At 36.4% G+C, this 62,004-nt stretch overlaps 1 protein-coding gene and 1 pseudogene across 3 annotated transcripts; one reads left to right on the top strand and one right to left on the bottom strand.

The window, feature by feature from the left end:
- Positions 1-9,282: 9,282 nt before the first annotated feature.
- Positions 9,283-12,090, bottom strand: LOC132298794 (12-oxophytodienoate reductase 1-like). Of its 3 annotated transcripts, XM_059795152.1 has the most exons (6): positions 11,326-12,090; positions 11,093-11,233; positions 10,867-10,997; positions 10,774-10,794; positions 10,007-10,129; positions 9,283-9,901 (listed from the first exon to the last, which is right to left on the bottom strand). In XM_059795152.1, the coding sequence occupies exons 1-6, from the start codon at positions 11,430-11,432 to the stop codon at positions 9,309-9,311; spliced, it is 1,116 nt and encodes a 371-aa protein (XP_059651135.1). In that variant the 5' UTR covers positions 11,433-12,090; the 3' UTR covers positions 9,283-9,308. The 3 variants fall into 3 exon arrangements, with proteins under 3 accessions (XP_059651135.1, XP_059651134.1, XP_059651133.1); XM_059795151.1 differs by lacking the exon at positions 10,774-10,794 and having other exon boundaries at positions 10,007-10,138; positions 10,852-10,997; XM_059795150.1 differs by lacking the exon at positions 10,774-10,794 and having other exon boundaries at positions 10,007-10,162.
- Positions 12,091-26,905: 14,815 nt separating this feature from the next.
- On the top strand, positions 26,906-27,004 carry LOC132301880 (small nucleolar RNA R71; annotated as a pseudogene).
- Positions 27,005-62,004: the final 35,000 nt, after the last annotated feature.

The following is a 62,004-nucleotide window of genomic DNA, read 5'->3' as shown; positions in this document are numbered from 1 at the left end:
GGGTTTTAAAATCTATATCATAATATGCATTGTGGATCATTATTGGTTATTAAGCTAGAATGTGTTCTCAAGAGTTCAACTAATAAAATGCCTTGTATATATGTCTTTGTGCACATATGACTTTGAATTAAAGCAATAAGAATGCTACATGTTTTTGCATGAAATAATTTTTATCAAATGCATGACTTATTGGCTTCATATCTAAAAAGTCTTCTGAAGAAAAATCACCCGGACTTGAATGCAAAAATTTTGAACAACATGTTTAAAATTATCAATTGCCTTTTACATTTATAAAATAAGCTCCTAGAGCTCATCTTGAAAGGCACAAGTGATTTTCTCATGAGTAATGGTTTTTAACAAAATTTTTATATATCTCTCATTATTTTCAAAACCATTAATGAAAATATGTTGATTGCACGTATATACTATCCTTGAATCAACATTTATGATTTGTGCAAATAAGTTTACCTCTAGCATGTAAAATGAATTGAAATTAGCATGATGAGTAAATCTGAATTCTTCTAAGGTTTAAAACTCCATTAGTGTCATGAAAATTAAATTTCATATATCTATTTGACACTTTAGTCTTGAAATTATATTTTTCAAAGAACACTTTATTCTAGCCTAGATGACTAATGAGATATCATAAGTGCTATTCTACTTTGATGTATCCATTTTTAGCACTCTAGAACTTCATATGATATTTCTTGATCAATTTTTAGAGAAATATGAACAAGAGAAATATTGAGCTCATCCACATATACAATCATGTAGCCAATTATTTCTAATCATATATGTCAAAGAAAAGATGCTTCTGCATTATTGAAAATTCATTACATATAACTAGAATAGTAACACTACTTGCATATGCCTTATGCTTTACATGCCACATGTGATTTTGATCATTCAATCATATGCTTATAAAAAGAAGATCCTTGGCATCAATGGCTTATTCCATATATCATTATTTTATTGCATTATCTGCATATCCGCAATACTTGATATATGATATAAATGGAAGCACACTCATAGGGGGAGATTATTGATAATCTCTTATGAATGGTTATTGCATGACTTGTTATGCTTAATTGCATTATCTTGGATTGTCAAGCATGCTACAAAATGACTTGTTGGTCTTAGTACTTACCCTCACAAGCTTTCATAATTTTGATGAAATTTTCCCTCATTCTTGAAAATATCAAATGGGAAAAATATATTAGGATTAAAGCACACTTAAATTCCTAGATTTGCCTTACAAGGTTTTTGCCTTTTGGCTTATTCTAATACATGCTTCATTTTTGCTTTATAATGTATACTTTTGCCTAATTGAGTTTATATTTCATCCTTGGTTTATGCTTTATGTATACTTATATATATGCCATGAACCTTTATGATCTATTGAACTCATGCTATCAATGAAATTGGTATCTTATGATATAATTGCTTATATGTTGCACTCTAAAGCATATTATAGTCATTACCAATATATTGCCATTTCATGATAACCATCACTTCACTATGCTTAATGATAAATACTCAATGAAGTTGTTTAGGCCTCCCACCTTTTTGAGATGACAAAGGGGGAGAAAAGTGTGACGTGTAAAATGCTACATTGTTTCATATCAAGAGGGAAGATACCTCTAGTTGTTGGATCAAATGCTTAATGTTATATATCATTAGGTTATCATACTTATTCTTACATGTCAAATGAATGATATATATGTCTTTTGATAGAAGCATGTTGATAGGGGGAGATTTATAGAAATCTCTTGAAAATGAAAATGATCTTATATGCATGCTAATGGGTAAAATTCATGAAAAATGTACAAGCATGCTATTTTATAACATTATGTTCATTAAATGCACTTTGATAGGGGGAGCATTTTTCAAATGATACTCCACTTGCTTATGAACACATCAATGTTTTGTCATCATCAAAAAGGGGGAGATTGTTGACCTTAAGGATTCCATCTAAGGACAATCTAAAGGTTTTGATGATAACAAACCATTAATGGTGTTTAAGTACTAATGTTTACATTAAGTGTTATAGATTATTCATATTCAAAGGATGACCTCAATGAAGCACGAAAGATCATTCCAAGTATTCCATTATTCAAGATCACATCAAGGAAACCAATGGATACAAAGAAGACATGAAGTTGCAAAGAACCAAATGCAAAGTCCATCCAAATATAGCTTGGACTACAACGAGCAAGAAAGCAACTCAAAGAAAGGAACAAAGTGAGTGTACCTAAAAGCCTACACGATCATGGACAAAGCTTGAAGAAAGGGGTAGATAGGATGGTGAGTGTTTAGTATTCAATGTCAAAGTATTAATGAATCCATTTGAAGCTCATCTCTATAGGACCATGTATATCATATCATCATTCATATGCTCCTATATCCATTAGCAATAAACTATGCACTTCATTCATATATAATTGCACATGAAGTCATTGCAAAAGAGTGAGTTAGTTCAAGCTTGCATAAACTTTGAAAGAACTCATCACTTGTGTTAGAAATGCTAAGACCATGCACATCAATCATATAATTCATATTGGTCAACAATTAAGGCATGAGAAGCTTTCATTACCATGAGTTGGTAACGGACATTAGGACCCCAGAATGCGCTTCATGAAAAACTGTGTTTTTGGCTAAGTGTGAAAAATGAAATTTTGAAATAATGATTATTTCAAAATAATTTTTCCCGGTAATAACTCTTTATACTTAAACTAGCCTAAACTGATTTTATCAGAATTTTTGACCAAGCCTATATTGGTCTACATGCGGATTCATTTTTACCAAAACTGTCGAAAATCCAAATTTGTACTAAAATTGAATTTCTACATTTTGATTTAGTTGGATTTCAATTTTCTAGTATTTTTTATTGAATCTAAATGGGGGGTACTTCCTTATTTACATTGTAAACTTAAAGTAAATGATTTTACTTAAATGTTTTCAATGGAAATAAGGTCTATGCAGATATCCTGTAGAGTACTGTCACACCTGTTAACTTAGAACAAATCATGAGGCAGCAGGTTCATTTCGGTCTATCGAAACAAAGGATCAATTCATTTCGGTCTATCAAAATAAGTTAATGAAAGAACACTACTAGGCATTTCGGTCTACCGAAACAGAGAAGGGTTTTACTTCGGCCTACTGAAACAAAGAGTACTGAGGATGATGGCCAACCTGAACCATTTCGGTCTACCGAAACAGAGAAGAGTTTTATTTCGGTCTACCGAAATAAAAGTACTGAGATTGATGTTCAAATCTTAAAATCATTTTGGACGACCGAAACACAAGGGTGTTTCATTTCGGTTGACCGAACCAGCGCAGATTTGAATTTGAACGGCTATTTCCTCTCGTGCAGTGTGTATAACAGCTCTATTTTTTAAATTGGCTGCTGAAACTCTATAAATAGAGTAAGGGGACTTCGGGATTAGTCATTGCTACCATAGACAAACATCATATAGCATCCAAAGAGCTTTTGTCTTCATCTCATAACATCCCATATCATTAGAAGAGTATTGAGCTTCATTATATTCATATATATACTCTAGAGTGAGCTTGTGAGCTTAAACTTTGTACTACAAATCTGTGAGAGATTATCTTGTACTGAAAATTTGATATTCAAATCTATTGTAAAGCCTAAGAGGAGGTGTTCTCTTAGCAAAGGAAGAAGAAGCTAGTTGCTTCAATTTGTAAGGGTTGGTGTGACCCAAATGAAGACTAAGAGAGGATGTCTCTTAGCAAGGTGAAGCAAGGAGTTGCTTCATGTAAAGGTTTGCTCTCCACCCATAAGGAGAAGCCATAGTGGATTGGGAAGTCTCAAGAGGGGTCTTGAGCCGAGAAGTAGAAGTTTTCAAACCTCGCTAAAATCGCCTTGTGAATGTTTTCAAATCTCTCTTCCCTTATCTCCTTTACATTTATGCTATAAATTGCTTATGCCTATATATTGATTATTGCATAATTGTTAGAAGGTTTTAGTTAAATTTTCAAAACTGAAAATTGGCCATTGTTTGCCATAGACTCTATTCACCCCCCCTCTAGAGTCAATACTTGGGCAACGATTATGTTTTGTTATGTCCTCAAAATCGGAGTCATTTGTGTCAAACAAAGAAAATCTTGTAGAAGCATCATTATTCACAATAAAAGCAAGAGGATTATCATTGTGATACCCCTCGAATCCGAGACACGGGTTGATCAGGCCCTGGCCTAAACCCGAGGGATATCAGACAATTAATATTTTAAACGAACACGGAAAACGAAAAAGAGTTTACGAAATAAAGTTTAAAAGCTGAAAGAAATCTAAAATATAATTCTTAAAAATTAAATACTTAAAATCCAACTCCAAAACCTCCATAAAGAATCCTTCAATAATTTAACAACTCGGGAATCCATCTCTAGTGGACCCCTAATAAAAACTCACACTGGAAGTAAAAACTGAAGATAAAATCCAATTCTAACATCTGGAAAGAAATCTTACGTCGTCGGTAGAATAGAAGATCGTCTCTGCTCAGCTCGAACAAGCCCTAAGACTGGAAACGTTCGATACCTGAAAAATGATAAGTGGGTTAAGCCCACGAGCAAGTTCTATACTACTACAATCCAAGCAGAGACCCGATACGCATGTACATCCTAACCAATCCAACAATAACTAAATAGTCCGTAGATATATATATAATCACACTACGGGACTCTCCCTGGACTACAGGCCCATCTCAACCTGACTAGTAGGCACCATGCAATACGCACTTGAGGTGGGCATGACTACCTAGACCTAGCAGGGTAGACATCCAACCATCATAGCCAACTATGCATCCCCATGCATATACGCTCCCTAGCCAACGACTCTAAGACTCAGGCTCATATCGTGGCACTATAAATATATATTTAAATTCCATTCCAATACAAAGTGCCACTCAACTATTTAGTGATCTGACACAAAATACAGGTAGGACTTAACTTTTGTAATTAATCCATCCCTTAATCCGAAGTAGGAAGGACTTAGCGTTTTTGAGCTAATCCCCCTAGTATGTCACCAGCCCATACCAGTGCATACAATCCATCCATCTAGTGGTGATATTATAAATGATGGTAAACATTTCAATATCAACATATCCAATATAAGCATAACACGAATATATAAATAGCACGTTTGTTCAATACTACCAGTATATGATTCTCTACCATTTAAAACGCAGAGAAATGAATATAACCATTCTGTAACCCACAATAAGCATAATAATAATAATAACAAAATTAACATGCTTACCTGTAACTTCTCCACGACATCCAGCAAATTAATATAAATAAATTATTTGAAAACATCAATTAGTTCCTTATAAATCATTAACCGAATTTATATAAATTGACATGCTTAATCTCATACCACTATTACATGATATAAACATAAAATTCCTAATTCAATTGCTAATTTAAAAATAAATAAGCAACATGAATCATTTATATCAAAGCCGTCACACAAACTTTCTTAAGTGTTCCAAACTGTTCCTACCTTAGCCTCTTATGATGCTTTATGTGTTTCCATGTCTTCTGAACACGTAACAAGGATTTATACATTACTAAATACTCCTAGAACCCCTCATAATATAATCTGAAATTTTAAAAATTGAACCACAGTAGCCTAGGTTCGCAGAAAAAAATAAAAACTGAAAATCATCAAAGGAGCCGCCTCCACACAAGGTGGAGCCGCCTCTAGGCCCTAAAGAGCCGGCTCTACCTAAGGTAGAGCCTGCTCTTCTTGAAATAGAGCAGGCTCCTCCCCTTATGCGTCGTCTTCTCCAATTCCGGCGGTGTCCGGCAACTATATTCCTCCAACTCAAGTTTATTACTGATTAAAACTAAGTCCTAGAGTGTTCCAAAATTAATTAAATTAATTGATCATTAATCAAATTCAATTGGAACAAGAATTACACAAAATAGATTAAAATAAGCAAAATACTTAATCGGAAACACATACTGTTTTAAACAAATTTCATGCAACTAAGCAAATTAATTTAGCTTTTACTCATCCTGGGATTGTGTTAGAGATGCAAAGAACATAGGCCAAAGAGATAGAGTTAGTTATAAAACTTGCCTGTGAGATTCGGTTCAAAAATCTCAACGTCTTTCTTCTAAGTTTTTCCGGCGATCCTTCGGTTTTGTCCCAGACTTCTCTATACATTTCTTGTTTTCCGTATGCTGTGAATAGGTTTCTCCAAAACCCTAAGGAGAATTATTATATATTTTTTATAGGAAAAACTAAACCTATGTTCAACTAAACCCTAAACTGAAACTTGGCCCATAAAACACAACCTAGTTTATAAACCTTGTCGGCTAAATACGTGACTTAAAAAACACATAAAAACCTAATTTAATAAAGAGCACATTTAACCTAATCCAGTTACAATAACCATGCAATTAAAATAATTAATCAAATGACAATTAGCTAAAATGAGCAACCAATTAAAATACAATAACATCAAATCAAATGAACTATTAAATAAAATAATTAAATTAAATAACCAAATAACACCAGTCATTTAGATAATGCACAATTAACAAATTAAAACGCAATTCAACAATTAAATAAATTGCAGGACTATCCCTTTAAAATTAGGAGTATTACAATCATCATCATAAGAAGAATCATCATCAGAAAAAGAAGTATCATTAACCTTAGAAATTGAAACTTTTATTGTTTTACCATTCTTTTTATCTTTGGACTCTTCCTAGCAACAAGGCTATTTTTAGGACTTAGACAAACTGTTGATGTATGACCTATACCCCCACATGTCTAACATTTAATCTTAGTTTCTTTAGACTCCTCTTCTCTCCTTTTATCTTGTCTCTTACTTCCCCTAGATGAAGACTCTCTATTCCTAAACCTTGACTCACCCCCTTTCTTAAATGCATTCATCTTTTTAGACTTGCTCATATTTCTGAACTTCCTAGTGACGAGAGCGATTTCTTCATCAGACTCACTTTCATACCTAAACTCAGACTTGGAAGACCCAAACTTTGAAGCTTTTAGGGATAAGTGTTTAGGCTTTTGGGAATTTTCATAGTACTTCATCTTATAGTTTTTAATATGACCTAAAACCTCATCAACTTGCATGGTAGTGATGTTTTGAGTTGCTTGCAGTGTTTCAACTTTGATTCTGAACCTTTCAGGGAAGGACCTAAGGATTTTCTTGTCAATTTTGTTATCTGTCACTTTCTTCCTTAGGTTTCGAAGGCCATACACAATATGGTTAAGTTTCATACAAAACTCAGAAAAAGTTTCATCTTCTTCCATCTTAAGATTTTCAAATTGAAACACAAGCATCTCAATCTTTGAGGATTTGACTTCATCTGTACCCTTATAGGTAAGTAGAAGTATGTCCCATGCTTCCTTTGCAATTTTACAATGAGCAATACAAGCTAACTCATACATATTGGACAACAGATTTGAATAAAGAAAACAAAGTTTTTGTGTTTCTTTCTTGAGCATTATTCTCAGCTTGAGTCCACTCAGACTCTTCCTTTTCAATAGTAACACTATCCTTTGTGACTGTAGGTTTTTTATAACCTTTTTCAATTACAGTCCAAACATATTTACCTTGAGTCATAAGAAAATCTATCATGTTAATTAGGTTTCCAAAAAGCATAGTTATCACGATCAAACAAATGAGTACATTGAATAAATCCACCGTCCTTAAGAACGCTATTCATATCAAATTTTGAAAACAAAAAAAAAAAACAGACTTTTATTTTTATTAAAAAAAAATTCTACAAGGAACAACTCAATGTATAAAGGATGGCTTTGATACCACTTGTTGAGTTTGTACGCAACAGAATGGTTGTGAAAAATAATATGGATAATTTACCTAGAAGGATGGTGAATAAATTTAACTTACTCCATTATCCAATTTTTACTTATTTTAATTTTATCAAAATAAAACTAAAATCAAAACACAAAGTAAAAATAAAGTGTAAGTAAAAGTAAATAGAGTTTGAGAGATGACTCGAGGATTTTTAGCAAGGAAACCCCAATTGGTAGAATAGGCCAATTGTTACGAAAAAAACCTCGTTAGAATGTGCAGTCCAGATAAAAACGATCCACTATATTTGAAGCAAATTACACCGAACTTTGATTCAGGCTCACACCCTATCGTTCTACCAAAAACCAATCGCTGAGAATCCCTGACTTTGCGACTCCCCTGTCCAACAACACTCGACCTCAGGCTTACTCTTGATCTTTGTAGAAGAATTGCAGGTACATCAAACAACACTCCATGAATGCTTTGACCCCTTCAAAGTGTGACCGTGTCACCCCTTTTCTTCAAGATCTGAATTTGATGAAGAACGAATGAATTCTACTTTTCGGAAATTCTGAATCTTCAATTATGCTCCAATTCCGATGAGATAGAGAACAACACTCCTAAATCACTCTTGTGTTTATGTATGTGCTCTCAAAAATAAAATCAGAAAAATCAGATTGATTTTCTGAATAAAAATCTCTTTCAAACAATTCTCTCAATTAGAAAAATATATATTTTCAAGCCTTAAAAGTTTAAGACAAAACATATATTTATAGACTTTTGAAAACTTAATTGTACTTGGAAAACAAGTCAATTTCATGTATAAGATTTTGGAAGAAAGTCTATACCAAATAGGAAATTTAGACAGAATAGGAAACTAAAATCCTAAACAATAAGGGAAGGCTTAACAGTTTGAAAAAATTCTGTTTTGAAAACTTTGAAGAAACATACCACGTATGTATAGTGTCCTAAGTGGGAAACATTCCTAGAGTGTTGGTCATGCCCTTTTTGTAGATCATAGTTTATCAAACTTGAACAACTTTCCAATTCCGTAGTCGATCTCGATCTCGATCTTGATATGGTAACTTGAAAATTACAACTCGATCGGACTTGTTTTGACATCGAAAGTAATCAATTACAGAATTTATATCTCACAAATGTTAGTTTCAATTGACTTAAATTGTAGATGGAAATTTATATAAACAAAAACAAATGCATGATATTTTTAAGAGAAACTTTAAAAACAGTGTTATGCTGTACAATCATACATATGATGGAAAAGTAGGTGCTTATTTATCACAAGTACAACAATATATAGCATGACTGAAAAATTTAAGCAACTCCATTACTAAGAAGAATAGTAATTGAAATTTTTTTCTAACTTTTGTTTCTTATTTGCACACTTTCAGAACAAAAGAAGCACCAGAAAGAGTCGATTTGAGACACGACAACGATAACATAAACATATTTTTTGTGTTCACATTCACCTCCATAGAAAATTTAAGCAGTTGTTTCAAGAAATGGATAATCAGTGTAGCCAATAACAGGATCTGGTGTATAGAATGTGTCTCTGTTGTACTTGTTGAGAGGCGCATCAAGCTTGAATCTCTTTGGCAAATCTGGATTGGCCAAGAATAAACGGCCATAAGCAATAAGATCTGTGCGGTTCTCAGCCAAAGCTTTGATACCATCTTTCCTGTCATAACCCCCGGCAACAATGAAAGTACCATTGAAAGCCTTTCTCATGGGCAGAAGACTATGGGGGCATTCAACTTTTTCTCCTTTAGTTTTCATCCTAGGCTCAACCATGTGACAGTAGAGAATACCATATTTATTCAATGATTCAGCCATATAGAGGGCGAGAGCCTCCGGGTTTGAGTCTCCTGATTCCATGTAATTTGCAAAGGGAGAAAGCCTTAATCCCACCCTATTTGCTCCTATCTCATTAGTGATAGCTTCAAGTATTTCTAGAGCGAATCTGCAACGATTCTCCAGAGAGCCTCCATACTTGTCTGTGCGGTCATTCACTTGGTCTTTCATAAACTGGTCTATTAGGAAACCATGAGCCCCATGGATCTCAACTCCGTCGAAACCTGTGTATCATTGAATCAGAATATGAAGAGTGACATTTTAAAACTCTAAAGTTGAAGAAAAACTTTATTTTTTATTAGTGTCTGAATGTAGCTTCGAAAGCTTACCAGCTTCCATAGCGTTCCTTGCAGCAAGTTTAAAATCATTGACAACTTGGGGAATTTCATCTGTAGTCAGGCGTCGTGGAGGTGAAAATTGTGCCACTGGCTTGTCCGTACAAGATATAGTACCTTGCCCATATAAAAAAATGCAAAAAGTTAATTCTTGTGTTATCAACTATAGTGTATTTAAATATATAAAAATGCCACCGCTGAAAACTATAATGCAAATGGTGTTGCCTATGAATTCTGTTACACAAACAAGTAAGTTATTTTTACTTTTTCAATAGGAGAAAAGAATCGTAGACTACACCCTTAAGAAATATGATGATGAGTTATTTAAGTCAATTCAAACTTCTGGTGAAATCATTATGGGCGATCCAACACGGACTATGTGATGTATATATCCCAACAACTAAAGTACCTTTAAATATACCCTTAAAAAATAAAATAAAATAAAATAAAACATTTAGGTCTTGATTTACATTCACAAAATATTTTTTTAAAATTTAAAAAATAAAAAATTATTTTCAGAGATCTATGAAAATCAATTATACGAAAAAAAAAAATTATAAAATAATTTTCAAAAAATTGAACCGGTGTTCTAATTTAAAAATAAAATAAAATATTATTTTTAAAATTACAAGCATGACTTATGGACCTATTGATATTTCTTATGTTTGATTGATGTATATCCCAAGTAATGATTAGTTAAAAGTTATACTTGACAAAAAGAAATAAATGAGGTAAGAACCAAAAAATAATAATAACACCACCTTGATTTGAAAATTGAAACTCTATCCTATGGGATTGATTAGTGAAAAGTTACAAAAGGGAATAAAAAAGTAAAAAAGTAAAAAAATAGATACCTTGCTTTGCAGCCCTCCCCACATGCCCAAGCTGACAAAAGAAGATACCACCTTTGGCATGAACAGCATCTACTATGGGTTTCCAGGCTTCTACTTGCTCCTTTGTCCATATACCAGGTACATTTGGGAACCTATATATAGTCATGAAGAAAGCAAAACTATTTATGAAACTATGAAGAAATTAAGCAAATCTATGAACCCAAAGAACTGTTAATTACTTATATACCCTTTGCTTGCGGTAGAAACTACAGTGGCTTCTGCTATGAGAAGTCCCCCTTTGGTGGTTCTCTGGGAGTAGTACAAGATAGCATGTGGCTGAGGAACATGTCCAAAAGATCTCAACCTTCCCAACGGTGCCAAGACAATTCTGAAAATTGTGGAGGGCAAAAACAGTTATATTACATTCTTTGTTGAGCTTTGAATGGAGTTTTGATATATAAGACACACACATATATATACCTATGGGAAAGTTGGAAGTTTCCCAATTTGTATGGAGTGAGAAGAGGGATTTGGAGGCCATCATGCTCTTGCTCTTGGCCTTCTTCTGCTACTGCTTTCTTTTCCATTTTTTTTACTTTATATATTTTCCTATCAACACTGAAAATGAGAGAATGGTTGGAGGACAACTAATTAAATTGGCCACTTAACTACTTATATATATAGATTGTAGACACGAGAGTTGTAATATGAATTTGGCACCTAATAATTTATCCTAAAAGAATTCCTATCTGAATTTTCCTTAGCAAACCTTTTTTTTTTTTTGTTGGGTTGTCTTTGTTTTTCTCCTTCCTCCCTTGGTCATAGACAATGCTTGTAAGGGTTGGATGAACTTCATCCATTCTACCGATGGTTCAATAGATTTAAAATAAATGTTTAAAAATAAAAATTAGGATTAAGTTCTTAACTATTCGGGTTTAACTCGTTACTCTGAGATTTTACTTTTAACTATTCGGATTTAACTCATTACTATGAGATTTTACTTTTTCTTTTTGTTCTTGTTTTACTGTACATCATGCACTGAAATTAAGAGTTCCAGTATTAGAATCTAATTCACAAGAAGAATCATATTGCAAGTAACGGGCGCATTCAATAGTTTATATAGAGCTGATGTAATATATTGTGAACATATATATTATAAAAATAGTTTATAATTACTCATTAGACATGCAATACAGGCAATAAAAAAAAAAAAATTTCTGAAGATCAGACCCTTTTTGCACTCGAACAGTCACACCTAACAAAAATATTTGGTTGATGCCACAATATCATTCCTTTTTTCATTGAAAATTAGATGGTTGGGACGTCTTTGTTTTTTTCCTCCTTCCTGCTGTCAGAGGATGACGACTAGGCGGCTGTTGCTTTTTCAACGACTAAACTAAATATGTGTTGAAGTGACGTCATGTATTGTCACGTTTATGGTAACAATTCACTCCACCGTATGATATGATATTTTTGTAATGATCCACTCTATTACATGGTATGATATTATCCGCTTTAAATCTGAGGCCGCACGATCTTATTCTTGGGATTCATCCCAAAAGACCTCACACCAATTGGATTGGAGATAACACACTTACACTTCACATTTTCCTTCCCCAGGTTATGTGAGACTGTGCACCCAAAACTCATCAGTGTGGTAGCCTGACAGTGTCTCTCGCACCCGCTCACGACACACCCGCTTACAAAGTCATCACATTTATAGTCTGAGTTGATATAAAATTAGAAAGAAAAAAAAAAAAAAAATACTATACTTAGCTAATAACATGTTTTAAAATTCAAGAGCAAAATTTCCAATATGAACTTGGTGAAACTGGAGAATTGAGTTAGAAATTTTTCTGATGGGCTCTGGAACATTGTCACAGTCCAACTCCAATCACCATTAAATATATAAGAAACTAATTTGAATAATGCTCAGAGTGGACGGATCGCCCGGCCAAAATTTTTGCCAAAATTTATATATGGTACTAAATTATAAATATTAATGGTGATTTTTTATAGAATAATTAAAGCAGCCCTTTTAAATTTTTTTATTTATGATTCTCTTATTATTATTAATAGTAGTTTGTAAATAAATTTAAATTAAGATATACATTAAAATAAATCGGTCTTTGTTATTGTTGTCAATGTGTATACTAAAAAAAATTATAATTATTTATTTTACTTTTATATATTAATTTCATATTATTAATTTAACCGGTAGATTTTTTTTTTTGACTTTGTCCCATGCTGACATAGTTAGTCCGTCATTGTTGTAGTCATTGCTATACCCACTGCTTTAAGAGTGGAGACATAAAGGCAGGTGGTGGTGTGACTTCAGATGACAATAGCCATGATAACACAAGATGTCCACTTTTTTAATATGATAATAAATTTTAGAGGGGTAACATAAGTCAGCATAAGTTTTTTCGACGCTCTATATTCCACCTTTCACATTTTTCGCACTCTTGTTTGTTTTTCTTACTTTGCATGACTTAAGTTTTGATATTTTTATACTCTCGTTTTAATTTTCGCCTCCTTTTTATATGACTTGGGTCATTCAGTTTGCATGACTTAAATTTTGATATTTTTATACTCTCGTTTTAATTTTCGCCTCCATTTTATATGACTTGGGTCATTTGGTGTACAGTTTGTTTTTGCTATATTGATGTCAAAATTACTAGGAGACGGGGGCGTGTGGTAGTAGCAAAAGGTGGAGCCCACAACTTGAATATCAATTGCAATCGTCACACATCACACAGGCTTGTTGCTAGCTGCTTTATTATTATTATTTTTATAAAGCCGCCATATTGTTTATTTTATAAGGTCTGCCTCTTAGCTAACCACCAAGCCCCTTCTGCCAATTTAGATGACAATAGCCATGACGTACACATGTTTACGTACACATGTTTACGTACACGTATTTACTCTTTGAATGTTTGAAAAAGAGACTCAATAAAGCTCCTGGATCTCATTAACGAGACAGATAATTGACGCCATCCATTATTGGGTTCAGTGAATATAGACAAGGCAGTCACTCAATAACGGGTATAGTTCTAAAAAATGGCATTCCTAGATTGTGTCTGCCATGATAAAGATTTGGATGGTCCCGTTGAAACGCTAAATAAATGATAAATTAGAGAGGAAGCTGTTGTAAATTTTTATATATAAATAATAAAAAAAATTATTTTAGGGTAGCACTACAATTTGATTATTATTGATACGTGGAGTGGATTGAGTTAAACTTTTTAATTGATGGTCTAATTAGGAATACGATTTTATATCATTGGATTATAATTTTTTAATTCATTTGGTATGATTTAATTTTAACCATTGATATTTAAATTTTTAAGATAGCAAATGAGACTTGGGTATGTTTATTTGTAAAGAAGTTATCCCTTATTTTTATATACAAGGATTTTAAAACTCTTATTCAGTCCTATCGTATCGACAACTCTCATACGGGTAAAGTATTCAAATATTTTGGAGGATCACAAAAAAATCTGAAGGTCGTCCTTCAAAATCTAAAAGTATCTGTGCTTTAATTATCAATCAGGTAAGAGACTAAATTTTCTCTTTAATTAATTGTAATATTCTTGATTTCTACATGTAAATTATTTGATTAAAATTCAACAATTGGTATAAGAGCACAATTAGGGTTAAGTTTTGTAGAAATCAAAAATAGTAAAGATTAATCCACTTAAAGTATTGTATTTGAATCGGTGTATTATATTAATTAGATTGAAATTAATATTATTTCAAATCGCACCACACGTTAAAAATTCTGTATTTGTACTAGTACATACGAACTCCATGGATATGTAAAGTTTTTGTTTTTAAAAGTTCCGACCATATACTTATATCATATGATGTGCACACCGAACGAGAAACTTTAATCAAGTACATATATTTTGTATTATACACATCAATTAGAATTTGTTTTCTTTTATAAAAGACCATTCAAGTGTAAAAACATATACTCTCTCCGTTTGTTTAGATGTAAAAAAAAATATTTTTTTATTTGTTAGTATTTGATTGTCGTAAAATATTTAGGAAGCAAAAAAATATTAAAATCTAACAATAATAATTTATCCATCAATTTTTGACAAGTTATTTTATCTGTCCCGTCTGATAGAATCGGCTTCAACTTCGACTTAGAACTTTGCCGAATAAAAAAATAATAATAATAAATAAAATAAAATAAATTTAAGAGAAAAATATTTTACATCGAAATAAACTAAGCCTAATTAACTTTTATGTTTTTTTTTTTCTACAAATACTTAACTTTTATGTTTTTTTTTTTATTTATCTATAAGCTTGTGATTCCATCCGGTTAGTTTTGCTGGTAGATAATGAGGGAATAATTTCCTTCACAGATGGCCAAAACTCTCTCTAACAGGACGAAAATCAAGCAGATCTAATGGTTTAAAGAAAATTTGGGGACTTTAGAAGCAACACTTGCCCAGGGGATTTAAATTATAGACGCAAAAAATTATTGGTTATGGCATGAATGTCAAAAAGAAAAGAAAAATTATATATATATATCCTGACTGGTGTTTTTAGATTAATGGGTATAAGTTTTCTTTTGAGTTATGATGAGAATTTCTTTGGTGCGTGTTTCTTACCAATTGCTATTTATCAATCTCTGTACTCTCTGTTTGTTATATTTGTGTTGTTAATCTGTCTATTCATTTTATTTCCTTTTATATTAATCTTTTATCAAACAATCAGTATGAATAAAGGAATCAATAAGAATTTGCATATAATAAACTAGATACAATCAAAATTTCTTTTTCACTCATGGCGCAGATGAACATTTTAACTGGACTAACCACTCATTAATTTTTTTCTAAACCTTCTCTATGCCAAAAAAAAAAATTGTCTATTCTTTTATGTGCGAATTTCACATTTATTTTTTGTGATTCACTGCATTTACTAGGTATTTTACCACTTAATAATAATTCATTGGTTATTTTAAATTAGATGGCAACGAGGAAAAAAAAAAAAAAGATAAAACAAAAATAAAGATTATGTACCCAATCAAGAAATAGAATGATTTATTCATATGGTATTTAAGAAATAGTTGTTCACTCTATTTAAGGATAAAATAGGTATTTCAATAGGAGAAGAGCTTCAATAAATGTTTTTCCAAACATACCTAAAAAATTGTTGTGATATAAAAAACTATTCTAAAATATGCGTTCCAAACACTGATTACAAGCCAAATGAAAGTGATAACTCTTACTTCTCTTTTTCTATTATGTAAAAGCAAAAGCAGAAGCTATGCCAAACGAGCTCATAAGGGTTTTAAAACTCTTATTCAGTTATATCGTATCGACAACTCTCATACGGGTAAAGTATTCTAATATTTTGGAGGATCACAAAAAAATCTCAAGGTCGTCCTTCAAAATCTAAAGTATCTGTGCTTTAATTATCAATCAGGTAAGAAACTAAATTTTCTCTTTAATTAATTGTAGTATTCTTGATTTCTACATGTAAATTATTTGATTAAAACTCAACAATTAGTATAAGAGCACAATTAGGGTTAAGTTTTGTAGAAATAAAAAATAGTAAAGATTAATCCACTTAAAGTATTGTATTTGAATTGGTGTATTATATTAATTAGATTGAAATTAATATTATTTCAAATCGCACCACACGTTAAAAATTCTGTATTTGTACTAGTACATACGAACTCCATGGATATGTAAAGTTTTTGTTTTAAAAGTTCCGACCATATACATATATCATATGATGTGCACACCGAACGAGAAACTTTAATCAAGTACATATATTTTGTATTATACACATCAATTAGAATTTGTTTTCTTTTGTAAAAGACCATTCAAGTGTAAAAACATATACTCTCTCCGTTTGTTTAGATGTAAAAAAATATTTTTTTATTTGTTAGTATTTGATTGTCGTAAAATATTTAGGAAGCAAAAAAATATTAAAATCTAACAATAATAATTTATCCATCAATTTTTGACAAGTTATTTTATCTGTCCCGTCTGATAGAATCGGCTTCAACTTCGACTTAGAACTTTGCCGAATAAAAAAATAATAATAATAAATAAAATAAAATAAATTTAAGAGAAAAATATTTTACATCGAAATAAACTAAGCCTAAGTTTTTTGTGTTGCTATAAGTTTTTAGTATTGACTACTGTTTTAGTAAAGGATGCACAAAGTGGAAAAAGAATGAAAAAATCTTAAATATTTGAATAGTAAAGCTACCGTAAAATTTTGAAGCTTTACACACACACACACACATATATATATATATTTAGCTGATTTATATATCATTATATATAAAACAAATGCAAATTGATTGTATGAAAGTTTGCTAGGAAACACAACTAATGAGTACTACGGATACATATATTGGTATGCATACATAATTAATTCATGTATATATATTCATGGGTTAAAGATATACATGTACAAGTGATGTGAATCTTTTCATGCTGTTTTGCCCACCTGCTTAACGGATTGGTTTTGTGAGAAAGCCTTTGTATAGTGAATATATATATATATATATATCTCTATGTATTTGCAAGATAGCATGTACAGTACAGTGCGGTTAACAGTAAAGGAAAAAATAAAGTTTCCTTTCATGAATTTAAAGCGGACTTGTTTATTTGAATATGTTTATACATACACGCATCAAATGCATAAATGGACAGCGAGATATTAAAACGTGATTTGTTTTGCCTAATTTATATCATGTATGGATAATCTATTTGATGTCACATTGAGATTTTTAATTCATGTTATATTACATGTATCAGTGACCTTTGAGTGGGACCTGAGGTTGTGTGGCTGAGGTTGTGTGGCTATTTAGTCACACCCAGCCCAGTGTTTTTATTAAGTAATTCATGATACTTGTTTAATTTTTTGCCGGAATTTTATCGGAGCTTGTGTGCCATAAGCAAACAGTATTAACCTAATTGATTTAAAGATTCAAGTATTTTAAGTTATTTATCGGATATTTAATATACATGCATTAAATTTTTGTTATTTTATTTCAATTAAAGTATAAAGAGAATTAAGATTTTTAAATCTTAATTGATGTGAATGTTATTATATTGTTCACTATAATTTACTGATATGTATGAGGAGGCTTAATTTTATTTGTGTTAAAGTCATTTATATTACAGTGAAATCAAGTGTTTCATAATATTTGGGTTTAGTTTATATTCTTATAAAGAAATTGTTGAACTTAAATAAATGAAACTTTTACAATATAGGTTCTTCCTTGGGATTTAGGGAGATGGTTGGTGGGTCGCCGCACCAACGCTTAAGAATGTGCACTAAGAGTGTGCGTATGCAATGTGGCCAAATTTTACATTTATAAGAGTCACTATTACTTCTAAATACAAAATATAGATAGGGCAAGTAGAGATCGTCCCAAGGGATTGATGTCGTATTTGTTGTGAAATCAAGATTAGGGTTAGTAGGTCGAGTGATCAAAATAGTGGTTGGTGGTTGAATTATACTAAGATGCTATTTAAACTAAAGTGAACAATAATGCAATAAAGAGAATGAAAGAGAGAGAGAGAGAGATCTTGGGGTTTAGAGATCACCACTAAGCATACTTTTCTACACCTTTAATGAATGATTAATGAGAGGAAGAACATGTATTGCAACAAAGTGTGTGTGTGTGTGGTTTTTCCAACAAGTATGGATGGCAAATTAAGCATATATTGTCTAAACAACATGGTGGATAGCACAACATATAAAATTAAGCCATTAATCATTTCTTTAAGCTCACAATCCAAACACATCACAAGGTTAGAGATACATGTTACTTGTTTTTCATAAGTATGGAACATCAACAACAAGCATGGATTGTCCTCCCATTTAACAACTACACTACAACTAAGCTAATGACATGAAATTAAACTAATTAAACTAAGGGAGAGGTACAATCCATCAAACAATGAGTATGAACCATCAAATAAACCACAAGAACATGGCATTAAGCACTATGTCTTAACAATCTCTAGATCTATAGCATCAATACACATAGACAAGCATCAATAACACAAGAAATAGAGACAAACACATGAACATCTATTCTACCATTCATAGACATATGGATAGAATGAAATGATCAATTGGAAGCATTAAACCATATAAATCATTGAATAAATAAGATCTATATATATATAAGTGTTAAGACATGAATCACAATACAAATCCCCTCAAAAATACATAAATCAAGAAGTAGAAAGCATGCTTAGGGCTAACTCTAGCCCCAAGAGGATGTCTAGCCACTCATGGATGATGTCCTCCAACCCTCAAGGGCAAGCTCCATGGAAGAAATCTGCTCCTTGTTTGATGAAGAGTCTCCAATGGTGTTTCTAGCCTCCTCTTCTTTGCTTCCTCACTAAGTATTATCTTCTCTAAGTATGTGTATATGGTCTCCTCCTGTTTTATGTAAAAAGTAATCCTTATCCTTATATAGGTAGGTCAAGTGACACCCAAAATGAGCTGGGGTCGTATAACAAATATTCCCCAATGATTGGACAAAAGATAGCATTTTGTGAGCTGGAAATTTAACTTTTTCGCACTGGAGGAAGTTCGATCGATCGAACCTTGGACTTGGATCGATCGAACATGGCTGAGATCTATGAAACTTAGGCTGGATCGATCCACGATGGCGGCGCCTTTTTGGATAAAAACAAATCTGAGATATTTTGAAGATATTTTTGGGAAAATGACAAAAGCGGTTGGTAAGGTGGTACAACTGGATAAGATCAATCATTTGGATAAGGACAAGAATGTTCGATCGATCAGAGAAGGAAGTTGGATCTATCGAACTTTTGAGATCTCTAAAAATGACATCATGGCCTAGATCCATCTTGAAGTGCTGAGATCGATGAAAGTTGGATCGATCGAACTTTTCTTGAGATCGATCGAAGTTGCTAAAATTCCACCCTTTACTTCCTTTTGCTCTACTTTGCTCCTTTCTTTGATTCATCCCAGAATTGCTTCAATTATGCTCTTATTTGACTGAGTTAGCTTATTTTGAGGATAAGTACCTAAAAATGGAAATAACACGAAATCAATACAAAACGGTAAAATAAGATAGATAAAGGTTCTAGAATACCTAAGCTTAAGGGGTTTAAATACGCACTTTTCAGCGCTCATCACACCCCCAAACTTAAATATTGCTAGTCCCTAGCAATGAACTAGAAAATAAAGGAATGAAATGAACAACTAATTAACTATGAACTAGAAAACAATAAATGGATAACGCCACTTTCGTATGGAACACGATTGCATTTAACATATGTAACAAGCCTTTTAAACCCCTAGGTTACCCCTAGTGGACGAGTGAAGTCTTGTGAGGGTTTCCAGAAATGATACCCACAAACATTAAACTCATTCTTTCTATAGAGGCACCAATATTGCAAACAAGCATTGGGAGAAAACTAACTCAAGTATGCAATTTTTCAAACATTTCCAAACAATATCCCAAAATCTCAATATCAAGCAAGCAAATATGGTCCTCCACACATCAAGAAAATGATCATGCAAATCAAAACAACTCTAGAATCCTTCTGAGTGGACCGGCATCAAATATGTTGCTATCTTAGCCAACTAAAAAATGATCACATCCTTACCCTCAAACTAGCACACAAATCTAGTACCGATCATCAAAACAAAGAATGGACATTTTTTTTTTTTTTTTTTTTTTTTTTTTTAATCCTAAGGATCAAAGATGGAAGCATAGTGCAATGTGTTAATCTATTAAGTTTTCTAGTGATCTATGAGGTCGAGCGTTTGGTCAATGACTCCCAAACCAGACGGCTTTAGGGCATTAGGCGTTCAAACAACCCTACTGACTTACAAGCTCAAAGAATGGACATTTTTTATTTATTTATTGAATAGACAAGTTCAATTATTAACCTAGAGTTTGGGCCCTCCACCTTTCGGCGCAAGAAATTCAGTGCTTGATGAGGCTAGAATCCCGGCTACTCAATGAAAAGGGTTTGTTATCCACTTTTATCAAGATGAAAGTTTTCAATGCACTACTAGCCCAATTGGGATATAACCAATTCAATAATCAACAAAGCATGTACCTCACAAATGAATGCTAGTGTGCGCCTGTGCTAGTGTAGAATCCTAAGGTGAATCTCAAAACAATCACAAAATCAGGATGATGTGGACCACAAGTGCAAGCAAGATATCAATCTTTCAAAAAATTTACTCCTAAATGGCATCCATAAGGCATACAAAGAGTATTGGACTCTCAAGTTAAGTAATTTTTAAATTTTAAGCAATATAGTCCTCAAAAGAGCAAAATCATAGCTAGTATGGACCAATCATATAAAATCTCTCAAATACACAAGTCATGCTTAAAATTTTGAATTAAAAAACAAACACTGCAAAGTACCATTACCCCCAAACTTAAATGGCACAATGTCCTTAATGTGCAAAGAGAACAAAAGGAAAGAGTATACTAATGCAATTAAGGTAAATAATGGCTGGGACAGAAGGATCCAAAGTGGGTGGCATAGCCCCCCCAAACTTGGAATGAACTGTGGTCCTGCAATTTTGGCACTTGGATAAACTCATCAGATAACAAAAGCGATAATAACAGTGCATAGTGGACATGCAAGTGTAAATGGGATAGTAACTGAAAATAGAGAGAGGTAAAAGGGTGGTCCTGAAAATTTTGGGCAGTACTCTCTCTCACTGAAGTCACTGGGATGTACCTGATGGAGTCAAACAGATAGCTATAAGAAGATGAAAATATGACATCCATACAGAAAACATATAAAAAATAATAATAATAAAGTGCAGTACATCCAGTATCAGAGCTGACAGACACGGCTGCAAAAATAGTATAACAGTATCAAAAATATACGGAGATCACAGATATATAAAATGATAGGAGAAAAGGGATAGAGAGATCAAGAAGAAGAGGTAGGACGGGCAGGTCGCGCTCTGCAGATGTCTCTGGATAGATCTCTGAATGCGGTCGACATCCGTACGGAGGGAAGCAATATCAGCTCTAATGGAGACAGCATCCTCTCAGAGAAAAATCGTGTCGGCGCGGATAGATACTACAGCATCCTCTAAAACCTGGAGTCGCTCTACAAAACCGGGTGTCTGTGCTGGAGCCTCAGGTATGGCTGAATCGGAAGAATAATGATCCTAAGCTTGCTCCTCAACATGAATGGGTGACCCAATTGGAGAGTGCTGCTCTGCGTCCTCTGCAAGCTACTCCAAATCGATGTCCATATGTATGACAGCCGGATCGACTGGTATATCGTCCGCTGCTGGGTCTGCTGCTGCTGCCTGCTCCTCTGCTTGTAACTCCTCAGCTGCTGTCACAATGTCCTCTCGAAGACTCTTGGTAAAGGCATTGTATGTTTTATTCCAGTCCTGCTTCTCAAATGAACAGGCCCCAGACTCAGTACGCTCCCGTGGCTGGAAGGGATAGTGCTGGTCTCGCAAAATCTGTGTAATGAGATGGCCAAATGGAAGAAACTTAGCCTTTTGGGGCTTGGCCTTGCTGATGTAGTCGACATACAGCTTCATCATGACGCTCTAGATGAGCGCTGGGATAGATAGCCAATACCCTGTATAGAATGTGTACAGAGCTGTCAAATAGTCGTTGCGCCTCTGTGTCTTATAGCCGGCCATGAATACATTTCGGTACAAGACCGAATCAAAGAACCACAGATCATCAGGCAGATAGGTACGAGTAGCAAATGTGGCGCCCTCACTGTAATGGCCTGTAAGTTCTTCGGCCGTAAATGCATATGAGGGCCTGTAGAGAGTGGGATATGTGTCATGTAGCTCTGGAGGGCAAACGTGTGGACACTGGCAAGATCTGGACAATGTGTCCACCGTGATGCGGATTGGGTAACCATCAATGGTTGTCCACAGCTCCACCAGGTTACTCGGGGCAGGCCGGAGGTTCTGGAAGAACATCCGGACCAACCTCAGGTACACTGGGTATGAGACAGGAGCTAGTATAGCTGAGATGCCCCGTCTGAAGATATCATCATATGCTGACCGGGTAAGCACCGATCGGGAAAAGAAGTCTGTGTCGAAGACCGACTCATGCGCCACTGAAAGGCGTGAGTATCTACATAATGACTGGTCTAACTCCTGGGCTGACTGAGCTGGCGGTGGTGATGGAGATGGTATGTGCTCAGCCTCAGCATCACCCTGTGAAGAAGATGCTCTGTCTGAATACTGTAGGCGGCTGTCAACTAGAGACTGAGGTGGAGTGGGCTCCTGGGCATGAGATGGACAGGTCTTGCCATCCAAACTCGGCCGGCCCCTGATGTGATAGTGTCCACCGGTGACAGTCTTGACCCTAGCCATGGCCTATAAAATAAAAGCAAAACTTGCAAAATGGGAGTCAGTGCCGATATAAAGAATTAAAGCACAATTTATAGAATCATGTATGTTAAATAGGATAGACAACACAGATAAGGGACATGAATCTATACAAGTGACAAGAATGATGTGAAGCATGCTAGACAATATAAGTATGGAATGCATCTAATATGGAAAACACAGGCATTGGGCATGTATGAGATGGCATGAAACATAATAGATGGTGTATGAGATGTGTGAAGCAAATATGTGAAGTTCGATCGATCACAAAAATGTGAGATCGGTTCAAGTTCGATCAATCAAGGATGAGTGAGAATGATCTGTTACAGATCGATCGAATAAAAAGTTCAATCGTTCGAATTGTGAGGTGAAATTTGAAAAGTCACAGATATGTGACCTGGATGGCACGGGGCCTTCACGAACATGGCCGTGGGCCCATCAACACAACAAATCAACTTATTGGGTCACTTGGTTCAGCCCATAACTCCAAAATCAAATCAACATCACGAAAAATACAAAAACATATATACGTATATATACAAAGAGCTCAAAGCTTCATCAATGGAGTTATTCATCATGGAAACAACTTAGATCTATCATTTAGAGCATGTATGCATCAAATCTAAGCTTGAATCAAAGAGGTGAGGTTCGGATCTCACCGAAATCAAGAGAGAAGTGGAGATGCGAAAGGGGTGAGATTCGAATCAAGATCCAAGAGGAGAGAGAGTGATTCGACGCCTGGGATGCTCGTCGGAGTCTCGCCTGAGATGGAGAAGAGTTGGGATGCAGCGGCGAAGGGGAAACGAGGGTCTGAGATCGATTCTTGTGAAATCGATCGAATGACCCTGAATCGATTTTAAAAACATTCCCTTGCCAGTTCGATCGATCGAAATGAATTTTCAGATCGATCGAAATGAATTTTCAGATCGATCGAATTGTCATCGATTTCTCCTCTTAAGTGACAAAGTATTTTTGTGATTTTTTTTTTTTGAAATTTAAAACAAAGTCAAAATTTCAAAATCAAAGAACAAAGAAGATCGATCACAGGATACCTTCGATCGATAAAAAATGCATAGAATTGAAGAAATGTTCGATCGATGAGACAGAGAGGCTTTTGGATGCAGGTTCAAAATTTTTTTGAAGTGTTGGAACTGCAGATCGATCCAATATAAAGTTGGATCAATCTAAGAAGTTTAGATCGATTTAGGAACAAATCCGAAGGATGGGACAGAGAGCTGAAATATGCAGGTTTTGTTCGAACCATTGGACAGAGAGTGATTTGGATGCAGGTTTGATGCAGGAGGGGAGTTCGATCGATCGAACTCATTTTGAAATCGATCGAACTTATGCAAAATGCTCAATTTCAACATAAAAGTGCATGAAATCCTAATCACAGTTCCTAGCAATGCATATGAACCCAAAGCCAATATCTAGACTTGCAACAAATGAAATTAAAGATAGAAATGAGAGAAGAATATGGTTTTGACACCCTACGAAATGTCTTTTGCTAGTCTTTAACGTCTCTAGTAAGACGTTGGGCTCTTTTAGCCCAGATCAAACATCTTGTAGTGCATCCCCTTCTCAATGGGATGATAAGTGTTTTGAACTCCACCCAACAAATGGTTCTTTAAGGAACTTGTTGGATTAAGCTCAAAAGATGTTTTCGGTCTTTGGTCAAGACAATCTTTGGGCTTCCACGCCTTTTCAAAACAAGATTTTGAAACAACTTTCTTTAGTTTCAAGATTGAAGATGGACTTTTTGAAACTTTGGTCTCACTCAGAAACTCAATTCCTTCACTTTTAAGGTCATGACATTTCTCTACAACATTTACTTCTTCATACTTGTCAAATGAATTGGGGGTTGGATTGAAAATATTCAACTTTACCTTCATGTGGCCAAATGAGATCTTCATTATCCCCGTCCTACAATTAATGTTGGCATTCGCGGTTGCCAAGAAAGGACGGCCAAAGATAACGGGAATTTGGCTCTTAGGATTTGGGACCGGTTCCGTGTCAATGACAACAAAATCAACGAGAAAGAAGAATTTATCAATCTTAATCAAAACATCCTCAATGATACCCCTAGGCTTCTTAATTGATCGGTCGGCAAGTTGTAAAACTACCGACGTCGGTTTCAAGTCTCCTAAGCCTAATTTGACATATACCGAGTATGGAAGAAGATTAACACTTACTCCTAGGTTAAGAAGAGCCTGATTAATGATATGATCACCAATGATACATGAAGTGGTAGGTGAACCGGGGTCCTTAAACTTTGGAAGAGTGTTATGCTGCAAATTTGAGCTTACTTGCTCGATTAAGACCACTTTTCTAGGTGCTTGGCTTTTGTTCTTCCTCTTTTGGGTGCACAAGTCTTTCAAGAATTTGGCATAAGCTAGAATTTGCTTGATTGCATCCAAAAGTGGAAGATTGACTTTCACCTGCCTAAACACTTCCATGATTTCATTTACTTTGGCCTTTTGTTTGTCATTTGAAATGGATCCTTTTAAGGCATCTAGAAATGGAGCTTTTGGTTCAAAAACCTTTTCAACATTTTTCTTTGAAGTCTCTTCAACACAAGAAGTTTTCAAATCATTTTGCACATCTTTCTTTTCAAAATCACTTTTCAACACATTCTCATTTGAACGATCATGCATATGCAATGAAGGAGGAATATGATATGAAACGGGACGGGTGTCAACTTTTGGCTGCACCGGTTCACTCTCTTCATTGGACATACCCACTTGGTTGTCCACAACCTTTCCACTTCTCAAGGTAGTCACCACATTGACATGCTCTATTGTGTGACCTTCCGATGAGGAATGAGTCTTCACAACACATTGTTGCTTTTGTGGGGCATTCGAAGGCATTTTTCCTTTCTCTCTAGAATTTAAAGTACTAGCTATTTGCCCTACTTGGGTCTCTAGCTTTGCAATGGATTGAGAGTGAGAATGAAGTAATTGTGTGTTTGCCTCTAAAGTGCCCAAAGTGGTTAAAACGTTCTCTTCAAAAGCGGGACTTCTAACATTTCCTTGGGAATATGATGGTTGATTAGGAAAATGAGAATTAGAGAATTGGTTTCCTTATGATTGATATAATGATCTAAAACGTTGGGAACCTTGGCTTTGTATTGGAGGTGGAATGTACTTTCCTTGAAAACCACTTTGGGAAGGGTTTGAGCCCTCTCCTTAGCTTTTCCAAGAGAAATTCGGGTGATTTCTCCAACTAGGATTGTAGTGATTGCCATAAGGATTGTTCCCTTGATTAGCAAAAATAGCATTTGCTTGTTCATGATGCTCACTTTGCACATGTCCATGGGGACAATTGGAAGTAGAATGTAAAACACTTAAACAAGTCATACATGTCTCATTAGATGCATGATGAGAATGGTTAGGGAAGGAAGATACTTGATTCGCCGAGTTTTGGTTGATCAAACCTTTGAGATAATGATTTCATTTCGGCGGCAATTTCATTGGAGTGGTCGACTTGATGTAAGCCAACACTCTTCCTACCACTATAATTTCTTCCATTCTTCGAAGATAAAGTACGATGCAAAGAATTTTCACTCATGCTCTCATAAAGACGCCACACGTCATCCTTATGCCTATCAATGTAAGAGCCACCCATAGAAGCATCAACCATGCCCTTGTAATTATCCGATAATCTCTCAAAGAAATATTGAACTAATTGCCATTTAGGCATGTCATGATGTGGATTCTTCTTAAACAATTCATTAAAATGTTCCCATGCCTCATGAAATGTTTCTCCATCCCTATGTGAAAATTCCCTAATTGAAGTTCTCATAGCATTGGTCTTAGAAACCGGATAGTATTTCTTCAAGAACTCTTGTTGCATTTTCGCTCAAGAAGTTATTGAAAAAGGCCTAAGATTGTTAAACCAATATTTTGCCTTGTCTTTAAGGGTGAATGGAAAAATTTTAAGCCTTAAGACCTCTTCCGGCATGTCCGTATATTTCACGGTGGAACATACTTCAAGAAACTCATCCAAATGCTTGTAAAGTTCTTCACCTGGAAGTCCATGATAGTTAGGAAGCATTTGAATGGTTTGTGGTTTGATCTCATAGTGATATGCCCTAAATGGTGGCAATTGAATGCATGTGGGTGCATTATATTCATTAGGCACATAGTGATCTCTTAAAGTAATGGGAGGATTAGCAATTGGAGGTGCAACATGGGCACCTTGATTGCCTTGAATGATGGGAGGTGGTGGAGCATAGATTGGCCTTGGCATTCCCAATGGATCTTGGCCTTGTTGTTGTGGTGGATGAACGAATGGCCTTGGCATGCCTAATGGAACTTGCATGTTATCATGATGCACATTGGGGTGGAGGATACCTTGTTGGTCTATGTGACCAAGGTCCTCCACAAGGTCCTCATTGTTAACTTCCATTGATGAAAAGGATTGACTATAACTACCTCTTCCCCTAGGGTTTCGAATAATGGATTCAAGATGAAAATTTAAAGGGACAAGAGTGGGTCGCAATGATCTACGACCATGCATGCACAATGCAATACAACAAGCAATAACAACAAACACTTCACCTTCACAATAAGTCAATAATCAACAAACTTCCTCCACATACAATGTTCCCATACTCCCATGCTTTAAAAAATAATATGCAAGAAAAGTAAATTGCCTCCACGTGGGCTCAAGATTTATCTAAGAATTGAAATACAAGCCTCCACGCGGGCCGACGATTTAAATAAGGGTTTGAGTAAGAAAAAGCTCACAAAGGTCCTTTAGCACTTCAACTCCAAATTTATAGCTTAGCTTAGCAATTTTTTTTTTTTTTTTATGCTTTTAGCATTTATTGCTTAGCTCTTTTGCTTGGAATACTCCTTTGCTCACCTCCTAGCTCAATACTCCTAGTCAAACAAGAATAAACACATTAAGTAACAAAATTTGAAAACAAAGTAAAGACACGATCAAAAGAGTACTAATTCCTAATTGATTCCACAAATATGACGTTGCCAATCAATCAATCCCTGGCAACGGCACCAAAAACTATGGTGGGTCGTCGCACCAACACTTAAGAATGTGCACTAAGAGTGTGCGTGTGCAATGTGGCCAAGTTTTACATTTATAAGAGCCACTATTACCTCTAACTACAAAATATAGACAGGGAAAGTAAAGATCGTCCCAAGGGATTAATGTCGTATTTGTTGTGAAATCAAGATTAGGGTTAGTAGGTCGAGTGATCAAAATAGTGGTTGGTGGTTGAATTATACTAAGATGCTATTTAAACTAAAGTGAACAATAATGCAATAAAGAGAATGAAAGAGAGAGAGAGAGATCTTGGGGTTTAGAGATCACCACTAAGCATACTTTTCTACACCTTTAATGAATGATTAATGAGGGGAAGAACATGTATTGCAACAAAGTATGTGTGTGTGTGGTTTTTCCAACAAGCATGAATGACAAATTAAGCATATATTGTCTAAACAACATAGTGGATAGCACAACATATAAAATTAAGCCATTAATCCTTTCTTTAAGCTCACAATCCAAACACATCACAAGGTTAGAGATACATGTTACTTGCTTTTCATAAGTATAGAACATCAACAACAAGTATGGATTGTCCTCCCATTTAACAACTACACTACAACTAAGCTAATGACATGAAATTAAACTAATTAAACTAAGGGAGAGGTACAATTCATCAAACAATGAGTATGAACCATCAAATAAACCACAAGAACATGACATTAAGCACTATGTCTTAACAATCTCTAGATCTATAGCATCAATACACATAGACAAGCATCAATAACACAAGAAATAGAGACAAACACATGAACATCTATTCTACCATACATAGACATGAAATGATCAATTAGAAGCATTAAACCACATAAATCATTGAATAAACAAGATCTATATATATATAAGTGTTAAGACATGAATCACAATACAAATCCCCTCAAAACTACATAAATCAAGAAGTAGAAAGCATACTTAGGGCTAACTCTAGCCCTAAGAGGATGTCTAGCCACTCATGGATGATGTCCTCCAACCCTCAAGGGCAAGCTCGATGGAAGAAATTTGCTCATTGTTTGATGAAGAGTCTCCAATGGTGTTTCTAACCTCCTCTTCTTTGCTTCCTCACTAAGTATTATCTCCTCTAAATATGTGTATATGGTCTCCTCCTGTTTTATGTAAAAAGTAATCCTTATCCTTATACAGGTAGGTCAAGTGACACCCAAAATGAGCTGGAGTCGTACATCAAATATTCCCCAATAATTGGATAAAGGACAACATTTTATGAGCTAGAAATTTAACTTTTTCGCACTGGAGGAAGTTCGATCGATCAAACCTTGGACTTGGATCGATCAAACCTTGGAGTTGGATCGATCGAACATGGCTGTGATCTATGAAACTTAAACTGGATCTATCCACGATGGCGGCGCCTTTTTGGATAAAAACAAATCTGAGATATTTTGAAGATATTTTTGGGAAAATGATAAAAGCGGTTGGTAGGGTGGTACAATTGGATAAGATCAATCATTTGGATAAGGATAAGAATGTTCGATCGATCAGAGAAGGAAGTTGGATCGATTGAACTTTTGAGATCTCTGAAAATGACATCATGGCCTGGATCCATCTTGAAGTGCTGAGATCGATTAAAGTTGGATCGATTGAACTTTTCTTGAGATCGATCAAAGTTGCTAAAATTATACCATTTACTTCCTTTTGCTCTACTTTGCTCCTTTCTTTGATTCATCCCAGAATTGCTTCAATTATGCTCTTATGTGGCTGAGTTAGCTTATTTTGGGGATAAATACCTGAAAATGGAAATAACACGAAATCAATACAAAACGGTAAAATAAGATAGATAAAGGTTCTAGAATACCTAAGCTTAAGGGGTTTAAATACGCACTTTTCAGCACTCATCAATGGTGGCTAAGGTGGGTGATGCTTACCAAAAGGTGACACGCTCATAGAGATTATTATTTTTGAAATTTTAAGACATTAGTCTTATTGAGGTCTCGCAGTGCACTTATCTACATGAGAGCATTTGTTCTGCCAAAAGGTGATCAATGTCTTAATGTGGGATAAGTGAATAGAATATTTGAAAGTGCTTCAATTATAACTAAATAACCCTCTTGCCAAAAAGTTGTGGAAGTGTTTAACAATAATTATGTTAAGCAAATTTATTGTATCATATACTATAGTATTACTATTTAAATATTATGTAAAAATATAATATATATATATATAAATATAATTATTATTATAAATAAATAATTATAATTTTCTAATAAAATATAGTTATATATATAATAAAATAAAACTATATAAAAATAAAAGAACCTGATAATAGGTCAAGGCTAGAATTTGATTATATGTCCTTAAGACAAATTCGCCCCACTATGGTACTGACGAATTCTGTGGCGTCTATCTCCTAAGATACAACGACCATTCTTTCTTCGGTAACAACACTACAAATCGAAGAAATGAGCGAACCGCTCGATGTAGTACTCTCTCCTATAGACCGGACTCAAACTCACACTATTGTTATATGTATGCAAGAAGAGAGAAGAGGAGAAAATTCAGAATTAGAGAAAAAGGATTCTAAATTTGGAGTCAATTACAAATAACCCCAAGGGGGGTATTTATAGGCAGTAAGGTGCCTTTTCGAGTGGCCTGAACCATCACCTGCATTGGATATGATGGTTCAGTTCAAATTGAAGCACTGGTTTGAACCAGGTGCAACCCTTTGATTCGGACTAATCACACCCTTTCATGAAAACCCATTTAAATAAGCCCAACCCAAAAATTAAATTAAGTCCAAACACAGTAAAGGGTGATTTTTAGATGTCATTTTATCTTTTCCCTCAAGGTGGATGGTTTTTTCACATAGTAAAATACCCTAAGAAATTCGACTTAAAACCTCAAGCATGAATTAAAGTAATAATCCCTAAGGCTGTGACATATTATTTTATATGTTGTTTATGTGGTGTTATTTAATATAACATTTATTCAGGTTACAGACGCTTCCGCAATTGAAAGATAGCTCATAAGGATTGAACCATTGAATGATTTAAATTATGTTGCCTAGAAGACGAGTTTTAATATTATATTGGGTTTCTTAGACTACGAGTCTGTGCTTTTTGAGAAAGAATCCCATATACCCACTACCGAGTCTTCTTAGGTAGAAAAAGTTGTTACTTTTTTTTTAAAGTGGATTAAAGGTAATACCATGCCATCAATTTAATTTATGCCTCTATTAGTGAGACTATTCAGTGTGGTATTCTGGTATTTAATATTACTAATGAGTTTCTTGATTTGATCAAGAAAGAGTTAATAGGCATTAAGAAACAACTACAATATTATTATCTGACATGATTTATGTTAGTCAGATATGATGGCAATAGTTCGATGAAGGAGCACATCTATAAGATGTGCAAGCTGGTTAATGATCTGAGGTCGTAGGAAATCATATTTGATGAGAAGTTATTAGTTCACATGGTGATCTATTCACTTATTACGTTTTTTTAGCCTTTTAAGGTGAATTATAATTCACAAGAAATTATATGTGGCATTAACCAGTTGTTAACACTTTGTGTGATTGAAGCGAAATGACTCAAGGGTGTTAAAACTGAGTCAACTCATCTTGTCGTGACATCAATAATAGTTTCAAGAAGAAACTAGGCGGCAAGAAAGTGTATAAGGCTAAATAGAATAAATAAAGGCAGAACAATGCATAAAAATACATTGATCCTGGAATGATAAATGTTAACTCTTTAGAAATAAAAGGACATCAAAAGAAGGAAAAAAAAAAAAAAAAAAAAAAAAAAAAAAGGCTATTGTGGTGAAAAGGAAAAACAAAGCATTAAAGAAAATTGCCATATTAATATTTGAGCCTAACTTGTTAAAAGTATAGGTATAGACATGGTAGATGGATTCGGGTGTGATCCTACCTATTTCTTGTTTTTCAATAGACTCGATACCATTCTAATAAAATCGTGCTTTGGTTAAAGATGATTTATCTATGCTATGCATAGGATATTGGGGAATGTCTCTCAAAAGAGACTTAAATGCTTAGTCAAGGATGAGATTATTGGGCTACAAATTTTGTGAGTTGGTTGTGTTAAAGGACAGATGCAGAGAAACGCAATTTTTTAAGGCCAGTCGGTCATTTGGTCTTTTGGATTATGTTTATATCGACATTTGTGATTCATTTCTTATTGTAGCCCGTTTGCGGTAAATGTATTTTATTGTCTTCATTGATGGGTTCTCAAGGTATGATTATATACTTAATCCACTAGAAGTCCGAAGCACTTGGTGTGTGTAAAATATACCAGCCTAAATTTGAAAGTAGTCGGGTATAATGATTATGGTTTTAAAATTGGACTAAGGTGGTGAGTTTTAATAGGAGAATAGTAAGGAGGGTGTAAATCGTAGTATTTTCAGTACATACTTAAAAAGTAGGGCATTATACCACAATACAGCATTCCTAGTTCTTTTGCGCAAAATAAAGTAGCAGAAAAGATAAAGTGTGGGGATGTCTTATAGAGACAAAGTTATATAATGCAGATATCAAAGAGCTTGATACTCACACTATCAATGATTATTTTATTGGGCATCTTAAAAGAATAAAGGATTCGAGATTTTACTGTCCTGTAGACCTATGGAGATTATTGGAATATGTCATGCAGATTTAATAAGAATGGTGAATCGAGTGGGAGTTTAAGATATTGTAGTTTATTTTGCAGAAGAGCAATTTTCAATATCTATTCTATTTATTTCAAGATTCATTCCACTTTCTTTAGTGGTTTCAGTTAAAGCTCATATTCACACTCTTTCAGTTATTCCCACTCTTTCAGTTATTTCTCCTTTGTAGGCATTTCTTTCAGTTTCCAATCTAGTTTCTAAGCCTGTTTAGCTTAGGCGATCTTCTAGAGCTTGGAAGTGTGATGTAGTTGGTAATTTTGAGGTATATGATGAATATAAAACAAAATTGATGGCTAAGTTCTTAAGCAAAAGTTAAGTGTTGATTTCTTTGAGATTTTTTCTCCAATTTCATTAAAGGAATCTTTAAGAGTTATTCTTTCATTATCTTTCATTTATGGCTTAAACAAGTTTTATAGTAGTGGTATCCAAATTTTGATACAGTGGTTACTAATTGTAGGTTCAAAGAGAATGTTATGGATCAATGTATATAGCTTAAGTTCTGTGGGAGTCATTTTGCTTTTTTTATCCTATATGTTGATGATATTTTGCAAGGTAGCCATGACATTCATGTAATACATGATATTAATATTTTTATGTAAAGTTTTTGACATGAAGGACATGGATATGTAGAGTATGTCCTTGACATTAAGATCCATAGAGATCACGCTACTGGAATACTTAGATTTTCTCTAAAGGCTTATCTTAATTAAGTATATGGAAAAAATTTAAGGGTGACCAAACGTACACATAAAGTACATTTTCAAGCGTGAGAAGGTTAAGATTTAAGTGCCATTAAGATTTCCCCATATGGTTACAGAAAGATTGTTGCAGATCCTCTCACTAAAGGTCTTCAGCCGAAGATAATAAAGTATTTATAAAGCACGTGATTCGGATAGGTGTTCGAGAGTCATTATATTATGATGTCTAGCATATCTTTTATATATGCTACATTGCAAGTTAGTTTCTTTACGCCTTGTGGTGACATTTATTTTTCCTTTAGTTTACACCTTATAGTGACAGTTATTTGCATCTAAAATAAAGTTATGATGCATCATTATTATTATCTTGATATATATGGTTTATGCACTTGCTATTATATTTGCCTGTGAGTGGTATTTCACTCATGAGGTTGTTTGGGCTAGATGTGAAATTGGCACTACATCAGTAAATCCAAAAAAATTATTAACGGTTGTCTGGGAGTGATATTTCACTTATGTGGTCGTTTGGGTTAGATATGAGATTGACACCATATCGGTAAATCCAAACATAAGATTTGTCTAGGAGTGGTATTTCACTCATGAGGTTGTTTGGACTAGATATGAGATTGACACCACATTGATAAATCCAAACATAAATATTAAAGTTTGCCAGTGGGAGTATTTCATACTCCATGAGGATAGCTTAGGCTAGATATGGGATTGGCTCCATATCGGTAAACCCTCACACTGAACAGAAGATTGGCGGTTTGCTGTACTATGTTCAGGTGACATACCGTGATAGTATGAAACAGGACGGATAGCGAGGTGTGCGTTTAGACCACATACAGTTTGCACATCTTATGAAATAGAGTAAAAACCAATATATTTACTTAAATCCTAGATGGAATCGGTTTTGAGATCGTGGAACTGTTTAGACTAATATATTACTTGTCTACACATTCATGATCCACTATTGAGGAAGTCTATGGAGGAGAGTGTTCTAAAGTATCAATCTATCTATTTCGATAATTGTATTTTTATAAAACAAAATGAGTGGCCACTCGACTTTTCTTAAGTGTGTTGAAATCCATAGTGTCATTTTTTTTATAAAACTTAAAGTGCATGGACCGAGTGGAAGATTATTAGAAATTTTTATATATAAATAATAAAAAAATATTTTATGGTCGTATGCACTACGTTTTTTAAAATAAGATTGCAATATGATTATTGATACTTGATGGATTGAGTTGTACTTTCCAATTTGGTAGTCTAATTGGGAGTATGATTTTATACCGTTGGATTGTGGTTTTCCAACTTATTTAGTATGATTTAATTTTCACAATTGATATTTAAGTTTCCATGATAGGAATGGAGACTTAGGTATGTATATTTGTAGAGAAACCGTCCCCCCTATTGTTGTTATATATAAGGGTTGTAAAACCCTCATTCAGCCCTATCGTATAGACAACTCTCAGACGGTGTTAAAGCACTATAATGTTTTGCAGGATCACAAAGAACTCTAAGACTATCTTCCAAAATCTAAAAATATTCGTGCTTTAATCATCAATTGGGTACGAGACTAAATTCTCTCTTTAATTAATTGTAGTGTTCTTGATTTTTACATGTAAATTATTTGATTAAAACCTAACAAATGCAACCCTAACTAAAGTTGATTTGAGCTAACTCACACAATCTTTTTTAACGGTGTTGTTCTTATGTTTCAAGTGCACTCACGCTTTGCACACGTTCTTACTCTATTTCTCACTATTTATTACTTAATTTTATCGTTTTCACACTCTTGCGCCCCTCCCACATTATGTCACTTAAGATTTGAGTATTTTTAAGAGTAAATTTCACAAAACCCCTAATACTATCACTTTTTGATTAAATACCCCCTACCTACTCTAGAAAACCCCAACATTATAAAATTTGATCAAATTGCCCCAATTATGTGGTTAAATGACGAAATTAACCTTCTGATATACCAATTTATTTAAAAAAGAAAAAAATCAGTATTTTACATATTACATAAATAACCTTAGTGAAATTTGCCCATATATATATATTCAAACTAACAAATTATATATATATATATATATATATATATATATTTTTTTTTTTTTTTTTCTTTTTTCTATCTCCATTACATCCGGCGATTACAGCGCCACCACCGGCGACCGCCGCACCACCACCATCCCCATCTTCATAACTGCCACGACCATTCCCAACCCCCAACCACTAACGGCCAATTGAAGGCTTGTATCACAAAATTCTCAATCGCCGTCATTTGGTTTCAGATTTTCGATTCCTCGGAATTGTTTTCTCCCCAGTTCTGATTTCAACTGTAATTCTTTTTCTTTCTCTTCCTCGATTAGGACTCATCCAAATGATGGAAAAGGAATTCAATTCCACCGACGCACAACAAACCCATGATTCATTATCACCAGAGGAAGATCACAAATGGGTCTCATGCGAACAACACCCACAGTCCAAACCCAAAATGGGTTTGGGTTTAGATTTGGATCCAAATCCGTTTTACGCCGATTCGTTTGTTGAATGGAACTTTGAGAGCACCATTGGAGGTCATAAACGAAGAGTACGAAGGTGAAGGCGAAGACGAAGAACGATAAGGAAACGATGACGTTCTGGTCGAGAAAGGAGAGAGACGTGAAATGGGTATCGAGAGATACCCTTCGTTGTCGCTGTATTATCTAGAATCTGCATCAGAAACGACTGAAGCTTCTTTGAGTCTGTCCAGTAGTTGCTCTAGTGTATTTTCCAGTGCGCGAACCTGCAACATTGTCACGCGAATGGGGAAGAGAGAGGCTTTAGCTCGTGATCTGAAGAGGAAGCAAATCGGCTCGGCTCTCTTGCACCGCCGAGCCGAAGCCATCTTGAAGCTCTTGTCTGATGGTTGTGCTTCTAAAGTGAAGATTCGTCAATTGCTCCGGTGACAGCCCAAACACCAGTAAAGCATTGAGAATGTGATTTCTCTCTCTCTTTAGAATTCATAACTTGGTTAATCCAATCTAATATTTTTATTGTAAAAGTGATCAGTATGGTTGGATGATCACATCCGTATGTAAAATATGGCATATGTAATGTTATTTGCGGATTAACATATAAAAAGGTTAATGGGTTTGAATAAAATGACTGCGTTTTGTGGCAAAGATATTTGCACATCAAAACGCGGCCGTTTTATTCTTTGATGAGTTAAATGTCACAAGGTTATTTTTGTAATTGACAAAATACTATTTTTTGTCTTTTAAATCAATTGGTATACAATGTGATCAAATTTCATAGTGTTGGGGGTTTTCTAAAGTAAGTTGGGGTATTTGATCAAAAAGTGATAGTATTGGGGGTTTTGTGAAATTTGCCATATTTTTAATAGTTTAGACTCCCCATTTTTTTCCTCCCCTTTTGACCTACCAACCTTCTAAACCTCGAGAAAGAACAACATTTTCATCTCCTGAAACCATTTCCCTGGTAAGGTCCACATACGATAAAAAACTGAAAATAGATAATCAAATCGTCAGATTAAACATCGGACTTCACCATTACACTCGTGACATCATATAATAACACAAAATATTTCGATCAACCACATCACACGCTTCCCAATACCCGATCGCCAATTCCCCGAAAAAGGTAAAATTGACATTTTGTACTACAACCATGTGATCCAATTGTCTAAACAAAAAATAGACTTTCCCATTGAGTCCAGAGCGCCCAAAAACCCCAGGGTACACTTCTCCTCGAGGTCTCCATTGTAATGACCCAAACCGGAGGGTCCGAAATACTATCCGGGTCTTAGCTAAACCCGACAACGCCTATGGGTAAAATGGTCAATTCAAGGTATAGAGATGAATGAGGTGACTCTAAGTGAGCCATACGAGGTCAACATAAGTCTAAATGATCATTTGAACCCATGCCGCAAGGTTCTAAACACAAGAATAGTGATCTCACACCTTTGCCCCTTTCGGTTACAAAGATTCCCAGAGTAGTCTGCATTAAAATAGTCATAACTCTATAAATGGAATTTGTCACTGGGATTAGTATCATTGGAAAGATGACTCAAAAATCTTGAAATTGAACTCAAATTTGACCTAATCTGGAGTTAAAATGAAGGAGATATGGCCGTCCGAAATTAGCATAACAAGATTGTCCCCGAAAACTGAAAAGGGGATGTTTCAGGGAGGATCAGTCGGCCAAAAGTGGATTTTCAGTCAGCTAATAGCCTTCGTCAGCCGGCTGAAATGCATTCTCAGCTAGCAAGCTCTCTGCCCGAATAAAAAATGGCATATCGGTCGGCTGGCTTATATCACGCTGGCCGAAAGTTCCTGGGAGCAAAAAAATGGGCCATTTACAAGGGACAATGGCCATGAACTCTACCTATATCGAAAACATGAATCTCAAGGATACCTAAACGGTAAAAATGTAAGGTAAAACCAATTTATGGCATCCAAAACATGGTGAGCCAAATGAGTGTCTGTAACATACAAAAAGTGTGCAAATTATATGAAAAACATACATTAAAACAAAATGGTTCCTTAGCCTCAAATACATTAATTTGAAATCATATACATATACATTCCCCAACATTAATACATAAGTTTATGTCTCTAAAGGAAGAAAGGCACAATATTGAGTTTGAAATCTCAAAATATAAAATAAGGTGCGATTATAATAAAATACATCCACAATGAATCAAGACATGCCATTAACTCCAAAAGTCATCCCAAGCAACTCCTTTCCTAAAAATGTTTGTAACGAAGGAGTGAGTACCACCACTCAGTAAAGTATGCCTAAAGCATGTCTCCTAAAGCCCCGTGAGTAAACACATATAGAAAATGAGGTCAAGATAGGAGGATCATGCTATTACAAAGAAAATAATGGAATCAACAATATATGACATTAACAACAATAAAAATGTATCAACTTAACCACATTCACACACGCGCGCACGCGTCCATCACAAAACTAACCATGTAATCAATGCTTATGCCATGAATCTTCCCGAACCAATCCTATGATCTCATCCTACACACAATGCAATTTCCCAACCAATCCATCTCACTACATAGAACCACACTAGAGGCCTCTAACTCTAAATGGCACAAGTCTACCGCTTGTCCACCATTGGAACGCTGGCTAGCTATTTCTGGCATAAGACCACCGCTCATAACTATTTGGGGCCTAATTATCGAAAATCTCGGAAACAAGACTACCACTTGTCTTTCGTCCATTACAACATTCCTTAACTTGAATCTCATCCTTCTCATATCACCCTTTCACTTGCACATTTCTTACCCAATGCATAAGCTAAAACACGTCAATGAAAACTCGCCTTCCATATTAAAATGACTACACCACTAGCTAGCCTTAAGAATGAACATACCATTAAATACCTTCAAAACCATTTCACACAAGCATACTTTCAAAATACAAAACTCAACAAGTTACTTCACATAAATTAACTTATCAAACATCAACATGCTTATAATCAAGAAGGCTATATCCAAATCATGTTTTTTTTTTTTTTTTTTTCTTAATTGGTACTCACACACTCTTGCCTCCACCGAGGCTTAAACCCTTGACCACCCTTTAGGAAGTAGGGTCTTGATACCGCTAGGCTAGTGGCCTGTTGGTTTATCCAAATCATGTTGCACACACATGTTCTACCAATTTCATAATATAACATTTATGATTTCCTCATTTTAAGCATACTTCTACATAATCAATTTTTTTTTTGACAGGTATACTTTTACATAATCATTTTAACATACATAATTGACACATTTTCATCATATAAGGCATGCTTATCAAATTTTCACATAGATGGCATGTAATTTTCACAATTAAACATCACTTAAACATGATAAGGATTTGAATTTATAACTTAATCAATTTTCTACAACAATACATATATACATAGCATGCTATATCAACTAATTAACTCATATAGACTCACATACAACCAAGGACTCCATGAATTAGACACCCATACCTTAAATTACGATGAAAATCCTAATCCCACCGAAATCAAAATGCCTCCCTCGCGAAACCGGCTCCGTGGGATGAAAGAGGAGGTGAAGGAGATCGGATAATCCTTCTACGACGCCTCCAAAATCTGAACTCGGGTCTCATCCGAAAACTCCAAAATGCCCCGAATCAAAATCCAAAACCATAGGCCTTTAGGATGCAGGAGGAGCAGAAGAAGAACCAGGGGTGTTAATGTTAGGGACTAGCCTAGCCGGACGAGGGGTCCCTGTAACAACAAGTCGGTTCCCCGGAACTTTGAGAGCCCTCATTTTCCAGGCCAAAGGAATGTTATCTTCATCATCCTCTTCAACCTCGGCCGACCTCTTCTCCCTTGTCCGATTGGCAACGGGAGGTGATGATTGAGGTGGAAGGGTAGTAGGTTACACTATGGGCTGAATGTTCTAAAGGGTCTGGACATTGGTCTGAGCAACCCTTTTTGCCCTATCTAAGGTGGGGATTGATGTCTCATCCATGGTAAAAGCTTCAAAGGCGATGTTGCACGATGTTGCATACAGATTCACTAATCAGATAGTTAAGAGTCGAAGGGATGTCCCACCACACGTTCTGCTCCAGCAATCTGAGTCTAGCTCAGTAAAGGCTACATAGTCAGAGAAATCAGCCGAAACCCCCAAATGGTGTGTAATGTTTTCGATTTTTCTCATTTTTTATTTTTTGAGGTTTTTCGATTTTTCTGCATTATTTTAATCCTTGTCTCATTTTACGTGCCAAACACCGTGGGGTGTGCCGGGTGTGTTTAAGAGCTTATTAAGACATTTCCTTGAGTTCAGGACTCTTGAAAATGCATTGGTTGCCATTTCGGGATTTTTCCATTTTTCGAGCCAGGACCGGGGTCGTTGAGTACGGGAATTTTATTTTAGATCCATTGCATTTTATACATGCTTATTTAATGCAATTATATGTGGATACATGTTTGTATGTGGTTGCATTATATTGGTTTACGTATGAAAGTGTAAATGAGATATTTACTTTTTTAGTGGGTCCCGCAAAGCACAAACCATATATTATATCACCATACATCACTTTGTTGCCATTTCTTCTCCCAGAATCGTGGTTAGTGTTAGACCAATAGGGGGTGAATTAGTCTAATTAAACTTTTTTTTCAATGAAAACAACACAAGTTAAACACCAATTAATCACATAACACAAGGTATACAAGGAAACCTTCTGAATAAGGAAAAACTTTGGTTCTTGGCCTCAACCAATAAAAGCATCCACTAATTGTATGTATCTTGTCACATATTCAGCTGTCTCACTCTCTGCACACACCTATGCACCAGAATAGACACTAGTTTTCACAATCAATACACACACACTAGTACACCTCAGTGCATCCACGCACTCCCCCTGTCTTAAGCAACCACGCTTGGACTCAATAAGCTCTCAATAGCTTAATCAACAATGGGGTGAGGGATCATACCTCACTACCATTATCAACAATGGGGTGAGGATGTAAAGCCTCACTACCATTTACAATAAGTGTCAATAAAAAAACTACAATAAACTTAAGCTGCAACACAACGTGAGAATGCAATACACAGCCTTATGTGGAACAATGTGATACCCTAGCTAACTTTCTTCAGCAATCAATAGATACTTCTTCAATGACACAATGCAGCTTCAACTGATACTCATACTAGGATCTCACAGTCTTGATTTAGCTTAGCAAACTTGCTCAATTAAGTATTGGACAGTCATAAGCAAGTTCCTTCAACAATTCAACTCAATTAGACTTCAAACCTCTTCAATGGGTAAATCAGTCAACTCACAGAATATCTTCTTCAGGGCCCCCTTTTTCTGTCTTCACAGCTTTATAATCTTAAAACACACTTGCACAAACAATGTCTTCAATAAGATCAGCAAGCTTATCACACTTCAGCACAAAAAGCTTCAGCACAGAATATTCTCGGCACAGAATAGCCTCAGCACAGAGTAGCCTCAGCACAGAGTAGCTTCAGCACAAAACAGCTTCGGCACAGAATAGCTATGTCAACCTTCAGAATAGACCACAGCAGCTTGAAACCCAAAGTCACTACTCAATACCGCCCTTGCATCAGTTAATTTGACAGCAGCCTCATCTCAGTAATCAGTACACTCCTCAGAGTTAATTCAATGAGTTTTTCTTGCATAGATCAGCATCAAACAGCAGAGAAAAACTTGTTTGACATAGTATGCTCGAGAACCTCAGTTATATTTAAGATTAATACACATGCTCAGATAGAAATCACATCAAGAATAGCATGGCATATACTCTTCAAAGCTCAAATATCACTATTCTGGCTTAAATCTCTAATAACTTAGATTTACAAGGCCAAACAACAACATGGTCAGGTTTGTGGCAACTTTTTTTTAATTTCAATAGCCTCAAATCAGTGATTGATACTTGCTAGAATGCTTAACATGTAACTCATAGCAAGATATAGGCAGTGTATACTCAAATCAAGATATAGGCAATGTATACTCAAATCAGTAGGCTAAATCAGAAAACAGACTTGACAGAGGGTTTAAGATGTCAAAACTTACTTCAGCTCAACTTTGTATAAGTGAGCAACTCATGCAAATGTCAAATCACAAACAAACTTGTTTAAGCCTTGTTCAAACGACAAAAACCTTCACATCAATTTTTGAACCTCTACAGCCCCCTCCTTACACCAGAAAATCAGCAACACCGAATCTTCAATGCTTTGGTGATTTAGTGTCCCTTTTCTTGTTGATTTCAGAGATTAAATTCAGCTCAGAACCTCACAAGTTTTCATTTAAAATCACTCAACATCTTAGCTCACGAGACTCTCATTCACAGTAGCTCAATTGAAGCTCATAAGGCCTTAAGTCAGTGCGCTGTAAATTCAAGAGGCTCAAACCCTAAGGAGCCTTATATCAGCATATTTATAGTGACACTTAATTGCATAAGGCCTCACATACCACGAATATACACCTGTCACCTCTAACCAATGATTGAGAGAGTATATTTCAGATATTTTCAGAGCAATGGACCAATGCAGGCCTGCCACCTCAGCTAATTTTGTCACTATTCTACCACCTACAGCAGGTTACAAGTTTGAGTACTAAATTCCATTTGTGTCTAAACTTAGCCTCTAAGGAATGAAATATTCTTGCACATACCAGCTCTCTAGGACCACTGAGACGTGTCACATTCTTCTCTAGGACCACGGAGACGTGTCACATTCTTGAACATAGCTGGAAAAGGCCATACTGCCCTCAAAACAGATTTAGCTCTACTCAGTACTGTATTCCTCACAATGCAGGTCCAATTTCAGTGCAATGCAGGTACCAAAGCATGCGAATATATATCCTTGAGGATGTGGCTAAGATTACATAATTGCCCTTCATAGTTGACACTTGTCACTTAAACCAGATGATGCTTGGTGCAGCCCATTTAACCTTCAGCCTTCAGCCTTGTTTAGAAATGCCTTCAGTCTTCAGCCTTCAGCCTTCAGCCTGTACCATTGCTTTCAGCCTTCGGCCTGTACCATTGCTTTCAGCCTTCGGCCTGTACCATTTAGCCTTTAGCCTTCAGCCTTGTATTCAAGAACAAACCTCAAGATAGATGATACCATTTAGCCACATGACTGGTATTTGTCATTCAAAGAGCAAACCACATTAACAATCTCCCCCTTTTGCCTTTTAATGACAAAAACCTAGTCTTCTCCCCCTTTTTGACATTGAAAGTCAAAAGGGCCAAATATCAGAGCCACCATGATAGAGAGGTGAGATAAGCTTGATCTTCAGTGCAGCGGATAGGAAAAATTTCATTTGAGGGATTAAAATAAAGAGATAAGGGACTAGCAATTATACGGGGCAATGAAACAATTTCAGTAACAGATAATGGTCATGTTGGATTAGTGAGAATACGACAATTTCCAGTGAATTCTTCTGAATAAGCTCTTCAAAGTCATACACAGCATTTGAATAGTCACATGTAGATGCTCAAATAGTGAACTTGAGGTACTAAGCAACATACCAAGAGATGAAAATCAGCTCTGAAGTGATACCATACACTTGAACCTACAATTTAAGAATGCTGCCATCTAAAAAAATTTCTTTAAGTTGAGAGCTGAGGAAGGACTTCCATTGACATGAAACAACAAATCACTCATGTTAGAAACAACACCAATCAGTGAACAACAGTTGAATTTTAGAGTTCTTTGTTAAACCAGTCGTAGATTTTGATTCTGCAACAATAAATGATTTTCAAGGACAATTTGAAGATTTCACTATAGCAAAGACATATAAGTCTGTTCCTTCAATCTGACACCAACTGAATTCACACTCCAAGGAGGATTAGACTTGAAGAAATCTGACTGAGAAGATTTAAAAACTCTGCAAGTCCACAGCACAGTAGTTTTATCTAGAAAGTTAGTTCAAGAAATTGAAACTAATTCGAACAGTGTTTTGAACTTTTGTGGACTGTAACAACTTCTGATTCAGTGAGATACCCATGCTCAGATGATAAGAAGAATTAGTAAAATATGGTAGAACAAGGGCAAGTAAAGATTTTTCAGCTCACATCAATCTCCACACAAACTCTATAGAATTATTAGAATTATAGTTCAGAGTGCAAATTTGCAATTCAGCTTCAGAGATACCCAAACATCACTCCCCCAGCCTTCAATAGGTAATATACACATGCTTAGATGATAAGATCAAATTATAAAGCAAGGCATAGCAAAGAATAGGCTCGCAACAGTAATAAGAAGATCAAATCCTCAACAACCAAGGACTTCTCCAGCTTGAAAATGATGTATTTCACTAATCCAACAGGGACACAAAGTACAAGCAGGGGCACCACACAGCAACTTGAATGGCAAGAAGCTATTAGCTTGTAACAGGCTTAATTACTGCTACTGTATTAATCTGATTTGAGGGGTACATTTTAGAGAGAAGACTGGTCCTTCTTGAATCAAGCTCCCACAACTTACATTCATAATGTTACACATGCTCAAGTCATTACATTTTAGTTTCAAGCAAGGTAGTATCAGTTTTTAGCTCAAAACAATCCTTAATTATCAAAACTGTTGAAACACTGTGCAAGGTGCAAACCTGATATTCCACCACAGGAAATCTCTGAATTTTGACTCTTTCAATTGTAAATAGATTGTATAGACATGCTCAGAGAAGTAGAACACCACGTACAACAATGAATTACAATGTCAATACCCAACACAACCTTATAACTAGGTGAACACATGAGGTGGTGTGGTTCAACATACCCGAACCAAAATAAGTTATTCCTTAGGCAAATCTTCAACATGGATAGTCACAAACTGACAAACTCAGCATGCCCAGATAAAAAAAACTTAGCCCACAGAAGAATAATCACATTCACAGTCCAAACACAGGAATATATTGTAGCATACAACTAAGTACAGTAGGTTTAAGATGCTGAATTTACCTTCACCTTGAGCATGATCAAGTATATCACTGCAGTAGATGTTGATTGATGGCTTGCACTAAAATTGACCATGAAGAAGCTCTAAACTTACTTCAAGATTATTCAACTCTTCAGAACATGTATTAGCACCAACAAACAACAGCAAGAGGCATTTGAATAACATGAAACAACTTGTCTCTGAGAAGAGGTGGCCTTGAGGAGATTTGGAGTTGACAGATAATAGAAGAGCATTGATCATGAAAAGCCTTATCTCTGAGAAGAGGTGGCTTTGAGTATGTTGCATTCATAAGGATTTCTTCATTGGAGTTCTGAGAGAGGTACTTATTAAAACACTTCTTCTTCATCATGGATTGAATAAGCCTTGAATATTTGACACTTGAGGTTGTGTCATTTCCATTTCTTGATATAGACATGTAACTGATCCTGGAAATTATATATACCAACATACTCATTGGATGTGCCTTCAAGGGTGACCTCGTAATTTTGAGATTAATGAGGAGCTTTTTGTCTTTAACATTGTGGTTATGTTTGAACAGCCTTTTGAACTTGACATTCTTCCAACTTTCTTGAACTATCATTGATCTTCCTTTTGAGGTGTGAGGGAGAGAGCAATTTAGACACAACATTTTGAAATTCAAACAACTTTTAAATAAGTATTCAGTCTTTTTCTTCATCAGCCTTAGAGCTTTGCAACCATCCTCAACATCTGAATCAAGTTCGAGTGTATTCTCATATGTCACAGGCAGTGAAAGACTTTCATTTTTCTCCAAGACTTTCTTTGATCCGATCTTCAATATGCTGAACATAATAAGTGAGAATGAAATCAAAACTAAAACTTCAGTCTTGAATACTTCAGTACAAACATCTTCTTCAATCTCATCACTTTGAACCAAAGACATAGTATTTCTTCCAGTATTTATTGTTGCAAGTTCTTCAAGCTCATCATGGGTTTCATAAACAGCCCCAAGAGTATCCCAAATCTCCTTAGATGAATTACAATCCTTGATAGTCATGAAATCCAGTTGACTTAGCCCTCTGACCAATACTTGTTTTGCCCTGAGATCATTTATAAGATAGTCTTCTATGCTTTGAAATTTGGTACCATTGATTGCTGCATCCCATATATCATAAGACAAATACATCAAGTATGTGATACCCCTCGGATCCGAGACACGGGTTGATCAGGCCCAGGCCCAAACCCGAGGGAATATCAAACAATTAAAGTATTTTAAAGCGAACACAGATGACAAAATGAAACAAAAGTGATGGAATAAAACTGAAAGTAACATTAATTATAAAATCCTCCATGTATAACTGAAAATTTAAAATCCAATCCTCCAAAACTTCAAGGTTACAACTTGGGAATCCACTGATGGACCCCTAACCAAAAGTTCAACTGAAACTGAAAACTGAAAATAGATAATGCTAGAAATATCGAGAGAAGTCCTACGTAATCAGATGAAGGTGAGACTGTCCTCGACAAGCACGATCAAGCTCTAAGGCTGGAACCGTCCTGTACCTGAAAAGAATAATAAATGAGTGGGTCAGACCCACGAGCAAGTTCTAATCTAACTGCAATCCATACAGTGACCCGATACGCAGATACACCGTAGACACCTCACAATATCTATCTAGTCCATACGTATAAATATATCCACACTAAGGGACATTCACAAGTCTATAATAGGGGTCTCAACCTGAATAGAAGGCAACATGCGAATACGCACCCAAAGGTGGGCATGAGTACCTAGACCTAACAGGGTACACCTCAACCTATTATAACTAGCTACGCATCCACTGCATATACGCACCCTAACCAACGAGTCTGAGACTCAAGCTCAACTCGTGGTACCATAACCATATATATAAAGTCCGTCCAAATCCAGGGTATGCAGTTCAACTATTTATTAAACTGTCATACAATAAACCAATTAGTTAGTCATTCAACTTATTCAGTTGATATGACTTAACTACCATCCGTTAATCCAGGAAGTCATCCAACCTGTTTACAGCTGATCTGACTTAGCCACAATTAGGATTCGATATCTTTTAATCCATTCCATTAATCCATTAGGTTAGGTTTATGCGTTTTGAGCTAAACCGTCCCTAGTATGTCACCGTCCCATACCGGTACATACCATCCTCCATATCCATGTAAATTATAACATATATAACAGTTCAATAATTTACAGACCAAAAACTACCATCCCAACAATTGCAGAAAACTATTTAAAGCTTCAGCAATTTAAATCCAAGCATTTAACCATATAGTTGCAGGAGACGATTTAATAATTCAGCAACTAGCCTCCTAAGCATGCATAGATCAAAATTAATAATTAAATGACCTTATCATGCACTTGAATGCATTCTAAAACAAGTTTTATAAACACATTATGTTCCATCCAATTGCTGAATTTTAATTCAGCAATTTATTCAACTTCCATTTGTTAAGTGCCTTAATTTTTACACTGTTTGTCCCGACAACTTAGAATTAAACTTTACTCAATTTAGGGTCTTAATAACACTCAAAATCCATTCCTTGATCCCTCTGTAAAGTTCCAGATTCATTCAAACAGTCTCCATGCTCCAACAGTGAACATAATATGTAGAAAATTTAAAAAACCCGTAAAATAAATCAAAATAACAAGGGAGCCTGCTCCAGAATTTGGAGCAGGCTCTTTTCCAGCCTAGAGCCGGCTCTAGGACTCCCTAGAGCCGGCTCGACTTTGTTGTGGGAGCCGGCTCCCACTTCTATGGAGCCGGCTCTCACCTCCTGTGAGAGCCTTCGTCCCCGGTGCGTGTTTCAGCTCTTGTGCTCCTTCTCCGGCTTATTCCTAACCCTTTGTTAGTTTTTAAAACCAAACTTAGGTGTCATATTAATACCCAGTAGCATCCCAATGGCTTGATAACAACAATTAAAAACAATTACAGAGACTAAATTTGCTACCGAACTAACCTGCGTTAGGAACAAAAACTGAAATTATAATTCTATTCCAACCTCTCTGTTTCTCTTCACAAACTGATCTTAGGAGTCTTATAACATCCCATTAACATCCCTAGGGTTTGTTTACAGAAGATAGAGGCAAGAATCATAACCTAAACTCAACAGATTTTTAATATGCTTTAATGAACAGAACAGGAAGCAATAATACACGAACTATATACAGATTTGGATTCAATGCAAACAAATCATCAACAAGCATACATTGAACACATAAGTTTCATTTACTAATTAGTTAATCCCTAGAGACTATCTAGGTGCACAGAACACGAGCCAAAGGGAAGGAGAAAGAGAAGAACTTGCCTGTGATTTCAATTATGAAATCCCTGTGTCGTCTCTAAGTTTTCCTGCAATTCTGAACGCCGCCAAGCTTCCTATAACTCTGTCTCTAATCCTTACTCAACCTCCTTGGTCCTCTCTGTACAAATCCTCTTAAGCCTCACTCTGTTTTCCCACAACTGCTCTCTGTTTCTCTCTCTCTGTATCTCACGGTCTCTGTTGTTTTTACCGAAATTCCGGTTAATTATTCTCATACCCTAAACCACCGTGACACACATACTTATAGGCTTAGTGATTAAACCCTAATCCATGTAACCTTAAGCCAAAGCCCATCTCGGCCCATAAACCGACCTAAGATAAATACCTACGTCGGCCCCCTATGTAATTGCAACCCTAAATTTAACTGTAACTTAAAACAGAATTAAATGAAAAAAATATATAATTAAATAATTAAATCCACTTAACTAATTAATTCCAATTAAATAACCCAATTAAATAACTAAAAACACTTAAACAATAAACGCCAATTAAAGAAAAAACAAATAACTTAAATCAATTTAAAACACATGACACATAGGTAAACAATTAAATAAAATAATTAGACCAAATAATCATGCAAAAATACAATAAAAATAATAAATAAATGCCGAGACTATCCTTTTAAAATAGGGGTATTACATTCTTCCCCCCTAACAAAAGGAATTCCGTCCTCGGAATTCGCCCTTACCTTCTTCCAATATTTCAGGAAATTGCGAGCGAATGACATCCTCCCTTTCCCAAGTGGACTCGGCCTCATTGTGATGGCTCCACTGCACACGAACCAAAGGAATAACCTTATTGCGAAGGATTTGATCCCGACGGTCAACAATACGACATGGTGGCTCCAAATAAGTTGCATCCGGCTGCAACTCAATCTCCCCAACATCGATATGTTGATACCGATCCTCATCACGCAGAAATTTCCGCAACATGGAAACATGGAACACATTATGGACGCGATCCAAATTATCCGGAAGTGCCAACCGATAAGCGATAGCTCCCACTCGATCCGTAATCATGAATCGACCGACAAACCGCGGAGACAACTTCCTTTTCTTTCCAAAGCGCATAACACCCTTCATAGGAGATACTTTGAGAAGAACCTGATCCCCAACCCGAAACTCCAAAGCACGAGTACGACGATCAGCATAGCTCTTCTGCCTACTTTGGGCAGTACGCATGCGATCTCGAATAAGAGCAATCTTTTCAGAAGTATCCTTGATGAACTCAGGACCTAAGAATCGATTCTCTCCAACCTCCATCCAACAAACAGGTGATCGACACGGTCGACCGTATAACGCCTCAAAAGGTGCCATCCCAATAGTCGTCTGGAAACTATTGTTATAAGCAAACTCCACAAGTGGCAAATATTCCTCCCAGTGGCCCTTGAAATCCAGGACACACGACCAAAGCATATCTTCCATAATCTGATTCACCCTCTCAGTCTGTCCGTCAGTCTGAGGATGATAAGCAGTACTAAGGTGTAACTCCGTACCTAAAGCCTGCTGAAAACTCTTCCAAAATCCAGATACAAAGCTCGAATCCCTGTCCGATATAATAGACAATGGAATGCCATGTAGCTTCACAATCTCTGAAATGTAAAGCCTCGCCAACTGCTCCGAAGTGTAGTCAGTGCAAATAGGCAAGAAATGAGCTGACTTGGTTAACCTATCCACAATGACCCATATGGAATTATGCCCCTTGAAAGAATTTGGCAACCCTTCCACAAAATCCATAGATATGCTCTCCCATTTCCACTCCGGAATTGGTAGTGACTGTAGAGCTCCTGGCGGCCTCTGATGATCAATCTTAACCATCTGACAAGTACTACACTGAGAAACAAAAAGAGCAATGTCCCTCTTCATACCTGCCCACCAAAACTGCCGTTTCATATCCTGATACATCTTATCGCCTCCTGGATGAACAGAGAACTCAGAATGGTGAGTCTCAGTCATCACATCCTTCCTCAAATTATCAGCAGAAGGTACCACTAACCGTCCCTTGTACCTTAAACCTCCATCAGCCCCAACATAGTAGAATGGAACCTCTCCGGAAGCTATCTCTACGACCTTGTCGACACACTGCTGATCGGTGAGTTGTGCTTGTAAAACCTTGCGAATGATGGAAGGTGTAACCACCATGCAAGCCATAAAAGCGTCTGACAACTCATCTACATTCTTTAAAGCATTCCACTCAATAGCGAATAGAGCAGAAAGACTACCAACAGGTCGGCGACTGAGTGCATCCGCCACCACATTCGCTTTCCCTGGATGGTACTGTATAGAAAAATGATAGTCTTTTACAAACTCCAACCATCTGTGCTGTCTCATATTCAGCTCCCGCTGAGTGAACAAGTACTGCAGACTCTTGTGATCACCGAATAATCTGAAGGACTCACCCAACAGATAATGCCTCCAAATACGCAAGGCAAAAACCACTGCTGCCAACTCCAAATCATGTGTTGGATAATTAAGCTCATGAGGCTTAAGTTTCTGAGATCCATAAGAAATCGGTCGCTCCTCCTGCATCAATACACATCCAAGACCCTGTAATGAAGCATCCGTGTAAACAAGATACTCTATCCCGCTTTGCGGAGTAGCCAGAACCGGTACAGAAGTCAGCTTCCTTTTCAGCTCATCAAAAGCTCGCTGACAGTGTTCATCCCACACGAACTGTACACCCTTCTTGGTCAGATGAGTGAGTGGTCCTGCTATCTTGGAGAACCCCTGGATGAATCTCCTGTAATATCCGGCCAGACCGAGAAAACTCCGAATCTCAGTAGGTGATGTAGGCTGTCCCCACTCAACCACTGCTGAAACCTTGGCCGGATCCACTGCTATCCCCTTTTCTGACACCACGTGACCCAGAAATTTCACCTCCCGCTGCCAAAACTCACACTTCTCGAACTTGGCATATAACTGGTGTTCACGAAGCGTTTGCAAGACTATGCAAAGATGTCTAGCATGATCGTCCTCCGACCGAGAATAGATCAAGATGTCATCAATAAAGATAATAACAAACTGATCCAAATAAGCCCGGAAGACTCTATTCATTAAGTCCATGAACACTGCAGGTGCATTAGTCGTCCCAAACGGCATAACACGAAACTCATAAGAACCATATCTCGTGAGAAACGCTGTCTTAGGAACATCCTGCTCCCAAACCCTCAGCTGATGATACCCAGAACGCAGATCAATCTTGGAGAAGTATGTGGCTCCCCTTAACTGATCAAACAAGTCATCAATCCTGGGCAAAGGATACTTGTTACGAATCGTAACCTTGTTCAACTCCCTGTAATCTATACACAGACGAAGCGAACCATCCTTCTTCTTCACAAACAGAACCGGTGCTCCCCAAGGTGATGTACTCCTACGAATAAAACCCTGGCTGAGTAACTGCTGAATCTGATCCCTCGGCTCTCTCATCTCTACCGGTGCCATCCTATAGGGTGCCCTAGCAATAGGCGCAGTGCCTGGAGCTAAGTCTATCACAAAATCAATCTCGCGACTAGGTGGCAACCCTGGAATATCCTGAAATACATCTGGGAAATCCTGTACAATTGGTATGTTATCCAATGACACAGTAATCCCCTCATCCTTTTCCTCCTCCACATGGAACAAATAGGTGCTACCGTCTCCTTTAGAACGTGGCATAGCTACTACATACATATCCTGACCAGGTATGGTAAAAATAATAGATCTATCAAAACAATCAACTTGGGCATGGTAGTGAGACAACCAATCCATTCCAAGTATCACATCATAAGTGTGCATGTCCAGGACCAGTAGATTGGCTAGAAATCTGAGTCTGCCAATATCTAGTGTCACAGGCCCATCACTCTCATGTATAATAGCTGTATCACCCAATGGTGTAGAAATACCCTGAGGTCTAGTGCATACCCTCGTCCTCATCCCAGATAAAGCAACAAAAGTCCTAGCTCCAAATGAGTGTGTAGCACCCGTATCAAATAAAACACGTCCAGGTAAACCATGAATAGGAAACTTACCCTCAATAGTCTGAGGTGCCTGAACATCCTGTGGCTTAGGGTTATACACCCTGCTATAATGCAACTGCTGTGGTGCCTGTCCCTGAGTCTGCGGCGGTGCCGGTAAAGCCAGATATGTCTGTCCTTGAATCCGTGGAACCTGTGGAGCTGGTAGAGGCACTGACGCCCTCTGTCCCTGCTGCACATACTGTCCCTGTCCCTGTCCTGCTTTAGGACACTGCCTGGTGGTATGACCATACTCTCCACAAGTGTAACAACTACCCTGGAAAGTACCAAATGGCCTCCTCTGTCGGTTAGCCTGTGGCTGACCCTGTCCTGCCTGTGGTCCTCCATTCTGTTGCCTCTGAATAGGTGCCCCATTCCGATGAGCATTTGAACCACCCTTGTGCTTCTTCCAAGGCTGTTGCCCTTGGAACTTGCCTTTGTCATTCTGCCGGTGACCATTGCCATTCCCCTTTTCAGCTGACTGATTAGCAGAGTCTTTATCACCCCGCTTCTCACCCCAAGCCTGTCTGATGTCCACAGTCAACTGATACTGTTGTAGCGCGGCGTCTACCACCTGAGCATAGGTAGTATAGGCTGGACTACCTGTAATAGCTCTCTTGATAGACCACATCAGTCCCTTGACGAAACTGTTACGCTTCTTCTCCTCTGTATCCACCTCCTCCGGTGCAAAAAGAAACAAGCGTGTAAACTGCTGCTCATACTCTGCCACTGTCATGTTTCCCTGCTGCAGACTTAGAAACTCGGCCTTTATAGCTGCTCTGACTGCATAAGGAAAATATTTCTCGTCAAAGCGAACACTGAACTCATCATAAGACAATGTCATCCTCTCCTCTGGGGTGGTAACTGACTCCCACCACTGTAGTGCATCCCCAACTAGCTTGAAAGTAGCAAGCATTTGCTTTTGAACCTCCGTGCACTGAACCAAACGAAGATGACGCTCAATGTCTTGTTTCCACTGGTGAGCTGCTCTCGCATCAGTGGAGCCTGAGAACACAGGTGGACTCCCCTTTGTGAAAGAGCTCCTTGCCTTTCCCCAAGAATCCGTCTGAACCACTGGTGCTGGTACAGGTGCCTGCTGAACCTGTGGTTGGTTCCGGAGTGTAGCTGTTACCCCAGCCTCTATAGCCCGAGCAACAAGGTCATTGAGGTGTGGAGGAATCTCTGAATCTCTGTCCTGACCCTGAGTCTGTTGAACTTCCTCCAGCTCCTCCTGAAACCCTAGCATTTGCTGCTCTTCTTCCATTTGTCGACGTTGTAGACGTTCCTGCTGTCTACGTGCCGCTCTCCTCTGTCGACTGTTCATGTTCTGTCCTCTTCCAGTGTTAACCATGCTGTTAACATAGAAAGACAGACATCAGTACGAGTTTAAATGAACCGTAAAAGAATTCAACGAATCCTAAACATAAGCTTTATATAAACAAAACGCTACGCGGAAGTCTTAAAATGAAACGTCCTAGAGACACTTGAACCTGGAGTGCTCTGATACCAACTGTGATACCCCTCGGATCCGAGACACGGGTTGATCAGGCCCAGGCCCAAACCCGAGGGAATATCAAACAATTAAAGTATTTTAAAGCGAACACAGATGACAAAATGAAACAAAAGTGATGGAATAAAACTGAAAGTAACATTAATTATAAAATCCTCCATGTATAACTGAAAATTTAAAATCCAATCCTCCAAAACTTCAAGGTTACAACTTGGGAATCCACTGATGGACCCCTAACCAAAAGTTCAACTGAAACTGAAAACTGAAAATAGATAATGCTAGAAATATCGAGAGAAGTCCTACGTAATCAGATGAAGGTGAGACTGTCCTCGACAAGCACGATCAAGCTCTAAGGCTGGAACCGTCATGTACCTGAAAAGAATAATAAATGAGTGGGTCAGACCCACGAGCAAGTTCTAATCTAACTGCAATCCATACAGTGACCCGATACGCAGATACACCGTAGACACCTCACAATATCTATCTAGTCCATACGTATAAATATATCCACACTAAGGGACATTCACCAGTCTATAATAGGGGTCTCAATCGGAATAGAAGGCAACATGCGAATACGCACCCAAAGGTGGGCATGAGTACCTAGACCTAACAGGGTACACCTCAACCTATTATAACTAGCTACGCATCCACTGCATATACGCACCCTAACCAACGAGTCTGAGACTCAAGCTCAACTTGTGGTACCATAACCATTTATATAAAGTCCGTCCAAATCCAGGGTATGCAGTTCAACTATTTATTAAACTGTCATACAATAAACCAATTAGTTAGTCATTCAACTTATTCAGTTGATATGACTTAACTACCATCCGTTAATCCAGGAAGTCATCCAACTTGTTTACAGCTGATCTGACTTAGCCACAATTAGGATTCGATATCTTTCAATCCATTCCATTAATCCATTAGGTTAGGTTTATGCGTTTTGAGCTAAACCGTCCCTAGTATGTCACCGTCCCATACCGGTACATACCATCCTCCATATCCATGTAAATTATAACATATATAACAGTTCAATAATTTACAGACCAAAAACTACCATCCCAACAATTGCAGAAAACTATTTAAAGCTTCGGCAATTTAAATCCAAGCATTTAACCATATAGTTGCAGGAGACGATTTAATAATTCAGCAACTAGCCTCCTAAGCATGCATAGATCAAAATTAATAATTAAATGACCTTATCATGCACTTGAATGCATTCTAAAACAAGTTTTATAACACATTATGTTCCATCCAATTGCTGAATTTTAATTCAGCAATTTATTCAACTTCCATTTGTTAAGTGCCTTAATTTTTACACTGTTTGTCCCGACAACTTAGAATTAAACTTTACTCAATTTAGGGTCTTAATAACACTCAAAATCCATTCCTTGATCCCTCTGTAAAGTTCCAGATTCATTCAAACAGTCTCCATGCTCCAACAGTGAACATAGTATGTAGAAAATTAAAAAAACCCGTAAAATAAATCAAAATAACAAGGGAGCCTGCTCCAGAATTTGGAGCAGGCTATTTTCCAGCCTAGAGTCGGCTCTAGGACTCCCTAGAGCCAGCTCGACTTTGTTGTGGGAGCCGGCTCCCACTTCTATGGAGCCGGCTCTCACCTCCTGTGAGAGCCTTCGTCCCCGGTGCGTGTTTCAGCTCTTGTGCTCCTTCTCCGGCTTATTCCTAACCCTCTGTTAGTTTTTAAAACCAAACTTAGGTGTCATATTAATACCCAGTAGCATCCCAATGGCTTGATAACAACAATTAAAAACAATTACAGAGACTAAATTTGCTACCGAACTAACCTGCGTTAGGAACAAAAACTGAAATTATAATTCTATTCCAACCTCTCTGTTTCTCTTCACAAACTGATCTTAGGAGTCTTATAACATCCCATTAACATCCCTAGGGTTTGTTTACAGAAGATAGAGGCAAGAATCATAACCTAAACTCAACAGATTTTTAATATGCTTTAATGAACAGAACAAGAAGCAATAAAACACGAACTATAAACAGATTTGGATTCAATGCAAACAAATCATCAACAAGCATACATTGAACACATAAGTTTCATTTACTAATTAGTTAATCCCTAGAGACTATCTAGGTGCACAGAACACGAGCCAAAGGGAAGGAGAAAGAGAAGAACTTGCCTGTGATTTCAATTATGAAATCCCTGTGTCGTCTCTAAGTTTTCCTGCAATTCTGAACGCCGCCAAGCTTCCTATAACTCTGTCTCTAATCCTTCCTCAACCTCCTTGGTCCTCTCTGTACAAATCCTCTTAAGCCTCACTCTGTTTTCCCACAACTGCTCTCTGTTTCTCTCTCTCTGTATCTTACGGTCTCTGTTGTTTTTACCGAAATTCCGGTTAATTATTCTCAAACCCTAAACCACCGTGAAACACATACTTATAGGCTTAGTGATTAAACCCTAATCCATGCAACCTTAAGCCAAAGCCCATCTCGGCCCATAAACCGACCTAAGATAAATACCTACGTCGGCCCCCTATGTAATTGCAACCCTAAATTTAACTGTAACTTAAAACAGAATTAAATGAAAAAAAAATATAATTAAATAATTAAATCCACTTAACTAATTAATTCCAATTAAATAACCCAATTAAATAACTAAAAACACTTAAACAATAAACGCCAATTAAAGAAAAAACAAATAACTTAAATCAATTTAAAACACATGACACATAGGTAAACAATTAAATAAAATAATTAAACCAAATAATCATGCAAAAATACAATAAAAATAATAAATAAATGCCGAGACTATCCTTTTAAAATTAGGGGTATTACAAAGTAAGCCTCCATTCTAATCTTCCAATGATCATAGTTTGAACCGTCTAAGAGAGGAGCAACATCTGGATCAAGTCCTTCTTCCATTGATAGGATCTTTGTTGTAGGTATGTTAAACCTCAAAATAGCAGACCCGATGCTCTGATACCAATTGTTGACCAAGAGGGGGGTGAATTGGTCTAATTAAACTTTTTCTTTAATGAAAGCAACACAAGTTAAACACCAATTAAGCACATAACACAAGGTATACAAGGAAACCCTCTGAATAGGGAAAAACCTTGGTTCTTGGCCTCAACCAATAAAAGCATCCACTAGTTGTATGTATCTTGTTACACACTCAGCTGCCTCACTCTCTGCACACCCCCATGCACCAGAATAAACACTAGTTTTCACAATCAATACACACACACTAGTACACCTCAATGCATCTACGCACTCCCCCTGTCCTAAGCAACCACGCTTGGACTCAATAAGCTCTCAATAGCTTAATCAACAATGAGGTGAGGGTTCATGCCTCACTACCATTATCAACGATGGGGTGAGGATGTAAAGCCTCACTACCATTTACAATAAGTGCCAATACACAAACTACAATACACTTAAGCTGCAACACAACGTAGGAATGCAATACACAGCCTTAAGTAAAATAACGTGATACCCTAGCTAACTTTCTTCTGCAATCAATGGATACTTCTTCAATGACACAATGCAGCTTCAACTGATACTCATACTAGGATCTCAGTCTTAATTTAGCTTAGCAAACTTGCTCAATTAAGTATTGGACAGTGATTAGTAAGTTCCTTCAACAATTCAGCTCAATTAGACTTCAAACCCTCTTCAATGGGTAAATCAGTTAACTCACATAATATCTTCTTCAAGGCCCCCTTTTTCTTTCTTCATAGCTTTATAATCTTAAAGCATACTTGCACAAACAATGTCTTTAATAAGCTCAGCAAGATTATCACACTTCATCATAAAAAGCTTCAGCAAAGAATATCCTCGGCACATAATAGCCTCAGTACAGAGTAGCCTCAGCACAGAGTAGCTTCAGCACAAAACAGCTTCTGCACAGAATAGCTGTGTCAACCTTTAGAATATACCACAGTAGCTTGAAACCCAAAGTCACTACTCAATACCGCCCTTGCATCAATTAATTTGACAGCAGCCTCATCTCAGCAATCAGTACACTCATCGGAGTTGATTCAATAAGTTTTTCTTGCATAGATCAACATCAAACAGCAGAGAAAAACTTGCTTGACATAGTATGCTCGAGATCCTCAATTATATTTCAAATTAATACACATGCTCAGATAGAAATCATATCAAGAATAGCATGGTATATACTCTTCAAAGCTCAAATATCACTTTTCTGGCTTAAATCTCTAATAACTTAGATTTACAAGACCGAACAACAACATGGTCAGGTTTGTGGCAACTTTTTTTAATTTCAATAGCCTCAAATCAGTGATTTAAACTTGTTAGAATGCTTAACATGTCACTCATAGCAAGATATAGGCAGTGTATACTCAAATCAGTAGGCTAAATCAGAAAACAGGCTTGACAGAGGGTTTAAGATGTCAAAACTTACTTCAGCTCAACTTTATACAAGTGAACACCTCCTGCAGATGTTAAAATCACAAACAAACTTGCTTGAGCCTTGTTCAAACTACAAAAACCTTCACAGCAATTTTTGAACCTCCACAGCCCCCTTCTTACACCAGAAAATCAGCAACACCGAATCTTCAATGCTTTGGTGATTTAATGTCCCTTTTCTTGTTGATTTCAGAGATTCAATTTAGCTCAGAACCTCACAAGCTTTATCTGAAAATTGGTGTGTCGTCAGAACCGAAGCTTGAAAGATGTGCACTATTGAGTATTAGTGTGCAAAGTGGCTAAGTTTTAAATTTATGAATGCCACTACTACCTCTAACTAAAAATATAGCTAGGGTAAGTAGAGATCGTCCCAAGGGATTGTGGGCGTGCTTGTAATGGAAACAATGTATAGGGTTAGTAGGTCGAATGATCAAAAGATAGTTGGATTGATTGATTAAGCTATTATGCAAATTGATTAAAGCAACAAAAGGTAGCAATTTAGAATATAGGGAAAATAAATATAAAGGAAAGGACTTGAGGTACTAGAGCTCACCAATATGCTTGACTTCACTAGACACTAGCAATTGTATATCAATGGGGAAATTGAATTGTAACTTGTGTGTGTGTGTGACATTAATTGAAACTAGGCATGGATGGCAAATAAGTATAGATTGTCTAGCCAATTCATATGGAAAGCACAACCTATCAAATGAGACCAAAATCCATTCAATAAAACCACAATTTATGCACACATAACTATCTAGAAGCATACACCCTTTGCATTCATAAGCATGGAACACCAAGGAACAAGAGTAGATTGTCCACCTATCTATGAATCTAAAGCAACTACACTACATCTACACTAAAGACATGGAAATTAAACTAAGTAAGTTAAAGGTGTGGCACAATCCATCAAGAAACAAGTGTGAACCATCAAATAAATTGCAAGTGTGTTCAATTAAGCACTATGTTTTGACTATCTCTAGATTAACTTCATCCATACACATAGACATGCATAAACTCCACTAAATCTAGAGAAAAGTACATGAATCATCCATTCTAGCATACATAGACATATGGGTAGAAATAGATAATCAATTGAAAGCATTAATCCATACACATCAAGTAGAAACCACAAGATATATATATATATATATATATATATATATATATATATATATATATATATAAATCTAAGATCAAAACATTTCCTACAAATAAATCCCCAAAAATATACAAAGCACTAAGTCTAAGAAGCAAACTTAGGGGCTACTCTAGCCCCAAGTAGATGTCTAGCCACTCATTGAAGTAGTCATCTAACCCTCAAGGGCTATCTCCATGGTAGGAATAACCTCCTTCTTAATTGAAACCCTAGAAGAATGGAAGAGCTCCCAAAGGTGTGTGAAAGACTCTCTAGTCTCTAGCCTCCTCTCCAAGATATGAAAAATGATGATTCTTTAGGAATATGATATCATGCTCTAAAAATGGTTCTAAATCCTTATATAGGTAGGTCAAGTGTCACACCAATGGTCTGGATTCATGCAACAAGGTCCTCGAATGATTGCACCAAGAGCCAATTTTTAATGAGTTGGAATTTGTTTAATTTCGGACTTGAGGAGGTTCGATCGATCGAACTGTGTTGAGATCGATCGAACTGTGCTGAGATCTATCGAAAGCTGCAGAGATCGTTCATCTTTGGCGGTGCCTTTTTGAATAAAGACAAATCTCTGAGATATTTTGGGAAAGAAACAAAAGTGGTAGGTGGGGCGGTAGGTGTGGATAAGATCGAATCATTTCGATCGATCGAAGAAATACTGAGATCGATCGAACTTGTTGGATTCTTTTGGATAAGGACAAAGGCTTGGATCCATCTTGAAATGTCTAGATGGATGAACTCCAGATCGATCGAAGGAATTCTGAGATCGATGAACTCCAGATCGATCGAAGGAATTCTGAGATCGATCGAACTTGCTGAATTTCCATACTTTGCTTCATTTTGCTTCCACTTTGCTCTTTTCTTCCATTCAACTTGAGTTAACTTCTTTAATGCTCTTATTTGACTGAATTAACTTATTTTTGGGATAAGCATCTAAAAAGGGTAATAACACGAAATTAGTCTAAAACGGGAAAGTGAGATAGATAAAGGTCCTAGAATGCTCAAGCTTAAGGGGTTTAAATGCGCACTTTACAGCGCTCATCAAAAATCACTCAACATCTTAGCTCACGAGACTCTCATTCACAGTAGCTCAATTGAAGCTCATAAGGCCTTAAGTCAGTGCGCTGTAAATTTAAGAGGCTCAAACCCTAAGGAGCCTTATAGCAGCATATTTATAGTGACACTTAATTGCATAAGGCCTCACACACCACGGATATACACCTATCACCTCTAGCCAATGATTGAGAGAGCATATTTCAAATATTTTCAGAGCAATGGACCAATGCAGGCCTGCCACCTCAGCTAATTTTGTCACTATTCTACCAGCTACAGCAGGTTATAAATTTAAGTACTGAATTTCATTTCTGTCCAAACTTAGCCTCTAAGGAATGAAATATTCTTGCATATACCAGATCTCTAGGACCACTGAGACGTGTCACATTCTTTTATAAGATCATTGAGACGTGACACATTATTGAGCATAACTGGAAAAGGCCATACTGCCCTCAAAACAGATTTATCTCTACTCAGTACTGTATTTCTCACAATGCAGGTCCAATTTCAGTGCAATGCAGGTACCAAAGCATACGTATATATATCCTTGAGGATGTGGCTAAGATTACATAATTGCACTTCACAGTTGACACTTGTCACTTAAACCAGATGATACTTGTTGCAGCCCATTTAACCTTCGGCCTTCAGCCTTCAGCCTTGTGTAGAAATGCCTGTAGCTCATTTAGCCTTCAGCCCATTTAGCCTTCGGTCTTCAGCCTTGTGTAGAAATGCCTGTAGCTCATTTAGCCTTCAGCCCATTTAGCCTTCGGTCTTCAGCCTTGTGTAGAAATGCCTTCAGCTCATTTAGCCTTTAGCCCATTAAGCCTTTGGTCTTCAGCCTTCAGCCTTGTGTATAAATACCTTCGGTCTTCAGCCTTCAGCCTTTAGCCTTCGGCCTATACCATTGCTTTCAGCCTTCGGCCTGTACCATTTAGCCTTTAGCCTTCACCCTTATATTCAAGAACAAACCTCAAGATAGATGATACCATTTAGCCACAGGACTGGTATTTGTCATTCAAAGAGCAAACCACATCAACAGTTAGGCTCTCTTTCTCTAGAAGAAATCTTTCTCTCTAAATCACACTCATTTAGCCCAAATTTCACTATTTTCACTTGGATTTCACCTTTTCCATAGAAGGCAAAGTTGATGAGCTCCTTGTGGGCTTCGTTTTGATCAGAGCTGATCTTGGTTTTGCCACTCTTTGGATTTCTTGATTTTGGGGTTGTTGGGGCTGTTTGGAGGTTCTTTTGATTTTGCTCTTCATTGCGGTAGGAGTCTCCCTAATGCATCTACTTTTACCTTCCATTTGAGCAAATTTCTATTTCCTTTGTTATATCTTGAGAATTGTTAAGTTTGGAATGAAATTGTGGCTTATGAATGCTTTTAAATGTTAAGGTATGACATTGTGTAAACGATTATATGTTGAGTATACTTATGGATAATTTTTGTATATGTCTTACTTTGGATAATGATGTTCTTGTCGTATTGGGTTTCC

The sequence above is a fragment of the Cornus florida genome, unplaced genomic scaffold (assembly GCF_030987335.1).
Source record: "Cornus florida cultivar Cherokee Brave unplaced genomic scaffold, ASM3098733v1 CherokeeBrave_3.0.0_Hap2_Chr03, whole genome shotgun sequence".
NCBI classification, from domain to species: domain Eukaryota; kingdom Viridiplantae; phylum Streptophyta; class Magnoliopsida; order Cornales; family Cornaceae; genus Cornus; species Cornus florida.
Note: the sequence above shows the minus strand (reverse complement) of the source record. Positions and strands in the feature narration are given on the sequence as shown.

Coding starts and splice junctions, on each gene's coding strand:
- LOC132298794 (XM_059795150.1), bottom strand. CDS start 11,432: ATGGAAAAGAAAGCAGTAGCAGAAGAAGGCCAAGAGCAAGAGCATGAT. Junction 11,234..11,325: donor AACTTCCAACTTTCCCATAG/GTATATATATGT, acceptor CACAATTTTCAG/AATTGTCTTGGCACCGTTGG. Junction 9,902..10,006: donor AAGGAACGCTATGGAAGCTG/GTAAGCTTTCGA, acceptor AATGATACACAG/GTTTCGACGGAGTTGAGATC.